This window comes from Rosa rugosa, chromosome 4, assembly GCF_958449725.1.
Source record: "Rosa rugosa chromosome 4, drRosRugo1.1, whole genome shotgun sequence".
In the NCBI taxonomy this organism is placed as follows: Eukaryota; Viridiplantae; Streptophyta; class Magnoliopsida; order Rosales; family Rosaceae; genus Rosa; species Rosa rugosa.
In genome coordinates this window covers 11,750,662-11,822,750 of record NC_084823.1, presented here as the reverse complement: position 1 = coordinate 11,822,750, position 72,089 = coordinate 11,750,662, and the positions used below count along the sequence as shown (strand labels likewise).

The window sequence follows — 72,089 nt, the reverse complement described above, 5'->3', positions numbered from 1 at the left end:
GGCCCTTCCAATAAGGGATCCCTTTTTTTGGTCTTTTATAGGGATAGGCATTAGACAAACTTTTTGATTATATTTCGGCATCTCAACCGTTCATTTTTTAGGTCCTAATGTGTAGATCACTTCTGCAAATTTTCAGCCAAATCGGTGATCATTAAGGCATCCAAAACTGCAATTTACACGAACGGACCGAATCTGTCGAACCGGAACCGTTCGTATTTATAATGGTAAATTGCAGTTTTGGATGCCTTAACAATCATCAAATTGGCTGAAAATTTGCATAAGTGATCTATACATTAGGACCTAAAAACTGAACGGTTGAGATGTGAAAATATGATCGAAAAGTTGGTCTAATGCCCTATCCCTAGAAAATACCAAAAAAAAGGATCCCTCTCTAGAAGGGCCCTGTATATATATATATATATATATATATATAAGGTGATGCTATTCACACACCCATTTTCTCTATTCACACACCCCGTCTATTTTTTTATTACTTTAATTCAATTTATTTTTACAAATTACCTTAACTACCCTCCCTTGCAATTTATTCACACACCCCCTCTATTTTTCTTGTTCTTATACATCAATACATGTAAAACTAGCACAGTAGTATGTGCTTATATATGCGATGAGGTATCCAGAAAAAAAAAAAAAATCAAAGCGTCAACGACTTCAAAATTATCAATCAACTCAAGTCAAAACCATGATTAACACGCTGCCCATACCAAAATCAAACTAAGACGAATAGAACGCACAAATTTAAAACTCCTTGATGCACCAAATTGCTGAGAAACTGACCAAGAGCAATGGATTGAAATACACCAAATAATTTGAGTTAGAATCTTACCGGGAATGATGGATTCAAAGGGGCTCGAATGATCACTAAATTCATATTTTTCTTCCATGTCTCCATTGCAAATTAGATGTAAAACTTTCTCCAAATATGGGTCTAAAATTGCTTGCTCTGCCATAATTGAACTTCAAAGCATCACATTAGAGAGATGGAATGACTATGCTAGAGAAGTTTTTGATGGAAAAGAAAAGAAGGAATCACAAAAAGTCCCCGTTTATGGGAAAATAAGGGTTTAGAATTTGGCGATGATTGACTTGCAAAACAGAAAAAAAGAAAAAATAAAAATAATCAGAATTGCAAGGGAGGGTAGATAAGGTAATTTGTAAAAATAAACTGAATTAAAGTAATAGAAAAATAGAGGGGGTGTGTGAATAGAGAAAATGGGTGTGTGAATAGTACCACCCTATATATATATATATATATATATATATATATATATATATATATATATGGAAAATAGAAAGGAAGAATTTCATATTTAGATTATGCATTAATTATTTGGAAAAGTGAGGTGACTACTATAAATAACTTAGACCCTACTATGCCAAAAACCTTATCAGACGACGGGAGAAAACTGTTGTTTGATTTGGAGTGCCACCGTTGTAGACCGAGCCGTTGTCTGATAAAATTTTAGACAACGGTAGAACACATTTGTCAGAGAAACACACAGACGACGGGTATGTGTTAAAACTGTTGTCTGATAGCTCGACAGATGGCTCAGCAAATACCAGGCACAGCTGTGCAGCAGTTGCAACGCTGCCTTCAGACAACACTGCTTCCTTTCAAGCTGTTGTATGTTAAGCTTGTCAGACAAAGGAGTTCTAGTGTTTTCTGTTGTGTGAGAGTGAATTAGAAGACTTATTTTTCAAACAAACCATTGTCTGATATATGAGAGATCTGTTGTATGATTATTTAAACATCTATTTTACCTAATGAATAGTAGTGATCAAATGGAAATAAAATTTGATGCAAACAATGAGATGAAATAATAGTACTCCTACCCATATTTTAAACTTCAAAATACATTGGACCCACCAAGATACAATTCATATTAGTCATTGTTCCACAAAATCATGAATCAGTGACAAACATTAGAAATGGATCAATAATTATTGGACTATTTTATGATTGCTTGCCCACTTTAGCCAAGACTAATGCTTGCTGGTGCTTCTCCTCTCCTTTTCTTTTGCTAGCTTCTGCCACCATATCAACTTGTTTCAAAAAGTTGCATACAATACTCCCACATCAAAAGCCACACTATCCATGAGCAACATGACAAAATGACACATGCAAGAAGCTATAGAGAAAGACAAAATAAAAAGACTTACATTTACATCTGGTAATGCAAACCCCAGTTTGGAAGACAGATGATCTTTCAAAAAAGAAAATGTGGGAGCAAACTGAGCAATCCAATTAACAGAACCAAATAGAATAATTTCAGTTTATAAATATATGAAACAGAACAAAAGAGAATAATTTCAGGAAACAAATACAGAGTAAAAGTAGATAACAAATCCAATTAACACATATATATCAGTTGTCCTGCATCACTGCATGTTCTCACCACATTCAGCGTCTACATCTTGCTTCTGCTCCTAGGCTGTATACTCAAACTTACACAAATGGCAACAAAGTAAACAAATAAAAATAAACTTAGAAAGTGGTGGATGTGTGCATGACTCAAGTGCGCACACATAGAAACATAGAGAGAGAGTTATTAAAGCAGTAGCTGCACTCCTTGAATGTACACTTGGCCTGAATGCACATATGGGGGTTTAAGTTTGCACCACAAAAAAAATTGCAGAGAGAAAGAGAGAGATGTACGGCCTCGGCTATGAAGGTAATCTCCACGTTCTCTTGCAACCTCTTGCATCTGCATGCATCAACCACCTAGTAGAAGAAGCCAGGATCCCTATCAAGGCATGTTATCAAAAATCTCCCCTCAAAGTCTCAAGCAAATACATATTTATAGATGCAAGTGAGGTAGAAACTACAGCATACCATCAACAATCCAACCATTTCCATGTTATGTAAGAGAACTGGTGTAGTTATTACATAACTCAGTTGTCGTACTACTTCCATGGTGGATAAGCTTTTAAAATAAAAATAAAAAGGACAAGCGGTGGAATAAAGCAAGCAGACCAAGTGGTGGTGTTCCAAACTTGCAGCAACAAAGTCAGATCCTCGTGGTCATGTCTTTTGTTGACAAGTTTTGGCAGTGGAAAGTGATCAAGACACATGAAGACAAAACTTCATATATAATTAAGCCCTACTCTATAAACTATAGCATGTTGCAGCTTCATTTTGAAATGGGAATTAAATGGCAAAATGACAAGAGCCAATGTCCAGATCATTGGAAAATAAACATAAAGCATACAATGGAGTTGGTGATGTAGTTAAATATGCTTAATTGAAGCGTGCTGTGTTCAGGCAATTTCAATTGGTGTCACAATAACAAATATAGAAAGGAAACATTATATTATATTAAGTTGTGTCTACCTTTTTGTGTTCTGTAGAGGGACAAATTAACATCAAGAAGGGTTTTGTTAGAACTTAGATAGCTGAATTGCATACCCAGCTTCCCTTGGTGTTAAAGGTTTAATCTTTCCGTCCCTAATTTATATCAAACAGCTAAAACTCCAAACTAACCACAATAATATATCTAAATGCAACATAAAACATTATAATCTGTAAAGTAAAAGAGCAAGTCTCTCTCTTTCACTCTCAGTTCCATAGCAACATACCATTCTTTTTGGCAGCAGCCATATCTCTCATTTGCTTCAATTCCAATTCTTCGTTGTCAGCTTGCATTCTTGTAGCACTCCTACGATGAATTGGAAACAACCCAAGTTAGAAAATAGACAAGAAAACTTAAATAAGAAGAGAAACCCAGTAACCAGAACATAAAAAAGGTTGAGAATTTACTTATAAAATGGTGGAATCTGTAAGAGGGTCCTTTTGGTTTTGAAGAAGAGCTTGAAAAATGGTTTGTTTCATATGGTAATTTGGTGGGTTTTCGTTTTTGAAAACTAGAGCACGAAATGGTGTGAGTATTCAGAGATGGAAATTCCAGAGCTTCCATTGGAGTGAGAGAATGAGAGTAAGAGTGAGCAAATTGCAGAGTCTTGGGATTTGGTTATCTTCTTCGTTGTCGTTTGTTGGCAACTGGCGATTATGAGGCTAATGAGATATATGGCTTCCGTGCCAGATACCAACCTGTAGATCCATGCCCAGAAATCAGAAATTACTAGAATTGTCACATACCTAGATCTATCATTCAACTTCAGAATTCCCCAGGTAAAAAAGAATTAAATGGTGAACAAATTTAAGAGGAATAGTTACCAGAAGCAATGAATGAGACGACTAGTGCGATTGCGAAGAGAGGACGAAGAGCCATGAAACCCCCAAATCGAGTAGCCCACACATCCCCAAATCGACGTTGTAAACCTCAAGATCGAAGAACCCTAATCTAATCCAGTAGCTCTGAAGAACCCCATTTTCGTTCTCCTCATCTTTAACTTGAATCGAGTGTTTTGAGAAGATGGTGATGGCTAAGACGGGTTTTGTAAAGATGGTGATGGTGTTTTGCGAAGACAGATTTTGAGAAGAAGATGGCTAAGATGGTATTTTGCGAAGATGAGTTTTGATCGAGAAGAAGATGGTACCGGTGTTTTTCTCCAAGTCACCAAGTGTTTTGCTGTGTGTTAGAAAACGGCTGAGTGTAATAAGTTTGCCATCGTGTGGGAGGACAAGGCGCATTAAGTTGTTTTCAATTTTTTATAATAAACTCAGACAACGCATAAATGATGTTGTGTGGTCTGATTGTCTACTTCAACTGAGGGACCAAAAATTGAAACTCTCGCCTACTATGTGCAAGCACAAACTCATTTTTGGCACTAGGATGGCTTTCAAATTCACACAACAAAAATAGGTTGTTCTGTTGTAGGAGCTTACAAATCATTTGCCAAAATTTGGTCGTTTTGGGGGGAATGAAACTCATTTTGGGGCACATTAAATTTTTCCAATATAATCTCCCTCAATTAGACAACACAATTAAACTGCATGTTGTGTGACAATTTCCTAGTTCCAATCCTACAACACATATAAGTATTCTGTTTATTCAAAAAAAAAAGTATTCTGTTGTACAAAGTAGTACTTTGGCAATGCATTAGAGTCAGAAATTCGAGCCAAATATGAGTAAAGGTAGGAAAATATCCCGCTATTTTTTTTTTCATTCAGACAACGTACATTCTTTATAATTGTTGTGCAATATTCTTCTATCTAAAAAATTCTGAATTGTAACATCTTTGCACAACGAAAGTTTCTTAAACGTGTTGTATGAAGCAATTTCCATCAACACACGACGGAATTTTTTTTTTCGTTGTGTGAAAAGCGTAGTCTGTTGAGGTTTTTGGCATAGTGCCCGTTTGTTTGCCATGAAATCAGACTTGGAAAGTGTTTGTACCCACATTTACATGTTCACTCGGACATAGCTAATGTGCATGGTTATTGAATGATTTCTAGTTACAATTAGCCTCTCAACAAGTAATTGGGCCGATAGCCAGAAATGTTGGCCAATGAAGAATTGGACAATTCATTTCGTCCAAGACAAGTCAGATAAAGTTATGCTCTTGGTTATCGGCCGGCCCGTAGACATCAATTTTAAAAAAGATTTATTGTCTAAAATCCCATCGGCCAATTGTTCAAATCACTCTAGTCAGTTTCCAACTTGAACTCAACTTAGAAAGATAATGGCCGATTGTCAGAGATGTCGATAAGCGATAAAGATAAAATTTTATCAATTTAATATTTCAATCGAATTGAAGTTCGTTAGCCGATAATGAGAGTTCAATCCAAGATAGCCTACTTCAAGATTAATTACAGCTGTTGATGACGACTATCAGAGCCGATCCAGATAGAGTCCAGCGTCAAGTCAGCCGATGATAAGTGATGGAGCCAAAGCAAAATAGAGTCACTGAGCCAAGAGGAGGCCAAATTCCACTCAACTTCAAAGAGCCAAGAGATCAATTCAAGCCACAGAGTAGCCAATATAAATAGAAGCATCGACAGAAGACATTACACACACACAACTCCAGCCAAAACTCCAGATTAGTTTCATTGTCTTTTCAATTCTTAGTTGTTAGCTCTGCTAGTTCAAGTCATTTCCCTTCGTTTTCCTTGTAACCTAGTATCGATATTTCAATTGTTTCCTTTGCTACTTTTTGGTAATAGTTGATAGTTTTATTCTTCAAGTCGTTTACTTTTTCGCTATTTACGTTATCGTTCATTTAGTTTCTTGCAACTTATTTTCTTGTTATTTATTTTTCTGCACTTAATTTAGAGTTTACTTCCTTACTCTTTTACTATTGTGTTTATGCTCTTTACCTTTCTGCACTTAGTCTAGAGTTTACTTCTTCGCTCTTCTGTTATCGTACTCTACGTGTATGCACTAGGAGTAGTTTAACGTAATTGTTCGGTTACCAATCATCATTCGCCTCATCCATTGAACAACCCGAAAGTCCTTGTTTCCAAAGGCATCGAACCCTTAGCCGAGATTGTTCCTTCCTCGGCTTTCAGTCGCTTGACGAAGTTAGAACACGCGCACTACATCTACTACATCTACAATTGCACACTTGGCGTTTTGGCCGTGTGCTGGCACGCCCCGCAACCTATTCATCGAGAAGGACATTTGTTCCTTGATCTCTCGGCTATCATAGCCGAAGTGATTTTCAGAGGCAACAGAAAGAGAATTAATTTCTCATTCCATCGAATTGTAGTGTTTGGTTAAGACACAGTTAGAAAAGGAAAATGAAATAAAAGAGTTGAATGGAGTCAAATTCCATTAAACAAACGGAATAGAAATACCATCTAGGTTGTGGTATTTCAATTTCTTCACCCAACGAAAATGAAAAATTACTTGTATTACCCTTTTTGAAATTTTATGAATTCATAATCATTAATTCTTATTTTCACCTGTGTTTCTTCTTCCAAGACTTCTACCAAAGAATCTTATAACAAGTTCATATCAGTAATAGTCCAAATATATGATTTAATAGTTAAACCCTAAGCGCCGTCTGCTTGCGTCGCCGTGAAGCTTCGTCACCGGAGCGCTCAATCCATCAAGCTATGCTACAAGGAAAGCTCATAATGAAACCCAACAAGCCTTAATCAATATGGTGAAAGCTCGTAAGCCATCTATGATTTTCCTTTCAGAAACCCTAGCCAACAAAGATCTTATTGACCGTCTCACAAGAAGCCTTGGCTTTAAGGAGAACATCTGCAGAACTAAGATCCAAATCAGCGCATCACATTGACGTTATTATTGGTAAACCTGAAGAGGCAAAGAAGTGGAGGTTTACTGGAATATACAGTTTTGCAGCTAGAGAATATCGAAGTCTTTCTTGGTCTCTCATCAGAACCCTAGCCAACGAAGCTTGTGATTTGCCATGGTTGATAGCTGGTGACTTCAATGAAATCATGGTGCATGCAGACAAATCGGGAGGCCCTCCTATGGCTTCAGCTCCAATGACAGACTTCAGAAACACAATGACTAACTGTGGTTTTATCGATTTGGGGTTTGTAGGTAGCAAATACACTTGGAGTAATAAGTTCACAAAGGAGCGGTTAGATCGCGGCTTCCAAAATACTCAATGGCTAAGTTGGTTCCCCTACAGTAGGGTTATTACCATGGATCCCTCAAAATCTGATCACTGTCCTCTTCTTATCGAGGTTAACCCTGGAAAGTTTCGACGTAGAAGAATTGCCAAACTCTTTCGTTTTGAGGAGTTGTGGCATGAAAATTCTGAATGCAGAAGTATTATTCAAAAGAAATGGGCACAACCGATTACTGGCAATGCTTTGCAACAACTTGATACTAGAATCAAGGGTACTGGTCAGGAACTAATGAATTGGCACATCAAGGAATTTGATAAACAGAAGGTGGAGTTGCGAGTGATTCAAGAAAAACTCACAGACATCATGAAAGCCCCATACTCACCTGAACAATATGAGGAGCAACGAAATTTACGTGTCAGACAAAATCAACAATTGACTCAACAAGAGAAATACTGGAGACAACGTTCTCGTGCTATTTGGCTCAAAGAAGGTGATCGCAATTCAGCTTATTTCCATCGACAGGCTAGCAATAGAAGAAGCACGAATACAATAAAAGGACTCACTACTGAGTCTGGTCAATGGACCTCTGAACCTACCACTACACCAAAAATCGCATCAGACAACGGCAGAAAACCGATGTGGGATTTGGAGTCCCACCGTTGTAGAGTGAGCCGTTGTCTGATGAAAAATCAGACAACGGTGGAACACAGTTGTGTGATAAACACACAGACAACAGGTATGTGTTATAACTGTTGTGTGATAGCTCGGCAGATGGCTCGGCAAATGCGAAGTGCAGCTGCGCAGCAGTTGAGGCGCTGTCTTCAGACAACAGTGCCAGTTTTAAGCTGTTGTATGTTTAGCGTTTCAGACAACATTTTTTTATGAGTTAAATATTATTTACTCCCTATACTTATAGGGTTTCATCATTTCAGTCCCTGACCTTCGAATTTCACCTAAAAAGTCCCTAAACTCCCAATTTCCTCTCAATTGGTCCCTGCCGTCAAGCATTCGTCAAAGTCTCCGTTATCTTGCTGACGTGGCGGTCGTTTCCCCCCTAAAAAGTCTATTATACCCTCACTTACTTTTTTTTTTTTTAATTAATTTTATTCTTCTTTTTTTTCTTTCTACCTCTTCTTCTTTCACATCTCTCCTGATCTCCGTCTGGTTAATAGAGGGTCTTTATCCGGAAGCTCTCATCCTCATCTTCTCGCTGGACCGAGGATATGCATACCCATGACCAGAATCATCACTAGATCCCGGATTTCGTTAACTGCAGCAGAACCATGTCCGATGATTAATAAACTATAATTACTTGCATGCAACTTTCATTACATCAACACTTTCCATATAATCACAAATAACAAATACCAACCTCCACCTAATTCAATTCCATTTTTTTCGATTCATTCACACCTTAGTGAGTTCAATCAAATACAGTTCCATCACTTTCTTCATTCCAAACCACACCAGACCCAATTCCAATCAAAATGTGTGCCCCAAAACTAACATAAATCCAAAAATTCGATCTTGATAGAAAACCTCACAAAAACTCAAATACCCAAATGAGATTTTGAATCAAAACACTTCACCCATCAAAATCTTACCAAAAACTCAAATACCCAGAGCAGATAGGTGGGTTTCGGCGGGTGCTGGGCGGCGTTGGTGTTGGGCTGGGTGGGGTACCCAGATTGCATATGTTCTCCTTTTGCCTCTCTCTCTCCTTGATGGCTTCAACTTGCTCAAGATTGAAATGAGTACTTCATGAATTGAATTCAATCTCAAGAGAAGAACTCGACCCATTTCGAAGAGGGACTGGATCGGACATGTAAATACGAATTGGAGTCAATTCATCATTTCATCTCAAAACAGAATTTTGTATGAACAGTCATTGGTTTTACCTTGATTTTGGAAGATTCAACCGTTGGATTTTCATGAAATTTGAAGACAGTTTAGAAGACTCGATTTTGAACAACTTTTATGAAGAAGTCGTGACTATCTGAGCAACAGAAGATGGAGTTTTTAGACGCCGAAGTTAGCTGACGAGCAGAGTTTCGTAAGAATGAAAGAGTTGTTCATTCTCCACTATGTATTTCCAGATCAGGCCTAGTAAATCTAAAGTGATGAAGTGGGTTTTCTGAGAATGTAAAGGGTAATTTCATGAAGATATGAAGGCATTTAGGCTTGGTGTTGATTGCAATGGGATTGGTGGTTGGGTATGGAGAGAGAGCTCAGTGGTGGTTATGGTGATTAATTTGGGTGTGAAGAAGAAGAAGGTAGAGAGAAAAGGGGCATCTTCGTCGTCTTGGGGCAAAACCAGTAAGCTACAGGGGTCTGGTGCGGAGCGGAGAGCGAGAAGGGCGGCGCGGTTGGAAACGTCACCGTTTTGGCTGACGTTGGTGTCGTCGAAGGTCTAGAGATGGAGAGAGAGAGAGCTGGGTTTATTTTGGGTTTGTTTTTGGAAGAAGAAGACGCTCTATGTGGAAGAAGATGGAAGAAGATCGAAGAGGTAAAAAAAGAGAGAGAGAGAGAGAATAAAATTAATTAAAAAAAACTGAATAAGTGAGGGTATAATTGACTTTTTAGGGGAAAAACGACCGCCACGTCAGCAAGATAACGAAGTCTTTGACGGCAAGGACCAATTGGGAGGAAATTAGGAGTTCAAGGACTTTTTAGGTGAAATTAAAAGGTCAGGGACTGAAACGATGAAACCCTATAAGTATAGGGAGTAAACAGTATTTAACTCTTTTTTTATTTTGTCTGTTGTCTGATTGATCTTCAAACTTCAGTTCTCGGACTATATCTGTTGTGTGATAAACTTTAGGACAACAGAGTTCAATTGGTTCTGTTGTGTGATTAACTTTTAAGACAACAAAGTTCAATTAATTCTGTTGTCTGAGTATAAATCAGAAGACACTGATTCGTTAAAAACCGATGTGTGATATGATTGATTACAATGTGTTTTTGTCCCCTTTTTGGCCATTTAGACAACAAGCAGTTATCATTATATCTAATCTGTTGTGTGATCATTTGAACATTCCATTCCTGAATTAGATTGTGCATTCATTTGGTCCATTTACCAAATGAACAGTACTCTATCAAATACAAACATTCCAAACCATCAAATGATTCATATAACCAATACTTTAAACTTCAAAAGCAAAAGGGGTGCATTTCCCAATCATTGAAACCAACATTTTACACAAGAAAAGCATTCTAGTGCATGCCCTAAACACAAGCAAATGAATGAAGTGAAAAGTCAAATAAATAGCTCGGTATTGATGTGCCTTGACCAGCTCTTTAGAGATCTGTGATCCACAATTGGGTTGAGATGATGAAGAGGACTTTGTCATGGTTGAAGTATTCTTGGAAGCAGCAGCATCAGCCTGCGTAGAATCAAACTAAGAAATAAGGAGAAAAAAGCAGAATGCAACACACAGGCAATGAGGTAAGAATAACATTGAACGATAGCATGTACCAGTCATCATATATTGATTACCCTGAATATCCGGTGAATGCCTCAAAGTAGCATGTACCAGACCAAATGCTATATTTTTGTAGAAGTAGCAAATCTGAAAAGCAAAATATTTCCATCAACAAGTGGATGAAGTTCAAAAAACAAGACTAAGTAGACACATGCTCTCGTGTTCCTAAGCATGTGCAAGTATACAGCATACAACATACAAGCACAAGCAAGTGGCATTTTAACAAATCTGTGACAATAAAGTACTAGATGAGCATACTGATATTACCATCTGAGCAATCCTTTTATAGCACCAATGTCCATGGACAACCAAAAGTCTCTCCAAAAACTGAAACTGGGCAATAGCAAAATCACTGGCCATCACAGCCTGCAAGCAATTACGAACTATCAATATGAGATTCACTGTAAATTGAGAAACTGGTTCTTGCTTCCACCACAGACACCTTGCTTCCCATTTAGACATGTAATACAAACATTATCACATGTAAGCTATTATATGTTATATAAATACAGACCCAGATGACCCTCCACCCACACACAGACAGACAGACACACTATCTGTTCATAGTTAGGTAACAATTCCAACGAAGCACCACATGTCATTGTAGTATCTCTGTTACTAGGAGTACTAACGTGCCAGTAACTCCTAATATGGCTCCATTACATGCACTATTAACTGAACCTAGCCAATGAAAGACATAAAAAGTATAAAAGAACAATCAACTTTATGCAACTACTTGTTTACCTTTTCAAATATTATTAGGTTTTGGTCCACATTTATTAGAGTAAATAATTTTTTTGGCTCTTGTCCTCCATTATTGCAATCTTTTTAAATAAATAAAAACAATAAGAAATGATGTTACATGTGTATAAATTTTAAAAAGATTTAAAAAGAAGGGGGAAATGTAGCTTTATTATTATTCACGTTAGTGCTTTCTACTTAAATGGTTAGAGACAAACCCTATGTTGATTGCAGTTTCCATCTTATCCCCTGTCAACACCCAGATCTTGAGATCAGGTTGTGCAAGATTGTATATGCATTGGGGCATCTAAGAGAATAAAAAAAGGTACTAAGTTGCCGTAAATCAAAACGGCAGTTCCTTATTTACTACTGTAATAAGAAGCTTATCTTACCGTTTTTTGCAATTTGTCCTCCACAGCTGTAGCACCAACCATGATCAAGTCTTTTTCCATCTTCTCTGCTACTAGCTCGAGCATCACCTCCCTATCAGCCCCGATAGATGATTTTGCTTTTGAAATTCATTGTTCCAAGCAGAATACTCAGACTCCTCAAGCTTTTTATAAGCAAGCGTCAACGTACGCAACCCAGCTTCTCCATATTCATTCAAATGCTTGGTACTAGCTTCCTCATAAATTCTTCCATTCTTTGACAGTCAATCGAAAATGATGCTGTGGATGTAGATAAAGGGAATAAGATTAATAAAGATAAAAAATATCAAAAATCCATGCTTTCCTCTCCCCCTGTTTAGGATGCTTTGGGGGGGGGGGGGGGGGGTGGGTGTTGAGAGAGGGGATGAAATATTGCAGAGTCAGAGTCCAAAGAAATGTTTGTTATATCTAGATATCAACTAGGCAAAAAATTGTTAAACCCAGAACACAAAAAGAACTTTCAAGCTCAAAAACCAATCTCTAGTACAAAACACCCAGATCTTACACACACTGAATACAAAGAAACAGAAAATGCATACAAACTGGGGAAACAGAAATACTAAAAGCTAAGAAGAGCCTAAGAAGATTGAACAGAAACACAAAGAACACAAACCATTGATAAGCATTAAAACATGAACAAAGAAAAAAATATAAAGAAGAGCCTAGTCTGTGCTTGAATCATTTGATATAAAGAATGCAAACCAATCATTTGGATCAACTTGTTAGAACTTAGAACATAATGAATTATCATTTAATTACATTCTTCACAAATTACATTTGTGTAATTTAATCCCTATCCAAAATCCTATACTATATCAGCTCAACAATAGAAACTCTTTCAACAATTCATACCATGAACAGAGCAGTATATCTGCTTTAGCAGTAAACCTGTCATATCTCAGGCATTACCTGATACTCATAAGCCCCAGGAGCCTCAGTGCTTCCAGCTAAGAAGCTTCCCATCATGACAGTAGAAGCCCCAAGGGTTAAAGCCTTGACAATGTGTCCAGAATTGGAAATTCCACCATCAGCAATGACAGGCACACCACTTTGTGAAGCAGTAGATGCAACCTTGTAAACCGCAGTTGCCTGAAACATATTGCCAACATAAAAAAAACCTTCAGTACAAGAAGGCATAGCTATCACACGATCCACACTTCTTCACAAGTTAAGAATGGAATTATAGTGCTATATATTACACACTGCAGGGTTTCAAACCTTTGGTTAAGTTCTATGCTGGCATTAATATCATAACAAGAGAGTAAAGCAAGCACCAATGAGCAAAAATGCCATTAATTCGACAAGTCCTCGGTCCAATGTTCATCCACTAATAATCTAAACAGTCTAATCAAACTCTACACATCTCAAAACCAATACTGGAACAAAAAGAATGCATCTTTATACCTGTCCCCTGCCGACGGCGCAAACCTCTTGAGTAGTACAAATGGAGCCAGACCCCATCCCAACCCTCAACCCATCAACACCAGCCTGAATCAAATTCTGCGCCTGACTCACAGTCACCACATTCCCACCAACCACATCCAAACCTGAGTACATTTTCTTGATGTACTTGATCATCTCAATCTGATAAATGGAGTTCCCTGTGAGCTATCCAAAACCACCACATCAATCCCAGCCTTCACCAACTCCTCCAATCTCTCCTTATCCGACTCCCTCATCCCTATCGCCGCCCCGACCTTGCACGACCCGACCCCCAACTTCGGGTACCCCTTGTTCCGCTCCACGTCCTCCTTCCCCACAATGTCGACTACCTCGTCGTCCCTCACCATCGCCGCCACGTCACGACCTTTCTCCGCCATGAACTCCTCAATCTTCCCCAAATCGGAGCTCCAAGGCAAAACCATGTCCTTACAGCTGACCATGTAATCGTAAATCTTGACCTCCTTGTCCGCCAGCTTCACCCAATCGTGGCTCGCCATGTAGCCCAATCGTAAATCTTGACCTCCTTCCCCACTATATCATTTAATTCCGTTAGGATTTGGCTTACTGGTGTGGACCGGAATCGAAACGTCGCCGATTACAACCGGTTCTTCTTCTACCACATCGACGACGACGAGTAGATACTTCTCCGCTAGCCATCTGTAGAAAGCTGGAACTCCCATTGCCGATCGCGCTAAGCTTCGAGCCCAGCAGATCTCTCTGTTTCTCTATCGGAAAAGGCAGAGCGAAATCGGAGGTCGAATCAAAACCCTAAGCTGAGACTGAAACTCTGAATTGAATAGGAGAAGGAACAAACCGCGCGCCGAGCGTGATTTTGTTTGGCAACTTAGCAAAATGGTTGAGAGCTGCTCGATGAGGAGAGAAAACGGCTGTTTTGATAAAGTCTTGACGGGGAGACAACAAATCCAATAAACCTAGCTAGCTAATTAAGTTGTCAAAGGCGGGCTTTTAATTTTTGCTTTATGAATCAGACAACATAAAGACGAAGTTTTGTTGTCTGATTGTGAACAACTTAAACCTCAGCTAAGGTTTCAAAGAGGGAAAAGTTCCCGCTATAATATCGACCAAAGTAACATGCTAGGCAATGGTCATTTACACAACGGAAACAACTCATTTGGTTGTGTGATTATCAATCTGGTGCTATATTTCAATCAAAACTTAGAGGTTTTTGGGCGGCTCGAGTGCCATTTTGGGCCAAATAAAGGCACATCCAAATATTTCCCACTTCATCACACAACAAAAAGTAAAAAACCGTTGTATCATGTTTTGCATGCTACTCTCATACAACAGATATAACTATACTGTTGTACGATGTAGTACCAATTTGGAGCCAAATTTGAGTCGATCTGGGAGGGAAATCTGCCGCTATTTTTTTTTATGATTCAGACAACAGATTATTCTTGTAACCGTTGTGCAATGACCTTCTAAACAAAAACTTCAGAATTTTAACCACCTTATACAACGTAAGTTTACTAAACATGTTGTGTGATTCACTTTTCTTCATCACACAACACATTTTTTTTTTCGTTGTGCAAAAAGTGTTGTGTGTTAACATTTTTGGTGTAGTGTACAGACATCAAGCGACTACTTTTAACTTATTTTCAAGGCGTCTTCACCTTAGAGAACTGTAGCATCGATGCCATTGAAACTGTGATTGCAGCTACACCATCTAAAGTGACTGCTGCCTTGAATGACACCCTCATGCAACCCTACTCAGATGATGAAATTAAGAAAGCTCTCTTTCAGATGCATCCGTCCAAAAGCCCGGGGCCAGATGGTATGTCTCCGTTTTTTTACCAAAAATATTGGGATGTTGTCAGCTTGGATGTTTGTAATGCAGTCCGTAACTCGTTGGAGAAGGGTGAATTCTGGGAGCAGTCAAACTTCACGTATCTATGTCTTATCCCAAAAATCAAAGATCCAAAGGAGGCTGCTCATTTCAGACCCATTGCCCTATGTAATGTGATATGTCGAATAATCTCCAAGGTTGTTGCAAATAGGTTAAAGCATTGCCTACCTGATATAATCTCACCACTGCAGAGCGCTTATGTGCCAGGTATATTGATTTCCGATAATATACTGGTAGCAACAGAGGCTGCACACTTCATGCACAAACTACAGACTCAACAAACATGTTTCTTTTCCCTTAAGCTTGACGTTAGTAAAGCTTATGATCGATTAGAATGGCCTTTCTTGCATGCAATGTTGACAAAATTGGGCTTCTGTACTCAATGGATAAACATGGTTATGACTTGTGTTACTAGTGTCAGTTATGTTATTCTTATTCAGGGAGAGCCTACATCCAAAGTTATACCTACTCGTGGCATTAGACAAGGAGATCCTTTATCACCTTATCTATTTATATTATGCGCTGAGGGCCTGTCTGCTTTGATTACAAGTGCAGTGCAAAATAATGTGATTGAAGGTCTAACTATGTGTCCACAAGCCCCAACACTTCATCATTTATTTTTGGGCTAAATACTAGTTAGTACCCTGTGGTTTAGGTCCAAAATCAATTCAGTCCCTGGACTTCTAATTTCATCAAAAACACCCCTGCACTTTCAATTTTGATCTAATAGGTCCAATTCGTTAATATTCTTTCAAATAGTTGGATTATTTGTTGAAAAACTATTTATTTTTAATAGTAGGACTCACTCCTAAATTGACAATGCAGACCACCTTGACACCACATCATAAAACATAGGCCATATATGATCCACATTAACAAGTTAAATAACTCAATTGTCGGAAAACTAACAAATTGGACCTATTAGATCAAAATTGAAAGTGCAGGGGTGTTTTTGATGAAATTAGAAGTTCAGGGACTGAATTGATTTTGGACCTAAACCACAGGGTAGTAATTTGTATTTAGCCCTTTATTTTTTGCAGACGATAGTCTCTTATTTGGGACGGCCAATGAAGAAGAATGTCACAGCTTTCGTGCAATCCTCAAAGTGTATGAACAAGCTTCTGGCCAGAAAGTAAACTATCAAAAAAGCAGTGTGGTTTTTAGTAAAAATGTCCCAATGGAGCAGCAAACCTTTTTAGCCTCCATCCTTGATGTCCAGCGAGTTGATGAACATGACAGGTACCTCGGTTTACCACTTCATTTAGGAAAATCCAAAACAGCAATCTTTGAGTATATCAAAGAAAAGCTTACCAAGAAATTGGTCAATTGGAAATCCAAGATCCTAAGCTATGCAGGAAAGGAAATTCTAATAAAGGCTGTAGCACAAACCATGCCTTTATATGCAATGAATTGCTATCTTTTACCAAAAGGGTTGTGTGATGATATACACCAGTTGTGTGCATCCTTCTTCTGGGGTGATACAGATGAAAAAAAAAAAGATTCATTGGAGGAGTTGGGAAAGACTATGTCTGACAAAGCAAGAAGGAGGTATATATGGGGTTCAAGAATATTTATGCATACAACCTTTTTATGCTTGCAAAGCAGGGCTGGAGAATTATTTCGAATCCTCAATCTCTAATTGCTCACTTGTATAAAGCGAGATATTTTCCACAATCATCTTTTTGGGAGGTTGAAATGGGGGTTTCTCCATCCTTCTCTTGGAGAAGTATTTTAAATGGTAGGGTTGTTCTAAAGGCGGGAGTACAATGGAAAATTGGTGATGGAAAGCAGATCCATATATGGACGGATAGGTGGCTGCCAATAACTACACCAACCTTTCTACACAGGCCAAGCAATACTGAATTCGAATTTGTGTCGGATCTCATTGATGAAACCACTAGAGAGTGGATTCCTACTTCAGTACACTCTATCTTTCCTTCACACCTAGCTGCAAGGGTTTTGAGTATACCATTAAGTAGAAGAACATGTTCTGATCGACTTATTTGGAGCTTGGAAAAAAGAGGGTTTTACTCTGTCAAATCTGCCTATTGGATAGCTCGTGAACAAGTTCTTCAAAATGTTTTAACATCTACCTCAAATGGAGACCCATTCCGGGAACTTTGGAGAGCAGAGTCCCCGGAAAAGTTCAAGTGTGCATTTGGAGAGCATGCCATGTTGGTGTCGAAAAATTCCGTAGAGGAGTTTGACTCACCAATGAATGCGGACTGGCGCGGGAGCTGACCGGGAACGATCGAGAAGCTTCCCTCGAGCGTTGACTCGAAGTTTGACTGTTGGCTCGAGGAGGGGGGGTACCTGCAGAAAACTCTCCGATGCCTAAGTCAGTATGTTTCTTAGTAGTGGAGTAGAGAGAATTGGAATTCGATGCCTTACCTTGACGTCGAGCAGCCTATTTATAGGTGTACCTCGGCGTGGGCGGCAAGTAAACTTGCACAGCAAGCCGTAGTGACTTGAGCGGCACGCCACCATTAAGGCCGTATTTACTCCTGCAATAACCGTCACTTATTGGCGGCCATGATTGTCATACTGAATGTCGCATTTATCGTCGCATTTACAGCTACATTAACCGTTGCATTTACTGTTGTCATTACTTCTCTTTAATTGCCTTGATTGCAGGGTCAAATTTATTGACCACCCCCACAATGCCCCCAAATTTTCTCCTTGGGAATTCATCCCAAGAGAAAATTTCCAAAGCTCAAATTTCTCTATGGGCTCCACATCTTTATACTTCTCTTTGGGCACCCCTCTTTGAATTTCATCTAGGCCTTCCTCGTGTTGAAAATGTAGATGCCCGTATAAGAAGATCCTCGTTCCTTGTTTAGAGTCGGCATCTCATCTCGTCGACGACGCCGATGCCGACGTGCCCAAATCAGGACTCAAATCTGCCTTTGTCTTGCAGCCATTCTAGTATCGGGTCTTCGCGTCGCGGACTCGTCTGCTTGTGGCGTCTACGGTGCCTCGCCCACAACGCCGAAGCCTAGTTTCTAGTCTCACCTGCGCTCGGTGCCCAGCTACCTTGTTCCTAAGCCGTGCCCCCAGCGCAGCTCAAACTAGACTCCGAGCCTGAGGTACCCTACTGCGAAACTCTTCGTCTTTTCCTTTCTTAGTCACCTAACATTCTGCGACGTCGGCCTCGACGTCATGACGTCTCCTTCACAATGACCATGACGAGGGTGCCATGACGTCTCCTTCACAATGACCATGACGTCTCCCATCACTTTCTCTTTGGAAAGAGAAGAAATCGAATGAAAAGAGTAAAGAACACTAATTTTCATCACTCTTGTAAACTGGGAGATTTATATAGGTCTTGTTAGAAATGAAAATTGGAAAATTCAGTTATGGGTTTAGGTGTATACAAAAGAGATAGTGAATAAATTTTGAAGGTAAAGTTTCACAATCAAGAAGATTGAAGGAGAAATGACATTGATTAGAGAAACGCAGGTGAAAAAAATAAAATAGAAAGATGGAAGGAGATTCTAATGGAGATTATGGAGTTTAGAAGAATCTTTAATTAGTAGTATTGGATTTCTCTTGATAGAATTCGACCCAGAACTCTATCATTCTTTTAGTTTGCCCAGACTCCTCATATTTATGATATCAAAAGTGATTAAAGTTTCAAACGTATTTATTTTTTATGTGTTGGAAATTGATTTTGAAGTTTTTTTTTTTTTGATCAATAAGAAACTTCATTAATAATGAACTGGTTACAATGAATTTGGGTAACATCTCTGACACAGAAATGACCACTAGACTTCACACTGGAACTCTATAATGACTGACTGAAGGAGCCAGAAGGACTCCGACTAAAAAAACTTGCACAATAACTATATGGCAAAGACAACATGCGCAGGAGCAACTCAACTTTGTCAACACTAACTCGCCACCCAAAGTCCACCTGACCTGCCTTTGATCGACCAAGCCAACACTCGTTGTGACTGCGAACCCGACCAAATTGAATTGCTGGACCGTCGGACATGGGACTAAAGTAAACCCAACACCGTCGCCACCCTAATGTCAACACCATCAATCCACTGATTTTGAAGTATGATTTGGGTATTATCGGAAATTGATTAAGAAATTAGTTATTCTTGATCATTTCCTAATCTCAATTCCTGAATTGTTCCAAATGTCACACATGAAAATTCTCAACTAATTCTATTCCATTTCAAAAAGGAAAAGGAGTTTGATTCATTTTCCCACTCTAACATTCCGGTTAACCAAATGGGGTCTTAGATTTTGTTTGTGAGAAAATAAAAATGGAGATGCTAGTATCAAATTGGATCTATGGATGGGTGAAGACTGAAAATTGTTGTTTCTCTAAAAAAAAAAAGAACTACATTATAAATTGTTACAACACTCGACAAACGGCCTAGCCACTTTAGACTAGGATCTCATCGCTGTTATCATTCAATTGCTAAGCTTTAAGTTAGTTGCTTGTTTGAATTAATGCATTTGTTTTTTCTTGTTATTTTGAACTTTCAAGGGTGATGAATGCAGCTCATGAAATCAAAAGGCATTGCAATGTGTTGAAGTTGCGTAGAATAATATGTGATCACCTAAAACTAGGGGTGGGCATAATTGACAGAAAACCAGAAAAACCGAACAGATTTGACCCGGACCGGCCGGTTCGGGTCGGGTTTTAAACTGAAAATGAGTGAAACTTGCCGGTTCGGTCCCAGCACTCATAATTCCCAGTCCGGTCCCGGTCCTTTACTTTCGCTGAATTTGTGGATCGGAAAACCCGAATGCTACACTTGTCTTCCATTTATAGGATATTTTTCGAAGTCTATACTAATAGTATAGACATGACCACAGCAGATTGGTACGAAAACGGTAAAGTAGTAAACCCTATACGACAGTCCCAAATCGATCGCCTCTCACCTCTGAGTCTCTCGCCCAAATCGATCGGCTCTCAGAGTCTTAGCTCTGCCTCTCACCCAAATCGATCGGCTCTCAGCTCCGCCTCGAGCTGTAGAACAAAACACCCCAGGCTTCCGGCCACCAGTACAGGACTCTAGGTACTCTTCTCGGCCACCAGTCTATTCGATTTGCGATTGGATTGTTGGTATGTATTGCTTGGGTGTTTATACATACCAACAATCCAATCTACCTGGCACATAAGCGCCCTACCTAAAACATCTCCATTATGGTATGTATAGAGACCAACTCAAGAGCCCTCTTGCGCTTCAAATATATCTACAAACCAAGATCTCAACAATGTCGCTTGGGATGTGATTTTGGCTGGAAAATGAAACCGCTTAGAATAGCCAATATAAGAACAAAAACCAACTCTTGTTTTGTCGCTTCACAACGAAGGCCAGCGCTTTGTTAGAATTGAGTAATTATTGTGTGGTGCAAGATTATCACGGATCTGTATTTATATGTCTCTGATCATTATGAACTCGATATTTGTATAAAGAGAGATTCTTAGGTAGGGCAGCCGTACCACGTGGTGGTAGGGCTGCCCAATCAAGACCTTACAGGGGGTGTTTTGGGCAACAAACAACGCATGCTTGACAATTCCACAACTCATGAATAATTTAAGCAACCAAAACTCCACAAATTAGTAAGAACCCAAGTCTCTCATGGACAATAAAAGAAAGAAACACCCGAAACTCTCTTTTACAAACAGTACTCAAGAGAACGATAACGTACACAAAGTTATCCCCAAAGCAGTACATTGGCAGACAGACTAGAGGTCTAACTGATAGTAACCACTCACCCGGCCAAAGGCGTGGTTCCCGATTTCCTTGCCTCAATCACCAATGTGATAATAGGTCCTCAGACCGAAAACATTTAAAAAGTCCAACATGACTCAAAATGTTACACTCAACTCAAGATACTCTTTCAACACAATATAAATCAACAATTGCATGATATATTACATTCCCGAAAAGAGCAAATGTTCAAAATCTTAACCTGAATAAAATCACAATTATTATACTTCTCACAGTGCCACACCATCAAGTTATATATTTCACGTAAATATATGTATACGTAGTCATTCACTCAGGAATGTCATTAATACCAACTATAGTCCACAATCGCAAAACTCGAGAAAAATTATTTTTGTAATAAAACCTCATTTTAATTTATCTATGAACCGTAGACGATCAGGTTCATATAATTAAAAAAAGGGAAAATTACTGGTCCCCCCTTTAACTTTTGATGCGTCGACAGTTCAGTCCATGTTATTTCAATTTTAACAGATAACTCCCCAAACATTCAAATTTCACACACTTTAATCCAAAATTACCATTTTACCCCTCACTTTTTTTTTTTGTTTTTTTTTTATTCTTCTCTCTCTCTCTTTTATACATATGTATATATGTGTGAGCCCCGGAAAAATGTATCGAGCTTAATGGAGATCGTACACGAAGTTATTCAACGATCTCGATAAATGTTAAGATGCTCGAGGAAATTTTCAGAAATTTTCGTAAAGTGAAATCCTCAATTTAGGAGTTGGATGATAAAGTACACGACACCACGAGTTCGTGGAAATTTTCGGGGAATTTTCTGGACACCCGAGCTATTTATAGCGATTTTCCGAAGTTGTGGAATTTTAGAAAATAAATTAAAGAAATAGGATTTTCTGCGGTGCAATCCTGGCCGTTGATCTATCCACCGCTTCATCCTGGCCCTTGATTACAATTTTGGTTGAGGTATATAAAGCTCTTGATCAGATCAAGGACAGAGATTGAATCAGAAAACACGAGAGAGAGAGAGAAGCTCGAAGCTTCTGACCCGAAGGGAGAGCGCCGACCCGGAAGAGAAACCCGACCGGAAATCTCACCTCCGGCCACCGTTGGCCGAGAAATTTATGTCTATCGCCTCGTCTCGTCGTCGCCGTCACGCCTATGGTCTTCGATTGCCCATGCACCGGACGAGGAGGGAGAAACGTCAGTGAGAAGGTCTGAGTCTCTCCGGCGAGTTCTGCAATTTCCGGCCACCGTCGGAGCTGCAAGTGGTATGAAAAACTATCCCCTCGTCATGCTCTACACGTTTGTATGCTTAGTTTTCGAATTCGATTGTGTTCTGATGAAGTTATGTTCTTGGGTGAGTCGGCCTTCGTTGGAGTTGCAGAGCACGGCGGCGATTCTGGAGTTTTTGTGCTTGTTTTTGAAGTTGGTTCTCGTCCTAAAAATCAAAAAGTGATGCTCTGGTCCTTGCTGCACTTCGGACTAAATGAGAGAACTGGGATATACCCTGCTCGAAGTTCACCGAGCACAGGGGCTGCAAGTTCATGATTTCTCATGATTTCTATTAGCTCAAATCGAGCTACTTTGATTATCAAAGGTAAATTCAAGTTCTTGGAAGGAAACTATACTTCTTGTGAATTAATGCTGATTGGTTGGATTCAAGTTGAATCGGATATGTGATATAGAAATTGGTTTATCCTTATGTTGTTTGGCTAGAGAATCAACGGAATTATAGATTTTGAAATTGGTTGCATTGTTGATTTGATATTGTGAGCGTGTGTGTGAGGTTTCTGTGAAATATTGATTGCTGGTCATGAATGAGTTAGTGGTATGGGTTGTTATATTTGAACTGTGGCTATTGTTACTTGAGGGGTAACAATACAACAATTATGAACCGGTGGTGGAATGGATTGTGATTATCGTTTGTTTTTCTGTTCGAGTGGCTAAGGTGGTGGATGGCTATTGTTGATGAAATTGGCTAGGAATAAATATTTCGTTGGAAGATATTGGTTGTACGTGGTGGTGAAAAGTTTGAAAAATAATGGTCAAATTGGTCAAACTAAGAAATGTTGGTCAATCCTGGTCAAACCAGGAAAAAATAGTCATACGATTTATTAATCGTCGAGATTTTAATTACTAGTTCAATGAGATATTAACTATCAAAATGTCGGAACTTAGGACTCCAGTTACCCGAGGAACGGAACGGAAGGTTCGCGACTCTCGGAGTACGTGAGAGAAAGCATCGGAATCCAGGTAGGGGATTCAGGACTCTCTTCGGTTAGTGAATTTCATATATATATTGTTATTAAAGTGATGCATGTTAAGTGGTACGGTTTGGTTAAGTTCAAATGCAACGCATACTAACCAAATCGTGAGAAAATGTGTGATGGCTTGAGAGCGAAGGGTGGCTCTGACTTCCTTGGGTTCGATCCCCAAAACCTCCGGAGGGTTAGTTACACCGGTCGGACGGTGAGCGATCGCAATGACGACCCGATCCGTGTGTGTAGCTAGGTAGCGGACGCTCTCGCTACGCTTACCTGGTGATAAAGTAAATTGAGGTAAGGTCGTGTAGTGGGTCTATGGGACCGGCCATCTGGTAAGATTAAGCGCGCGTATTCAATTTAGTATCATGCATCGATTTTCGAGTCAAAAAGTATTTTTATAAAGTTTGTCGTTCTTTTAAATACTTGGTTTAAGCATGTTTTCATACTGGGCAGCCCAAATATTTGTTTATTGGTTTTAAGTCTAGTTGAGGTAGAGTTCCTGTTGAGCAGCGAGGACGAAAGCTCACCCCCTACAACAGTATGGATGCAGGTACTGTGCACTGGTGACGGGACAATGGCGGACCGAGCTGGGTGTGCGGAACAAGTTTGGTAAACCGCCTTCTGGGCTTTATTCTGCTTTCTATTTCTCGAACTTTGTGTCCCGGAATTCTTGGGTCAAACGTAGTTAAATTCCTAGTCCTTAAATCTTGTGCCTCCTGAGTGAGCATGAGTCTGGACGAACAAATTGAACTTAGCGTTCAAGGATTTTCACCTCAAAAATATTGGTAGCTTCCGTTGTGTTTTACGAAAAGTTTTTCAAACAAAATGCCTAGCGGTCCTCTAGAATGTAAACTGAGTGTTTGGTTTATGTTTTAGAGACTCGCGGCACTGTAACGTGCTTAAGCTGGTGAGGTGCGGCTTGGGGCGTTACAATATGTGTGTGTATTTTTTATTCTTCTCTCTCTTTATATATATATATATATATATATATATATAAAGAGAGAGAAGAATAAAAAATACACACACACACATATATATATATATATATGTGTGTGTGTGTGTGAGTATATATGTATGTATATGTGTGTATATTTTTATTCTTCTCTCTCTCTTTTTATATATATTTATATGTATATATGTGTGTGTGTACATATACATATGCAGATATATACATATATATAGATATATATATGTATATATATATATAGAGATATATATATGTATATATATATATATATATATCTATATATATGTATATATATATATATCTATATATATGTATATATATATATATGTATGTATACATATATATCTAATGTGTTTATGTATTTGGTAAGTCTATATACTATGTTTATGTTTCATATTATAAAAAAAATTCACAACTTTTATATATCTAATGTGTGTGTATATATCTATATATATATATGTATGTATATGTATATGTATATGTAGATATATAAATATATGTATAATTTTATACATATATATGTGTGTGTGTATATATAATGTATATGTGTGTGTGTGTGTGTGTATATATATATATGTATGTATGCATGTATGTATATGTATATATGTGTGTGTGTGTATATTAGATATATAAAAAAGAAGAAGTGAGGGGTAAAATGGTCATTTTGGACCAAATTGTGTGAAATTTGAATGTGTGGGGAGTTATTTGTTAAAATTGGAATAGCAGGGACTGAACTGTCGAATCCTAAAAAGTTAAAGGGGGGACCAGTAATTTCTCTAGAAAACAAATATCACAATTTAGCGATTAAACCGAACAATAAAGGAAACTTTGTTCAGAAATGAACCACGTGAGATATACTCACCTCTAAATCCCGCTGCGTCTTCTCTTACAGCCGAGATAAAGTAAAGAACACTCTCCGTCAATTACCTAAGTAAATAATGTCTCAACTTAGTATACGATGAAAATGAAAGCGGTTACGGTTTGAACCAAGCATTTGAACTAAAAACAGAATATTTCGTCAATCGAGACAAAACTTCCTCCAAGACCTCCCAAGGTCTCCGGAACACTTCTAGGATCGATCAATTTAACAAAATTATACGACGATCCAACAGTCTGACCCTCACGGATCGCAAACAGACAAAATCAGAACTACACTAAACCTAGCATGCTTCAAATGATCACAACATGACCCCATAATATATCAACATGCTCATATCCACGAGTAGGAGACAACTATGAAAACAGAACCCCAAAAACTGGCTGGATGCGCTGCCACGCGCCTCTGGCAACCCTCAAATTGGGTCATGAAACCTATGCCAAAATGTTCCCAACAACATGCACAACAACTTTCATAACTACCATAAAGTCCAGAAATGAAGGGATTTGCCGGAATTTACCTCGAAATGTCAAGAACTCGGTGAAACCCTAAAATCCCAATCTTGTCGATTCTCCTTCCTCGCAGCAAATTGGTACAAGATACTTGGGGAGAAATGATCAGCATCTCATGGGCTTCAAAACCCCTCAAGAATTGGCGTCGGAGGTGGCTTGAAACGTGAGAATTTGCCGGCGACCCAAAAACATACCTCTAATCAGATTCTTCCTTCTTGCGCCACCTACAGGGCGAGATGGGTTGCAACACCAGCCCAGATCAATGAAGAAGGAAGTGGCGGTCCAAACGTGACCGGTGGCAGCCGGATTGGTTGCCCGAACGGAGGAAAATCGGCCAAAAAATGAAATCCGGCGATTTCGGCGTTGGGATAGAGAGAGAGAGAGAGAGAGAGAAACTCAGGTTTGTATTTTTGGAAACCTAGGGTTTTTTTCTGAAATTTTTCTAGTTATCCAAAATTAGAGAACTTTTTCCGTTGGCCATAACTTCTTCATACGAACTCCGATTTTTGCGTTCCGCATGTCCACGAACTCGTATCAACGCGCTCTACGATTACCGTGAAGAAAGTTTTCACAGAATCGTAATGTATAAAAAGTCAACTCTTAAATTGAAGCATTCCGAGCGAATAATTGTCTGAAATAATTTCTATTTCACAATTAACATAAGAACAAGGCACCGACCGAATAATTCGCACTAACTGAGACTTTTATTAATTTTAAGAAATTTACCAGAAATTAACACGAAAATTCAGGTCATTATAGGGATATATAAAGTTTTTTCTTAATCTTGATTGAACTACCCCACGGCCACATGGTCTAAAAATTTCTCGTGTATAAATGAGACAAAAAGTAAGAGAACAAGTCCCTTTCCACTCAAGATCACACGGACCAATCAGGTTGTTCCGGACAATGGATATATGTAGTTCCGGACTACCCACAATTTTCTCGTAAAAGCAACGTCTCTCTCGTTTTCAAGAACTCGACTAGAGTGATAGAGCAATAGCTTAGAAAACAGTGGGCTAGAGATGGAAATGGAGCAGCTGTTAAGCATGGGCTTCCCCACCGACCTCGCCGCCGAAGCCCTCGCTGCCACCGGCGGCAACTCCGCTCTCAAAGCCACCGATTGGATTCTCAACCGCAATTCCTCCACCACCGCCACCTCCACTCCCACCGCCACCTCTCAACCCAAACTCGATCGCTTCTTCCTCTCCCAATCCTCAAATTCACAATCCCAAGACAAACAAGAACCAGAAGAACAACAGTCCACCCCAACCTCCCAACTCCCCAAGCGCCGCAAACTACTCGTCCCGGAAACCCCGCCGCCCACCACCTCCGATAAACCCGCAACCGCCGCCGCCCACCACCAGCCCTTGTCGGAGCGCATGCGGCCCAGGACCCTAAACGACGTCGTCGGCCAGGACCACCTCCTCGCCCCAAACTCCCTCCTCCGCTCCGCAATCAAATGCGAGCGTCTCCCTTCCCTCGTCTTCTGGGGCCCACCCGGCACCGGCAAGACCTCCATCGCCAAAGCCATCATCAACTCCGCCTCCTCCTCCGCCGCCCGGCCCTACCGGTTCGTCTCGCTCTCCGCCGTCACCGCCGGCGTCAAAGACGTCAGGGACGCCATCGACGAGGCCCGGAAGAGGAAGAAGCTGAACGGCCAGAGGACCGTTCTCTTCATCGACGAGGTTCACAGGTTCAACAAGTCGCAGCAGGACTCTTTCTTGCCGGTGATCGAAGACGGCAGCATAGTCTTCATGGGCGCCACCACTGAGAACCCTTCGTTCCATTTGATCACGCCGCTCTTGTCTAGGTCTCGAGTTCTTGATCTTCGACCCTTGAGCCCGCAATATATAGAGGTTCTTCTCCGGCGAGCGGCGGAAAACTCCGAAGTCGGATTGGCTCGGAGCGTGGGGATGCAAGTAGATGTGGAGGAGGAAGTCATTCGTTTTATCTCCGCCAATTGCGACGGAGATGCTAGAGTGGCACTCAATGCATTGGAAATCTCAGCTACAACAGCAGCTGCCCGAGCCTCAACGCCGGATTCAGCAGCTGGTGTTACCTTGGAGGATGCCAAGGAAGCATTGCAGTGCAAGCATGTGGCTTCGGACAAAGCAGGGGATGAGCACTACAACCTCATCAGTGCGCTTCACAAGTCTATGAGAGGAAGTGATGCCAATGCTGCTATTTATTGGCTGGCAAGGATGGTTGAGGGAGGGCAGGAGCCTCTGTACATTGCGCGCCGGCTCGTGAGGTTTGCCAGCGAAGATGTGGGGCTGGCGGACCCGTTGGCACTTAATCAAGCTGTGGCTTGTTACCAAGCTTGTCACTTTATTGGAATGCCAGAGTGCAATGTGATTCTTGCACAGTGTGTGGCTTACTTGGCTTTGGCTCCGAAGTCGATTGCTGTTTATAAAGCAATGAATAGTGCAGCAGAAGTGGTGAGGAGTTCGGTCGGACAGAATGAGGGGGTGCCTCTTCATCTCAGGAATGCACCGACTAAGCTGATGAAGGATTTTGGGTATGGGAAAGGATATATATACACTCCTGACAATCCCTCTGCAGAACAGAGATTTCTACCGCCATCACTTGAAGGTTACAAGTTTCTGGATTGGCCAATCAGTAATGACACTGATGGATGATAAGCCTTTGGTTCACTTTTCTGGTTAGGGACTCTTCACTAATCCTTTTCTTTTTGTTGAGGGTAATATATTGATGTGTTTGGGGATTTTGGTTTGTACATTAACAACCAGTATGGTTTTGAACTCATGATTGGAAATAGATGTCCTTGTAGCCACAGTTCTGTAGTGCTGCAAGTTTCAGTAGTAGTTTACTCTTGAATTTGGTCAATCCCTTTTATCATTTAGAGACTTCCCTTTGCCTGCATTCTTATTTGACCAATATATTATTTAAGACAGAGAGCAACCTGTATACAAAGTTGCAGTGCGGTAATTCCAAAATGAAAATTGAAATGGAAGGTTCAGATAAATGAAATAGAGAAAATTACATAGTGGATAAGAGGATGCTAACAAATCCCGATATATAAGTGAATACAGTATCTCTGTGAAAGTGTATCTGTCTGTCTTGGTGGATGGTTGAAGCCGCTGAAATTGTGATGAATGGCGTAGTTCTGTGGAATGATGGACCAACTGTGTAGTCTATTGTATCATTTTTGAAACCCTGGAATTCTTGTATTAGAGTTTAGGAAATTACTTTTTGAGGAAGGGCCATTGTATGTATACAACATTGATATGAGTTGAATTCTTGAAGTAGTCAAACTTAATGAAAAAGGTTGAAATTAGTGGAATCAATGGAAGTTGAGGAGGTATGGATATGGTCTCTCTGATCATTGCCCATCCATAATGAACAGCATTCAATGGTTATTGATTCTAAAATACCCAAATGAAAGGGTGGTTTAAAACTCTAGTATTGGAAAATGATAAGTGAATGTCTATCATTTAGATTTTATAACTTTCCACTTTTTTAGAATTAAATTCTACAATCTGTTATTCCTACAACATAGGCATTTAGGCGTAGGGTAATCTCACTTTCCACTCTATACCAACTGTCCTTGATGAAGTTTTGGTTGTCTACATTCTTGAAGGGTAATCTAATCTTGATAAAAGCTAATAGGCGTCGTAAGGACTGATTTAACTCAATTAATCGTTATGCAGTGCTCATGGGTTTGGAATTGATGTGTAGGACTCTTTGTATTTGGGGCCTACCTCAAAGGGGATGTTAATGTATAGTCTTCCTTTAACCTTCGTGCTCATACGATTCTGAATGGAGCTTTTTTGTAAGCTTATTAACCCCTAAACTTATATCTGAATGGACCTTATCTCCATCAAGATTTCTCACTATGTTCATATGCTGAGGAGGCATATCTAATAATGCTCTTACTCTTCCTTTTTTTTTTTTTTTGAGTTTGTAGCACTCTGTCAGAGTTAAAATGGAATAATAAAATTTGATTTGGTATAGATTAAATAGAAGCAGACGTCTTGTCAAGGCATTTGGTTCTTGCATGATCAAGTATATGTGAAGACATCTAGACATCTATGTAAGTTCTGATTCAAGAGTGTCATGATGTAAAAATCTTATTAATTCATAGCTATGGTGAAAGCATGGTCTTTGATACATTTTTATGTTCCTAAAGCAAGTCTACTTCATTTGGTTGTTGCTCTTTTTTATATAGTTCTCACATTGTCTCAGGGATAGGAAAGTTTATCATTGTTTTGTATCTACATTCGGTATTTCCTTATAGAAGAAGTGCTTTCACTTCACTTTGAGTTAGTGGATGTGCTGGACCTTGTAATTGAATCAAGTATATGATCTAATATATCTAAATGTGCATTAATATTGTCAAGCCTGTTGGTACGTTCAGTAATACTATGTCTCTATTAATTTCCCAGTTATTGTTTCTTGTTCTTTAGTAAACAGATTGACAACTGCTTTTGTCTGTCTTTCTTGTCTGGTTGGGTTTGTTTTTATTTTTTTATTTTTTTCAGAATCACTGTTAATCCTTTTCTTCAAATCTTAATCAGACAATGACTTCGTTCATTGTAAGTTTCAAGATTAGTTTTATTTTTGGCTGTTTTAAGAATTCAACATCCATCATGAGCAAAATGAGTTTAAGCATTGTTGGTCTCATGTAATGACGTGTCTGTACTCCATTGTACTTCTAATCAGCAAATGGAGATTTCAAAACTGAAACCAATTTCTAGGAGCAGAATAAAGTATAGTATAGTCTGATCAAATTCTTGCTTGGTGCCCTTGATTATGTTGAAAAATTACTTAATTTAAACATACACTGATGCAGTCTATATGTAGTCTTAAATCTACACATATGCCTTTATCTAAGTACGCTCATGAAGATAAGCTAAGCTAAGATCTCAATACTCCATGCAGAAGAATGATAAACTTCACCAAAGTAGGCGAATAGAAACTGAGATGAGATGTGGGACTATACTATATGTCTATGTAGTCTAGCACACAGTGCATACCTATGTAACTAATCAATGAATTTGTTTCAGAAGCAAAAACAGTAAAACACAAACAATCCCTAGAAAATAGAAATACTAATAATAGTACTCCTAGTCAACGTTGATACAGTGCGGAGCCTCCACATTGATGGGAGCTGGTGCCATTAATGTTGACAAGTGCAAAGCAACCCTGCAAGTTGACATTGGCAGAATACCGTAGCTCCACCATGTTGCATGTTTTAGTGGCTATGTCCTAGCAACTATGATCCATTGTGAAACAGGATCTTGAGATGGATCAGAATTGAAAAGGCGCTGGGACAAAATCAGCTCGAGAATTCAAATCACTCTTCTCATTTTCTTTTATAATATGACCAAGGAACATAACTTTTCTGTTCATGGTGATGGTGCTTAGGTGTTCTTTTGTTTTTGATGAAATGCATTTGAGAACTTGGGCACTAGCTTGTTTAGAACTGCATCTGAGAATCTATAATCTGTTACCTTTTCCTTGCACTTTTGAACAGGGTATCAGTATAATTCCGTTAACTGAAAAATCAAATTTAAATAAAATTTTGTTTGATGCAACAGACTGATATGTTATGCTCGAGCTCTCAATGATATCTTCATCTTGACATATCTTTTGTTTTTGATGAAATGCATTTGAGAACTTGGGCACTAGCTGTTTAGAAATGCATCTGAGAATCTATAATCTGTTACCTTTTCCTTGCGCTTTTGAACAGGGTATCAGTTCAATTCTGGAACTTCAAAAATGAAATTTAGATAAACTTCTGTTTTATGCAACGGACTGATGTATTAGGGCTGAAGCTCTCAATGATTTCATCATTCAACATATGGCTAAACGCTTTATGTGATTTAGTGCTTGTTTAGCAAGTCAACAGAGTTTTAGGTAGCCCTTTTATGGAAATCCTGGTGGTGTGCTATACATATAATGGATGGTGTTGAGGCTGACATATTTTAGGTGACTTTGTTGCAAATTTGGATGTCTATCTAAACTCATTATAGGGTTTATGAACCAGACTTCCTTGTTAATCTCCAACCGTTCTGGTTTTCGTTGAATGCTGGGGGAAAACGGTAGACCTTCTTTCGTGACCTGAGTGGGATATGATTGAAGCTGATGAAGAAATGCTTGATACTGCAAAACGTGGGTTATTCTACCTCCTTTGTTTGTCTTTATGATGCTGGGAAGAGAGATGATGGCCCTTCAAAAGATGTTAGAGATTTTGTTTACTTGCTCAACTTGGCTTTGTGCAGGTTTTCCCTGAAGGATACCGTCAAATGATCAGTCAATATCTAAACCCAACCCATCAGGTACAATTACTTCGACTCAAACTTTTCTTATTCTGCAGATTGATAACTCTGAAGCATGTCTTAATAAAAAGTTGGATTTGTTTGTGATGGTATTTCAATTCTGACAATCGTTTGTATTCTAGTTGGTGCAATAAGTATGTTTAACACAGTTTATTGAAAGACTAAAAGTTTAGTGATTTGTTGTCTCAGAGATCAGTTCTCATATGGAAAAGATTATTGCTCTGTTATTTATTTCTCATTGTTTTAACACTTTAAAAGTTGATCACGTGCACTGGACTTCACCAACAACTTAAAGGAAATAAATCCTTATCTTCAGTTGGATATTCTACACTTCTCTCTTTTCCATTATATCATCCCCTTCACTCTGGTAACCAGAGTTCCTTGGAAAAATATGGATTCATACCTATTTTTCATTGTTTTTACCTTAAAATTTTGGAGAAATAAGAACATAATCTGTAACATGCCAACCAGACACAGAACTAACCTGTTTAGGATTTGGGAGTTATTAAGTGAGGTAGTAACTTCCTGAGCCTAGAGACAATAATCTATGGTGCAATGTTAGTGTGTAAACAAGTTTATAGGTCTGAATTGCACCATTGATCGGGCACTCTGAAATTTGGGTGTCAAGTTAATATTTAATAAGGTTATTGTGTAAACCATGTGGAGTTTTGATAGTATGAAAGATTTCCGCCACCACATATATACAACTGAATTTGATAGAAACTAGCAGGGAAGCCATCAACACCTTGGGCTTCAAGTGCCCTGATATTGGATAAATCGTTCTTCATCTCCATCATGTTAATGTCCTTCATTAGATCTTCTAAATAGCTATCACCCAACTGAGGGCAAGGGTTTGGAAAACTAGTGTCCTGACATATTGCTGTGTGTTTAGAGAAAAGATGTTTTATAGTAATTCATAGCAATGTTTTCAATTTCAATGGTATCCTTAAATGACTCATTATGATCATTCATCAAGGCCGCGATTCAGTTTATATTAGACCTTGTTATAATAGTTGTAAATTTATATTCCTTTGTCCCTCTTATAAGCATTTAATGTAGACTTTGATGCCGAAAGATACCTTCCTGATCCAAAAATTCAGTAAATTCTTTGTTAACGTGACAATTCCAGTCGAGAAGATAACCGTTAGAATCCTTACAGAGAGCCTTCTCATTTCCTCCAAGTCTGGCAAGGAACTTCCTTGTCTTTCTTTTTTTCTCAAGTTGTCCAAAAACATTCCAATTCCATTTCTGCAGAGCTTAATCAAAGCCATTTATTTAATCAGCCAATGTGTTAATTGAAGCCATGGATTTAGGGTGTGCATGACCTTCCGAGTACCTCAGCTAGTGTCAATATTATCACCAAATTAAGTCTTCATGTCACATAGCTTTCAAATTTTCATAAGTAAGCTATTAGAAACTTGCTGCAACTTGTGTTGGATCCAACTCACTGAGCTTTCTCTTTTCTTATAAATCAGGGACTGGTTTACTAATGTATTCCTGTGGGATTTCTCTGGAGATATTGTAGTTTAACCATGAAAAGTCAAAAGGAGACATCCCACACCAGATAGACCAGACATAATCTCTGAAATATGAAGAGAGATCTCAAATTGATACTTCAACAGGTGATAACAATAGATCGTAATGGTACGAACAATAGAGCATATCTCTACCAGTAATCCTTATTTTGAGTCATTTGCATGTTTTGGAAAATTCGGCACCTGATTCCTTTTTGACTCATTTGCACTTTGGAGAAAAAGAAAAAAAAAGCAACCCAGTTTTAAATACATTGATCAGCATTGCAATGAGTTGGCGCTTGGATACTTTTAGACGGACTTCTAGATGAGTAAGCAGGTAAACAAGACAAAGTTATATCTTGCTTAACCTTCTCTCAAAATACTCCAAGGTCAACAATGCTCGTGCTCTGTCAATAAAGAATCAACTGTTTTTCTTTTTAGTAGAGCCAAATAATTCAATTCTGTTAGTATGATATAAGAGTTTGTTCCTTTCTATTGCTGGCAGTTTAGTTTGGACTGATGATTCTCCCACCCTCCTTCTGGATGTATTGAAGCAAGATTGTATATATTTGATCTGTTTGTGAAATTTTATCATTTTGTTATGAAAAAGAAAACTTAAGACTTCATTGTTTTTCTGTGAGAAATAGTTTTTGTTTAGATAATGAACCGCATGACTCAGTCTGCAGACTGCAGCTAATTGGGGTCAAACTCTATTCTTGTTTTGTTTACTACATTGGAACTTCCAATATCAAAATTTGTCTACAAGTGCTGCACATGCTTGTAAAATGAGACGAGGAATGCGACCAAATTGTGTAGGCCTATCCTAATGATCGAAAGTGTCCGATATTAAGAAACATTCTTCAGCTCCATAATTTAATGAATAATCTTCTTTAAAAGGTTCAGTTTAGCTTCTAGGTTCTACATCAAAAGAGTAGAATGTCTGATTATCTCCCAGAGGAATGTCTGACAGAGATACTGGTTAGAGTACCAGTGAAGTCACTGTTGAGATTCAGGTCCGTTTCGAAAACATGGGATTCTCTCATTCCTAGCCCTGCATTCATCACCACCCAACTCAATCATGCTCATCATAAAGCTAGCCATGGTGAAAGAAGCAACCAGCAGGACCAGTTTATTCTGTTTCGACACTACTCTTCCTGTTATTATGTCAGCGACGACGACCATGGTTGTGAAATTAATATCACTAGCAGAGGGGAAGAGTGCTTTGCTTTGCACAAGGATGATGAATCCTTCCCCCACAATCCCACCTTGAAACTCAAACCCCCACACAACAACTTTCTGAAGTACTTACGGATTGTGGGCTCGATGAATGGGATAGTCTGCATGGTCGACTGGAATAAGTGTGTTTTTTGGAACCCTTCTTTGAACAAAACAATGAAAACCTCCTTTGAAACAGGATTTTCATCATCCTTTCCTGTTAACCATCTTCTTGGTCTTGGCTGTGACCCCATTACCAATGACCTCAAGCTGGTAAGACTTTTCTATTCTAGGGAAAACAATCATTATGTTGTTCCACCTCTTGTTGAGATTTTCACCTTCAGTACTAAATCATGGCGAGAAGTTGCCGCCCCCGGTCCTATGTATATTGTGGTGCAAAGTAAATCTTCACCACAGGCCTTTGTGTCAGGTGCATTCCACTGGGTTGCACATACTCCACCAGGACAGGGTTCTTTGTGCAATGTGATCGTGGCATTCGATATGGCTAATGAGGTTTTTAATGAAATTGCACTTCCCAGCTGTTTAGCTTCAAAGCGTCACTTGAATATGACAGTGGTTTTGTTGAACGGTTCACTTTCTCTGGTCCCAGATAATATGTTCCGTGCCGGCTCAAATTATTCGAGCTCCGTGTGGATCATGAAAGAGTATGGCGTTGCAGAATCTTGGACTAAACTATTCGATATGCAATACTGGGGAACAAGGAGTGGGGAGGGTGATCACTTTCAGAAACAATGGGGAACTTCTATTGATTAGCAGTTTGGGTGGACTGTTATCATATGAACCCCATACCCAAGAGACTAGAGATCTTCATTTTGGCAGGCATGTACCCTATTCTGATAAACCTGCTTATAACACTGGCTCATATTTTGTAGACACTCACATGGAGAGCCTTGTTTTGTTGAATGAATGAATGTACATAATGAAGACTAATGGCTGGGAAATTCCGATGATGATGCTAGTTTTGCTTCATCATTTTAGCACTGATCGCCAAACATTTTGTCTGTTTTAATTTTCTGTCGGTGTGTGCCTTATCAATAATAAGATTGTGCTTTATCAAGAACAAAAGGCTTCTGCTACTCATTTCGGGTTAGGCCGACCAGTCACTGCTGTTATTGCTGTACCCGGATTGCAAATTTAGTACATTACCAGTGGACTACAGAAACAGATTTTAGTGACACTGATTGCTGAAAGCTAAGCCTAAGTTAGCTGCTAGTTAATTTTATCAAGTATAGAATGTTCTAGTCCGGAAGTGTCTTGTCCTATTAGTCTATTACTGATCTGTTACTTAGGGTTTAGGGTTTAGGAATTGAATTCTATTGGTATGATATAAGAGTTTGTTCCCTTCTATTGCTGGCAGTTTAGTTTGGACTGATGATCCTCCCACCCTCCCTCTGGATGTATTGGAGGAAGATTGTACTATTTGATGTGTCTGTGAAATTCTGTCATTTTGTTATGAAAAGAAAACTCAAGTCTACATTGATTTTTTGTGAAAAAAAATAGTTTTTGTTTAGATAATGAACCGCAAGACTCAATCTGCAGCGAATTGTGGTAAACTCTATTATTGTTTTGTTTACTAGATTGGAACTTCCGATAAGAAAATTTGTCTGCAAGTGCTGAACAATGCTTGTGAATGAGACAAGGAACAAGACCAAATTCTGCCGGCCTTTCCTAATGATCCAAAGTGTCCAATATTTAGAAAAATTCTTCAGCTCCATAGTTGCTTATTCATTGGAACAGAGTGCTCACACACGCCATCTGCAAAATTTCTGAATAGACAGGCAAATACTCTAGCATTTAGTTCAAGGAATAAGTCCAAATTAGTAGCTCTCTTGCTGATTATGATCATTATCATCTTCATTAGTAATATTATACTAAATTATGCACGAAACTTCAAGGTAGATGTGGATGAATTTGGTTTTAGTTATCGTGCTGTGCACACTAGTTGTTTCTGTTAAGCTTCAGTCTTCTTCTATAAAAGTTTCAGTTTAGCTTCTAGGTTCTACATAAAAAGAGTAGAATGTCTGATTATCTCCCAAAGGAATGTCTGACAGAGATACTGGTCAGAGTACCAGTGAAGTCACTGTTGAGATTTAGGTGCGTTTCGAAAACATGGGATTCTCTCATTTCTAGCCCTGCATTCATCACCACCCACCTCAATCATGCTCATCATAAAGCTAGCCATGGTGAAAGAAGCAACCACCAGTTTATTCTGTTTCGACACTACTCTTGCTGTGATTCTATTAGTGAAGACGACCATGGTTATCGAACTTATATCACTAGCAAAGAGGAAGAGTGCTTTGCTTTGCACAAGGATGATGAATCCTTCCCCCACAATCCCACCTTGAAACTCAACCCCCCACATAACAGCTCTGGGAAGTACTTCCCGATTGTGGGCTCGATGAATGGGATAGTCTGCATGATCGACTGGAATGAGTGTGTTTTTTGGAATCCTTCTTTGAACAAAACAATGAAGACCTCCTTTGAAACAGGATTTCCATCATTCTTACCTGTTAAGCATTTTCTTGGTCTCGGCTGTGACCCCATTACCAATGACCTCAAGCTGGTAAGACTTTTCTATTATAAGGAACATGTCGTTCCACCTCTTGTTGAGATTTTCACCCTCAGTACTAACTCATGGCGAGAAGTTTCCGTCCCCGGTCCTATGTATATTGTGGTGCAAAGTAAATCTTCACCACAGGCCTTTGTGTCAGGTGCATTCCACTGGGTTGCTTGTACTCCACCAGAACAGGGTTCTATATGCAATGTGATCGTGGCATTCGATATGGCTAATGAGGTTTTTTATGAAATTGCACTTCCCAGCTGTTTAGCTTCAAAGCGTCACTTGAATATGACAGTGGTTTTGTTGAACGGTTCACTTTCTCTGGTCCCAGATAATGAGGTCTATGGAGACTCATATTACTCGAGCTCTGTGTGGATCATGAAAGAGTATGGCGTGGCAGAATCTTGGACTAAGCTATTTGATATCGATATTGGTGAACAAGAAGTGAGAAGGGTGATCACTTTCAGAAACAATGGGGAACTTCTATTGATTAGCAATCTGGGTGAACTGTTATCATATGAACCCTATACTCAAGAGACTACAGATCTTCACTTCGGCAGGTATATAAGCTATTCTGATGCACCAACTTATAAGACCGGCTCATATTTTGTAGATACTCACATGGAGAGCCTTGTTTTGTTGAATGAATGAATGCACATAATGAAGACTATTGGCTGGAAAATTCCGATGATGATGCTAGCTAGTTTTGCTTCATCATTATAGCACTGATCGCCAAACATTGTCTGCCTTAATTTTCTGTGCGCGCGCGCTTTATCAATAATAAAATTGCTTTATCAAGAACAAAAGGCTTCTGCTGTTCATTTCGGGTTAGCCCAACCACACTGCTGTTATTGCTGTAACAGGATTACAGATTTAGTACATTATTATCAGTGTATCACAAGTTCACAACAAAATAAGGAATTGATGTAAGTTTTTGCGTGATGACTACAGAAACAGGTTTTAGTGACACTGATTGCAGAAAGTTAAGCTTTAGTTGGCTACTATTTAATTACTTTATGTGATCAGTGTCACTAAAATCTGGTAATCATTATATGGATCCGTTGCGTTGAACTGTCACATTTCAATTTGTTAGCTTTCTTATTTTGGTTAGCTAGAGTCGCACTTATATAAAACCTTGCAGTCATTACCTCGATAGATTCTGAAAGTCTAAGAAATCAAAAGTTTTAGGCTGCATCCACTGATCAAAAGAAACTTGAAAAGTTGGATGTGTAGAGTGTAGATTCGTACTTTTGATCGAATACTTGATTAACTTACATAATGATTAATGTACAGAAAATAATGGGATTACAGCTATGCAAAGACTTTAGTTCTTGTACTGTTTTTTTTTTAATGAATATATAGAAGAAACCAGGCTTCAAACAAAGCCTGGCAAACAACAAGAAACTGTAGCTAATGAAGCTAACAAAGCAACAACCTCAGCAATGAGGGAACAAAAAAAGAAAAATTAAAACAGACAAACTAACAGCTACATGTAAAACTGAAGAACAATAACAAGCAACCAAGATCATTTCCACAATATTATAAACACATACCATAGATCAACATACATGGATGCATGAATAAAACAAGCCGAAGAATCAAGGTTTACCTGACAAGTCCATATCAACCATTGATGCAGCAAAAGCAAGCAAATCAGCAAGGAAATGATCTTCTCCTCTTCTCTGGTTTCAGGCTCCTTAATTCTAATGGGGCAAGACTTGATGCTTTGTTACAGAGAGAGCAGGGACCAAATCTACGTCTATATATATTAGCATAGTCTGAGCCTTACCCATAAAAGAGTCTCAGACTTGCTGGTAGTTTATCCATAAACTTCTGTATTGAGCATCACCCCAAATCACATGGACTATTTATAGCTTTTACTCTCGTTTTAATTTGAGTTCTCTCCGTGTTTTAAAGTGGCCACATCCGATATTTTGCGCATGGTCATTTGCCAGTTGACTTTACCTTGATGGTGTAAGAATATTTGGACTATATCCTAAGTTCACGTTTGGCACAACAACTTGTTATTATTTGTAGAATAAGCAATTAGAGAATCATTGAGAATCTAACTCCTAGAGACTTTATTTATGTGGATTTTGAATGAATAAAGTACAGGAAATCTAATATATGACTTGGCTATTAAGTTAGTCAGTCAAAATGGATATGTATCTATAGTGTAATACCCCGAAAAATCCAAATTAAATTCCGTGGATTTTTAGAATTGATTTCAGGATAGTGGGAGCGAGTACGAGGCTTGGAGAAGTTGTGGAATTAGTTCGAACGATTAATTTTCGAAAACGAACGTTATTTAGGGGCTCGCGAAAGTTGACTTTTTATACGTTCAAAATTTGGGAAAACTTCCTTCATGAAAGTTGTAGAGCTCGTCGATACGATCGCGGGCATATGCGGAACGCAAAAATCGGAGTTCGTATGAATTAGTTATGATTTTTTGAAAAAGTTTCCAATTTAGTATAAAGCTTCCATTTTCGGAAATTTCCGAAAATAGTTTCAGAATTTACAAAAATAGAAAAAAAGCTGCTGCAGCCCTCGTCCCCGCCGGAAATCACCTCCGATTTTCGTTTGGCCATATCTTCCTCCTCCGGCCACCGATCCTCACCAAACTTCTTCCATTGGCTTCGTATGGTCCTTGCGCACCTGTCTGTGGCAGCCTTGCACGGCGGCACGGCCCCTAGCGGCGGCGGCGGCCCGGTTTCGATTTAAGCTCGATTTTGGTCAACGCCGGTTTTCTCCTAGCTCCGGCCACCAAAACTTCCGATCCTTGGCTCCATGAACTCCCCTCAACCTGCTGATCATCATACTAGGAGGATTGCACCTAGAGTGACCGGTTTCACGTTCGTCGAAGCTCGGTAAGTTTTCAATCCGAAACGAAAATCTTTCGATCGGTATATCTCGAGCTGTAGTGCATCGTTTTGATTGATTCTTGAACCAGTGAGTTCTCCTTGATGTTCTTAACAACTCTCTAGAAGGGATCGAAGCCTGAAATTGAAGTTTTGACGTCGAAATCAAGCCTTGCCAGATTCTGCAAATTTCGCCGGATTCTGGAAATTTTCCGGCCACCTCGACTGTTTTAGGTAATTTCAACCACTTCCGGTCATTTTCAGCTTACATGATAGTTATGAAAGTTGTTAAGCATGATGAGAGGAAGAGGAGCAGCCCGGCCCCGACACCATTGGCGGTGGTCGGCGGCGGCTCTGCCCTAACTCCGGCGTCCCTTTTCCGGCCACCTCCGGGGGTCAAAAATATAGTTTCTGTGCATTTTTAGATTCTATATTTCAATACGATCATTTCGATATATTATACGCAATTTTTGGATATCGTATGATTAAGTTATGAATTTTTAAGTTTCGATCGATTTCGATCGTTAGATTTGTGATCTGTGAAGTTAGGACCGTCAGATGGACTTGTAGTTTTGATATGATGATCTTATGACTGTTCCAGTGGCTTTGTGTGGTCATGGGCGAAGATCCGACCGTTGGATCTTCGTATAAATGCAAAACAGTGATTAGGGAGGCGATTCGTGAGAATCCGTCCGTCGGATTTTCGTATAAATTTGTGAAGATGTTAGTAAGGACGATTCAGGAAGATCCGACCGTTGGATCTTCGTGATGATTTTTGGAGGGTGATCCTAAGGGCGATCCGTGAGGATCCGACCGTTGGATCATCATTTAATTTCGATCCGACCTTTGGATTGTCGTTTGAATATGTTTTTGAGTTATTGGCTAAGTTAAGGTCATGTGTGATTAGGTGATTGACGGTCTCCCTTGGGTGAGCGGTTTTGGTGTGTATTGTGTTGAATTGAAGACGCAGCGGGAATATCGAGGTGAGTAAATCGCACATGGTTCATTCACGAACCGAAATTCGGTGATTTTATTTAATTGGGAAATTGTGGAAATTGTTTTATGAAAATAAATAGTTGTTTTAAATTATATGGACTTGATCGACTACGGTCCATAGGTAAGTAAAATGTATTTAAACTATAAAAATGAATTTCTAGATTTTATTGCATGTGAACTATAGTTGGTATTAGTGGTCACTCTTGTGTGGGTGACTACGTATATATATATTTACGTGGAATATATATTGGATGGTGTGACATCGGGTGAAGTATTGATGTGATTTACTGAGTTATATTTTGAGCATTACCCTTTGGAATATGTGATTTATCTTAGATGTTGTGTTGTCTATGATAATGGGTAATTGAGTAAAGTGCGATAGTTGAGTCGTTGAGATGAATTAAATGAGGAGTCGAGTGAATTGAGGAAAGCAGTCATTCGTAAGGTGAACCTTGGCCCAGGTGACACTTTACGATACAGTTAGAGCTCTAGTCTGTCTGCCGTCATACTGCTTGGGGGATAAACGAGTTATCATATGCCCTTGGGTATGACATGACATACTGAATGGGGTGATTAATATAATTAATCATAAGCCTGTAAGTATGATATACTGAATGGGGTGATTAATATAATTAATCATAAGCCTGTAAGTATAATATACTGCATGGGATGATTTATATAAATAAATCATAAGCCTGTGAGTATATATTGAGTAAGAAGTTGTTTATTATTGAGTAGTCATGATGAGATGTGAGTTGATTGATGCTTGAAGTGATGTTGTACACTTCAATTCTTATGCAAAACAAAATTAAAATGTGCTTGAGTTGATTGTGTTACTTTAAATCGTGCAATCCTTTCATTTACTCATACGAGCTTTGCAAAAAGCTTACCGGGTTTGTATTGTTGCAATCCCGGTACACTATTCAAACGGTGTAGCGGGTAATCCTGCAGGTCAGGAGAATCAGGACGGTGATCGTGCGGGTTAGAGAATTTGTTTTAGTTTTACAGCAATTGTAATTGTGAGGTGAGTTATGCTCATTTGAGCCTTACAATATAATTTGGTGAGAGTGTGCTGTAATAAACAAATTTGAGATTTGGTTTATGTAATATCGAGCGATGTGAGGTGTGGTTGTTTTGAGAAAAAATTCAGGTTGTATTTATGTGAGATGTATTAATTCATGTTTCGGATTTGGATTTGTTATTCAAAATCCGGGGCGTGACAGTTTGGTATCAGAGCGTAAGGTGCATATTTGGTGATGTGTCAATACCTTCCGAGTGATGGCCCGGCTGCAGCGGATCCCCATCGTGTGCTCTTCGGTATTGGCTAAGTCATTGGGTATGCGTGAGTGTTGGGAGTTGTTTAGGCCGCTAGGTCGTTTTAGGAACGTGAATACCTTCCCTATAGTATTGACTTGGTTAATATGAATTTGTATTTGACTTATACTGTGTTTTAAGTGTTATACAAGTATTAGCCAAGCATACTATACTCCTTAGGTGATGGATATTCGAAGGGGTTGTACTTAGAACCTTACAGTTGTCTTGTAGGTTCGTATGGGAATAAGTTCAGTGGCCGCGAGTTACAATCCTTGAGGAATAGGAACCTCTTGATTCAACTCTGTTAAGTCAACGAGGATTGTTTTATGGAAATGAGGTTCTTTTGATTGTTGAAGTGTTTGGTTGAAGGCATGATGTGGATCTATGCACGTACCTAGTGTGGATACGAGTATTGATTGATAGAAGTTTACCTTCTTAAGTTAGACGTACATATGTTTTTGGATGAGATGTACATGTCAAATAATAGATATCTTGTTTTGTAATGAGATGTCCTTGTGGAGTTTGTTAGTAGGGTTGAGGTTAGGGAAGAAATTATTGTGGTTACTTCTTCCTTGTGCTTGTAAGTTGTTAAGCAGAGTTTAAGGTGCGAGACAAGAATTTTATTTTGTGCTCGATGGTTAGAGATGAGAGACCATTGTTTTGGGTTGTCGTTGAGTACTATAATTCCTGCAGAATCAGGATTGTTGGTAGAATTGGAATTAGTAGTAGTTTTGGTGATTCGGAATTTGAATTGAGTTCGCGAGATGTGTCTTATATACGTGGTTGATGTTGCTTGCATCATTTTGGAACGATACGTTACGATTCACAAGGAAAACTGGATTTGAAATTTATTCATTTGAACACCATGGGTTGATGACCTGACCGTGACTTGTGAATATAGTTTTGTTCAAGTGAATGAAATTGAATTTTGTGGCCTTTGTGTGGTGAACTAGTTTTCTTAAGTTTTGGATCATAGTATGGAGATGGACTGCAGTGAATTTGAAGTTGTTGTGTGTTTTAAGTTTAAGTAGGCGGGACACTTGAAGTTTTGCAATGGAGTTGATTTTGGTGTAATTAATTGGGAGAGTTAGAATCAGTTCTTGTGAATGATGTTGGATGAGAGTGTGTGCCTTTGGTGATTGATTTTAGGTGATATAGTTAAACGCAATTTCGGATATTGATTTTAGTGACTTTGTTAGGTATCCATAGTGGTTCAAGTGAATTACTATGTGATATGGAGTTTGATTCGAATTCTGAATCGCTAAATGTTAGGGATTGAATTGTGGTGAGTTTTTGTTGAAGCAATTGATAGATGGAATTATCGAGATTCTATAAGAGTTGTAAGAGTAACTCTAAAGACGTGGGTTTTTCCTAGCTAACTCAGGATGTGTTTAGCTTTATAAATCCCTAATCCTATCGATGAAATTGTTGTGTTTGGTTTGACTCAGAGGATACTAGCTAGACCTCGATGCGACTTAATTGATTGTTGGATTCTTTTTGAGTGATTGTTTTTATTGCATCATTATGAAAGATGTGTGCAGTAGAGTTGTTTATGGTTTTGAAAATAGTATTGGGTGACCAAGGTTCGATCCTTGGTGTTGTTGTTGGTTAAACAAAAAGAAAAGAAAACATGCACACCATCTTATTGATTTTACATTACAAAAAAAAAAAAAAAGAAAAAAAAAAAAGAAAGGAAAACGAGGACCATGCTATACTAAGCCTAGTCAGCAGCTCCGGATGGATTGAGGCTGAGCTCAAGAGAAACGTTTGAGCCACTGTGGTAACCGCCTGAGCCACCAGAATAGTAACCAAAAGCGCTACCTTCCTCGGAAGTAGCCTTCAGGTTACCAAAGACGTCCTCGCCGTGCACGGGGAACAGAGGAAGAGTTTGAACCTCCTGGTGATCTCCTCCTCGTTGTTGCAGGGATGTTTGTCCTCCTGTTGTGCCAAAAGAGTTGTACTGGTATTAGTGTTGAAGTGTGAGGAAGAATATGAAACAAAATTTAAATCAAGAAATCCTTCATTACCAGTAGAATAGGTGGAACCAAAGTTGAGATCAATGGATCTACCATCATCAGTAGAACTAGTGGACCCAAAATTGATGTCAATGGATCCACCAGCTGGCCCAAAATTGATGTCGATGGATCCACCAGCACCAGTAGAACCAGTGGACCCAAAATTGAGATCAATGGATCCACCAGTACCAAGAGAACTAGTTTCCATGGGCACTGGAGCAGCCTGATTACACCTATTCATCTGCTTCTCTCGAGCCCTGACGTTCTGGAACCAAAAGTAAATGTTCTTACCCTCAACATGTCCATACTGGTTCAGCTGGAGGCAGATCTCGTGAATGTGCTCTGTAGTTGGGCACTTAAATCCCTTGACGTAGTAAAGATCCTTGAGGATTCTTATTTGTTCTGGAGTAGGAATCCACCTGGTACGGCTTCGCCAGAAATCCATGTTGGCACTACTTCCAGCTGCTTGGGTGTTTCCTCCCTCCTCTGTTGGTTGCTGTTGTTGTGGTTCCATTTGTTGCGGGGTTTGGAGCTCCATTAGTTGCAGAGTTCGTGGCTCTTGGGTCATGGAGTGAGAGGATGTGAAAATCGAGGAATACATGGTTTAGTGTTTGAGGGAGATTTTGTTAGAAGGATTGGAGTTGTTGAACTGGTGATTGGAGATCTGAGATTCTCAGAGGAAAGATGAGATCGAATCTTCAAATGGAAGAAAAGATCTGAGAAAGAAGGATTGAAGATTTGGAGGAAAAGATTGAAGATCTGAAAGTTCAGAGGAAAGATGGGATTGAATCAACTAGATGGGAGAGAAGATCAGAAGAGAAGGATCGAAATTGATGAAGAAAGGATTTGAGAAGAGAAAGGCTGAAGAGTTGAGAGAGAAAGACTTGAGCTCGGAAGAAAATTTCTTTTCTTTTGGAGTGAACAGTTTTTCTCCAGAATGCACCTATTTATAGAACAACGTGAGCAGATCTCCACCGTTGGATGAACGATCTCAGAATTTGAATCCACGCGTTGGATTAAAGTCGCCCCGAAACCCGGAAAAGCTGTTGGCGCGTGTTGAGCGTGTAAGGGGACAGGCCGAACCTCGAGACGCTGTGGCAGACAGCTTTAGCCGAAAGTGATTTGCTTTCCGTAAATCACGGAAGAGACGTGTCGTGGCACGTGGAGTGTACCGACAGTTTGTTGTTATTCTATCGCTTATGATAGAATAAATAAAAGAAGTTGCATGGATAGTAACGAGAGCAGCTGGTGCTCTAGTGGTTGAAGAGCAAGGCTCTTGTACAAGAGGTCAGAGGTTTGAACCTTGCCTCTCGTTTATTTTTATTATGTTCGCTTATGACATAATAAGTATAACATTTGTACACATTATATTAAGCACAGCTTGTGCTCCAGTGGCTGGGGACAAAAGTTTTGTGCAGCAGGTTGAGGTTTCGAACCTTGCCTTCCCCGTTATTTTATTTATGTCGCTTATGACATAATAAATATAACCCGTGGGCATATATTAATGAAGGCAGCTCTTGCTTCAGTGGTTGGGAGCAAAACCTTCGTGTTCGAGGTCGGGAGTTCGAACCTTACCTCTTACAAATATTTTTGGATCTCGTATATGCTTGATATACGGACGTATATACGGTATGTACGGTATACATACGTATATACGGTCTGTATGGTATGCATACGTATATACGGTATACCTACGGTATGTACAATTTCATACCGTAGCCGAGCTAAAAAGTTGTGGGCCAAATAGTAAGCCCAAATGTTAGGCCCGATTTGTAGGCCCAAATAGTAAGCCCAAATGTTAGGCCCGATTTGTAGGCCCAAATGGTAGGCCCAAATGGTAAGCCCAATTGTTCGGCCCGATTAGTAGGCCCAAATGTTAAACCCAAATTGGTTTGGGCCGGTTCGAAATGTGGATGGTCCGATTTCTTCAGGCCCAATTGGCCAGCCCTAGTGCTTAGCCCAGGGATTGAGCAAGCCCAAGTCATCATCATTGGGTGACATAATTTATTGGCGTGCTTTTGGGGATGATTTGTTTTGAGTGATGCATCTCTATGGTTGAGTAGAATAGTGCATGCTTAAGTTTTACTATAGAGATTTACCGTGATGCTAATGGAGTAGCGAAACGCTTTGTGGGAGTGTTTACTGTGCTTGTATGCCAGTACAGAGTGATGATCTATGTGAAGATCTATGTGATGATCTATGTGAAGATCTATGTAAGGATCTATGAGATGATCCATGTGATGATTTTGTGTAATTGATGTGGAGTGATGTTGAGCAGTTGTGTTGTGCGTATACGTTTGTGATGAAAGGATTTAGTGGCCATAGGAATGTATTTTTATACAAAGGATTGTGGCTTTGTAGATTACTACAGATTTGGAAAAGATGGAGATTTTATGGTTAGGTTAACCGTAATCGAGAGCAATTAACTTGCACTTAAATTTCGGGACGAAATTTCTTTAAGGAGGGTAGATTGTAATACCCCGAAAAATCCAAATTAAATTCCGTGGATTTTTAGAATTGATTTCACGATAGTGGGAGCGAGTACGAGGCTTGGAGAAGTTGTGGAATTAGTTCGAACGATTAATTTTCGAAAACGAACGTTATTTAGGGGCTCGCGAAAGTTGACTTTTTATACGTTCAAAATTTGGGAAAACTTCCTTCATGAAAGTTGTAGAGCTCGTCGATACGATCGCGGGCATATGCGGAACGCAAAAATCGGAGTTCGTATGAATTAGTTATGATTTTTTGAAAAAGTTTCCAATTTAGTATAAAGCTTCCATTTTCGGAAATTTCCGAAAATAGTTTCAGAATTTACAAAAATAGAAAAAAAGCTGCTGCAGCCCTCGTCCCCGCCGGAAATCGCCTCCGATTTTCGTTTGGCCATATCTTCCTCCTCCGGCCACCGATCCTCACCAAACTTCTTCCATTGGCTTCGTATGGTCCTTGCGCACCTGTCTGTGGCAGCCTTGCACGGCGGCACGGCCCCTAGCGGCGGCGGCGGCCCGGTTTCTATTTAAGCTCGATTTTGGTCAACGCCGGTTTTCTCCTAGCTCCGGCCACCAAAACTTCCGATCCTTGGCTCCATGAACTCCCCTCAACCTGCTGATCATCATACTAGGAGGATTGCACCTAGAGTGACCGGTTTCACGTTCGTCGAAGCTTGGTAAGTTTTCAATCCGAAACGAAAATCTTTCGATCGGTATATCTCGAGCTGTAGTGCATCGTTTTGATTGATTCTTGAACCAGTGAGTTCTCCTTGATGTTCTTAACAACTCTCTAGAAGGGATCGAAGCCTGAAATTGAAGTTTTGACGTCGAAATCAAGCCTTGCCGGATTCTGCAAATTTCGCCGGATTCTGGAAATTTTCCGGCCACCTCGACTGTTTTAGGTAATTTCAACCACTTCCGGTCATTTTCAGCTTACATGATAGTTATGAAAGTTGTTAAGCATGATGAGAGGAAGAGGAGCAGCCCGGCCCCGACACCATTGGCGGTGGTCGGCGGCGGCTCTGCCCTAACTCCGGCGTCCCTTTTCCGGCCACCTCCGGGGGTCAAAAATATAGTTTCTGTGCATTTTTAGATTCTATATTTCAATACGATCATTTTGATATATTATACGCAATTTTTGGATATCGTATGATTAAGTTATGAATTTTTAAGTTTCGATCGATTTCGATCGTTAGATTTGTGATCTGTGAAGTTAGGACCGTCAGATGGACTTGTAGTTTTGATATGATGATCTTATGACTGTTCCAGTGGCTTTGTGTGGTCATGGGCGAAGATCCGACCGTTGGATCTTCGTATAAATGCAAAACAGTGATTAGGGAGGCGATTCGTGAGAATCCGTCCGTCGGATTTTCGTATAAATTTGTGAAGATGTTAGTAAGGACGATTCAGGAAGATCCGACCGTTGGATCTTCGTGATGATTTTTGGAGGGTGATCCTAAGGGCGATCCGTGAGGATCCGACCGTTGGATCATCATTTAATTTCGATCCGACCGTTGGATTGTCGTTTGAATATGTTTTTGAGTTATTGGCTAAGTTAAGGTCATGTGTGATTAGGTGATTGACGGTCTCCCTTGGGTGAGCGGTTTTGGTGTGTATTGTGTTGAATTGAAGACGCAGCGGGAATATCGAGGTGAGTAAATCGCACATGGTTCATTCACGAACCGAAATTCGGTGATTTTATTTAATTGGGAAATTGTGGAAATTGTTTTATGAAAATAAATAGTTGTTTTAAATTATATGGACTTGATCGACTACGGTCCATAGGTAAGTAAAATGTATTTAAACTATAAAAATGAATTTCTAGATTTTATTGCATGTGAACTATAGTTGGTATTAGTGGTCACTCTTGTGTGGGTGACTACGTATATATATATTTACGTGGAATATATATTGGATGGTGTGACATCGGGTGAAGTATTGATGTGATTTACTGAGTTATATTTTGAGCATTACCCTTTGGAATATGTGATTTATCTTAGATGTTGTGTTGTCTATGATAATGGGTAATTGAGTAAAGTGCGATAGTTGAGTCGTTGAGATGAATTAAATGAGGAGTCGAGTGAATTGAGGAAAGCAGTCATTCGTAAGGTGAACCTTGGCCCAGGTGACACTTTACGATACAGTTAGAGCTCTAGTCTGTCTGCCGTCATACTGCTTGGGGGATAAACGAGTTATCATATGCCCTTGGGTATGACATGACATACTGAATGGGGTGATTAATATAATTAATCATAAGCCTGTAAGTATGATATACTGAATGGGGTGATTAATATAATTAATCATAAGCCTGTAAGTATAATATACTGCATGGGATGATTTATATAAATAAATCATAAGCCTGTGAGTATATATTGAGTAAGAAGTTGTTTATTATTGAGTAGTCATGATGAGATGTGAGTTGATTGATGCTTGAAGTGATGTTGTACACTTCAATTCTTATGCAAAACAAAATTAAAATGTGCTTGAGTTGATTGTGTTACTTTAAATCGTGCAATCCTTTCATTTACTCATACGAGCTTTGCAAAAAGCTTACCGGGTTTGTATTGTTGCAATCCCGGTACACTATTCAAACGGTGTAGCGGGTAATCCTGCAGGTCAGGAGAATCAGGACGGTGATCGTGCGGGTTAGAGAATTTGTTTTAGTTTTACAGCAATTGTAATTGTGAGGTGAGTTATGCTCATTTGAGCCTTACAATATAATTTGGTGAGAGTGTGCTGTAATAAACAAATTTGAGATTTGGTTTATGTAATATCGAGCGATGTGAGGTGTGGTTGTTTTGAGAAAAAATTCAGGTTGTATTTATGTGAGTTGTATTAATTCATGTTTCGGATTTGGATTTGTTATTCAAAATCCGGGGCGTGACATATAGAGGTTTAATTGGAATATGATTCTGTTTCTTTTATGGGAGGATACAGAATATCTAACGCTCTATATAAGGCTTAGGTCCCTGTGCTCTCTGATCATCGGTAATATAGTTTTCTTGCCCCATAAGAGAATACCACATGAGAGAAGCGCAGAAGACTTGGGCTTGGATTGAGTGGCCATTCAGGTTATGGCTCATGATCTATTTTAATTATTGTTCACTATTTCATATAAGGGGAAATGATCATTTACAAAATTTCAGCTTAAAAATTGCCCACTTGCTCCACTAACAGTTTTTTAACCTCATTTACCCAAAACACTCTAAGAGATTATTTCCCTAATACCCAATTAATTCTTTTTTTATTCTTTTTATTTATTTTTGGGACTTTTTTGCCCTCTCCTTCTTTCTCACTTAGAGAGAAAAGTCATCCTCCACCTTGATGTGCTCCGGTGACCAGTGGCTGGCAGCAGACTCCGGCGACCGGTGATCAGAATCCCGAATCCGGCTACTGGACCGGTGACGGGATTCCGGCGGCCAATTTTATTGCCCCCTAATAATACCCAGTAATCATATTATTGCCCCCCAGTAATCATATTATTGCCCCCCAATAAACATATTATTGCCCCCCAATAGTCATATTATTGCCCCCTAATAATACCCAGTAATCATATTATTGCCCCCCAATACTCATATTATTGTCTCCCAATAATCATATTATTGCCCCGCAATAGACATGTATAACTAGTCAATAAAACTTTTTTTTTCATTCTTCTTTCTTTTCAGCAAGAAAACATTACAAAAATTGCATCCATCTGCAATGTTAACCTGCTTCTATTAACAAGATATTACCCAACTATTGTACTTGTTTTCTCAAAAAAAAAAAAAAAAAAAAAAAGAAGCCTACTGTACTTGCAAATCATACAGAACCAACGGGGAAAGCAAGCTCTAGAACAACTTGTGCTGAATATTATGAGGCTACAGTACTGCAATGCACTTTCTCTCATTCTTTGGCCAGTTCGCCGATCAACCCCTGCAAACAATCAATGGCAGAAGACGAGACCGCCGCAACAACACCACCACAGATGGAAGAAGAACAGGAGGCAACAACCGTGCAACCACCGCGGAAAGAAGAAGAGGAGGATGCATCCCTGATCCGACCCGAATCCAGAGAAGAAAACGCATTCCGAACCGAATCCGACACAGCAACTATCCAAGCCGTATCAGAAGAAGAGGAACCACATATCGGAGAAGAAGAGGAACCACCGGTGGCTGAAGAAGACAACGCAGCCACGACCCGATCCGAATCCGGTGAAGAGAACGCAGTCGGTCCAACCCCGACACCGACCGCATCCACTGCCGCCACCACCACCGCAGCCCCTCCCCGGAGTCGCGGAAGTGTGAGCGGCGCGAGTCGACGGCGAAGGACGAGAAGGACCGTCAGAAGGTGGTTCAGAGAGAGAGAGAGAGAGAGAGAGAGTATGAGGGCAATACTATCAATAGATATTAGATTGGGTAAATGGGGTTAAAAAACTCTTAGTGGAGTAAGTGGACAATTTTTAGACTAAAATTAGGTAAGTGGTCACGACCCCTTCATATAATTGTATCTATATACTTTTGTGAGGTGAATAGCCATAAGATATGTTTACTCTAACAATTGGTATCAGTGCCTAGTTCACAAAAAATATAGATCTTTTCTTGATAATTAATCTAACACAAAACTTGTATTTTGATATTGAAACGAGAAACCAAGAAGCCGAAGCTTAAGAAGCAGCCTACGCTAAAGTGATCGTGCAAGGGAACCATGGACATGTTATTGGATTTTACCGATGTCGAGCAGAAAAGACCGGCCATGGTGAAATCTTCAAGTTTACTATGGGAGCAGTGATCCCAAAAATGGATAAGCGAAAATTCTCCTTTATTTGATTTTTCATTATTTTTACCCATAATGAATTATAATTAAAAATGGGCACCAACAGGCTAAGAGCAGAACATAAAAACCCAATGGTGTGAGCGTTCTCCTCTATTTTTGCGCGGCAAACCAAACAAAAAAAAAAAAAGAAGAAGGAAGAAACAGAACAACATAAACCTATTTTTCTGTTTCTTCCCTTGTACCAAGGAGGAGGAAGGCGACTTGAAGAAGTGCAGATAAGCAGAATATCCTCAACTCGGGCAATGCGCTACTTCTGGTAAAACCCAAGAACCTTTGGGAGATCCAAATTCCAATCGAGACCCGCTTCGGACTGAGATAAGAAATTTTATTCGTCTCATTTTCTATTAAAAATATGAGTTCTACTATTTTTGGTAGTTAGCATATTAACTCAATACTTGATATTGTATTAGGAATCTGACCTTATGTTTTGAAATTGAGCTTGAGGAATTCCATGACATGGAAGCGGACGTTACCAGGTTTCATAATTTTCTGTTTGTTTGACCAAGCAGATGCTACAACCAAGGTAATTTTTTGTTTCAAGGATTGTAATTGAGCAGGTCCTTCAATTGCATATTTTTGATTATGCGTTGCTGCACAAGCTTATGGATATCTGGTTATATATATATATGTATGTATGTGAGTCTTAATGTATCTTGCGGGTGATGGACATAGAGTATCATTCTAATAAACCCTTTAAAAGTGTAGGTCGTACTATTGCTCCAAACGGGTCATTAACTTGATTGTTCTTGGAGGTCTATTAGCTTGATTGTTTGGATACCAAGATTCTTGGTTTTATTGGTTTTCTGATGAATATATATGGAGTATGTGTGTAGACGTACATTGTTATTTGTTGTTACTGACGTTTAATGCTTATGATCCTTATATATGACTATCAAAGTAAGAGGGTGCTTAACTACATGCAATGAAAATATGGCATGTAAATATAGTCTCTGTAGCTGTGTGATAAGTTTTGCATATGCAATTTTATATACTTTGCCATTAAGAAGAAGGAAAGCCTTTGCCTTTTACACTGATTAGCAGCCAACAAAAGCTCTCTTTCTGCTCTCCTGGGACCGTCATATGCATCTATCCAGTCGAGAATATCAATTTCATGATATAAGTTGTTTTCCATAAGGCTGGTCTAATCTTATTTTTTTTTTTTTTGGGAATATATAACGTCTGTGAAAAGCAAATAAACTATTTGTAATTATTAACCTTTTGTTTGTCAAGGAGTCAATAGAAGAAAAGGTGGGTTTCTCTTCAGGTCTTTTTATGGTTTTGTTTAACCATTACGTATACGTACTGGTGCTTTTGTTTGATAAGTGTTGCCTTTGTACGTTGTATTGGTTAACATTTAAAGCATATAAATGATTGAAACGTGCATTATGCACTAAAATCCTATTTCCTACACTTATGGAGGATGTTCTAAAGAACCTTCTATGGTCTGAATGTTCTTAACTGCTCAGAGAAATACATGCATATAACACTTAATTTTAATCTTCAGCCAACTGTTCTGAATGCCATATGGGATTTAGAGTACAAAGTGTGAGTGTGTGTATTTTCCATTGAAAGTTTAAGTCTTGTGTCATGTTGAAGGATAATATTTGATTGGTTACTGGAAGTTTTGTTTTGACCATATATATGTTCTTAAAGCATTTAAATACGGTTATTAGTTCTCACTATATAAAGGATAAGAGATACTACTATCTAGGCAAATGAATTATCGATGTTTATACATGTTACTATTTAGCTATGAATATACTCCTCAAGGTTGTCTGTTCATTAGATTACCCTAATGTCAAAATATGAAGCTTTTGATTATGTGTAAATTAATTTTGGGACTCAACATCAAGGATATATGGTATGAGTTTATTTTGACAAATCTAGCAGAGTTTCTTTAATTTTTATTATACAATATATCAAGTGTAGCACATTAAGTGATATACTTTGATTTCAAGTTTCAACTGCCATACTAACTTAATTTTCATCTTAGTCATTTATTTTGATTAATACGTCTTGAAATCGGATTACAAACAGTTTCACTTTTGTGCTACACTCAAGTTTTGCTTCCTCTGACACGTTTTATGCAATACTTAGAGCAATCAAGGATATAATTTTTAGGATTAAATACTAGTTACTCCCTATAGTTATAGGGTTTCGTAGTTTCAGTCCCTGACCTTCGAATTTCACCTAAAAAGTCCCTGAACTCTCAATTTCCTCCCATTTCGTCCCTGCCGTCAAGCTCCGTCCTAATTGCCCGTTAAATTACTGACGTGGCATTTCTCACGCGTTGAAATGTCTAATTTACCCTCACTTACTTTTTTTTTTTTTTTTTAATTTATTTATTTTCTTCTCTCTCTCTCTCTCTTCTGTTTTTCTTTTTTTCTTTTTACCTCTTCTTCTTCCATCTCTTTCCTCCTCTATTTATCCGGGTCGCGTAGGTCTTTGAGGGGGAGGTGGAGAGAGCCGAGTAAGGGTTTGGGAGCGTCGGAGGGTTTGGAGTGGAAGATTTCGAGGGTGAGGAAGGAGTCGTGGAGGGAGAAGGAGAGGGGGAAAGTGAAGCGCTCATTCCAGACCGGTCGGGTGGAGCCGGAGTCGTCGGATTTGGTGGCGAGGAGGAGATCGGGGTCGACCCAGAAGACGGCGTAGGGCTTGAGGTCGTCGTTCTTCCAGTTGACGTTCTTCAGGTGCTTGGAGGAGACGATTGTGAGGTTGAGATCGGGAGGCTTCGGCGGCGGAGGGCAAGAGGAGGCGGCTAGGCGCTCTCTTAAAACTTAAAAACCAAATCGACGAAGAATCAAAGATAGGGTTCTTGGGTTCAAAATCAAAACGATGATACGCCCTCTCTCTCTCTCTCTCTCTCTCTCTCTCTCTCTCTCCGGCACGGCTGTACGGGCCCTCTATTCTCAGCCTCTCTCCCAGCCGGTGACATTGTTGATTTGCTGCCTCGCTGGTAAGTCGAATTTCTGGGTTTTAGACTTTTAGTTGATTTGCTGCCTCTCTCATGAATCATGATTCTCACAATCTCACAATTTCTAGGTTTACACTTTTCAGTCGAAGGCTCGAACTCTTCACTCTTGGTTTGCTCTCATTGACTCTTTCTCAAGCTGTGATTCTGTGAAGCTCGGTGACTCAAGCTTGGAGAAATTTTGGGTTCGATTTCTGGGTTCAAGCTCGGTGATTCTTCAAGCTCGATTTCTGGGTTCGAATTTCTTGAATCTCTTGTTAAGTTGCTGGGTTCGATTAAGTTTCTCATTCTTAAGTTTTTGATTTTGGGCTATGGTGTTTCTGGGTTCGATTAAGTTGCTGGGTTCGAGCTGTTTTGGACGACTTTGCTTACTGTATCTGTTTTGAAATATCAATATTTGGCCTCTGTATCTATTTTGGATGGGAATTGAATCAATTGATTAATTAATAATTGAATTGCATATGTTTTGGCCTCTGTGAATGAGAATTGAATCGATTGATTGATTGAATTGCATATTTGCATCTGTTTTGGCCTATGTGAATGGCCTCTGGAAGTTAAAGTGAATGTTGATGATGTTCTGGAGGTGGGTTCGAAGGAGGAAGAGAAGTGGAGGAGGTTGAGGGAGCAGGAAGTGAAGATGGAGAGAGCTGGGTTTGTTTTTGGAAGAAGAAGACAGAGATAAACAGAGGAGGAAGAAGAAGAGGTTAAAAAAAAAAACAAGAGAGAGAGAGAGAGAGAGAGAGAGAGAGAGAGAGAGAAGAAAATAAATAAATAAAAAGTAAGTGAGGGTAAATCAAACATTTCAGTGCGTGAGAAATGCCACGTCAGCATTTAACGGGCAATTTGGACGGAGCTTGACGGCAAAGACGAAATGGGAGGAAATTGAGAGTTCAGGGACTTTTTAAGTGAAATTCGAAGGTCAGGGACTGAAACGACGAAACCCTATAAGTATAAGGAGTAACCAGTAATTAACTCTAATTTTTAATTAAAGCATGCTGCCTTGGGTATTTAATCAGGATATTTAGTGATGATCATATGTTGGTATGTTGATGAATACATTTTTGTCTTACTGCTCCTATATGATCTTGATTATCCTACATTGTTCTTCGCATATGTTGATAATCATTATATTATAATTAATTGCTCATGTAAAATTTTAGTGACAAGAAAATATAGAAAATATCTCCCAAATATTAAGTCTTGTTAAATTTTACTGGAAGCATAGTTGGTGTTTCACAAAGTTTGTTCTTGATTGAGACAAAAATAACCAACTTTGATCTTAGGTCTCTGGGGTGTCTTAGTGGTACATGTTGCAGACAGCAAACCGCCATTGGGATCCTTCATTGATTGTAAAGGTTATAAGATCAAAAATTGTGTTTTGCATGGCAGGATCATGACTGTATCTCCAACAGGAGGATTAACTTTACATGTTCTCAAATGCAAAACAGCACACCACAAAATAAAGGAAAGCATATAATGAGAACTGATTTTTTCTTCTTGCCAACAGGTGTTGACTGTGTCAGGGATAACATGTTTTCTTTTATTTTGGTTGTGTGAATAAGAAACTTCAGAATGTCATGTCTTTGTGCCAACGGGTGTTGCTTGACATTGTTAAATTTATGGGGCTTATGACAGTACATCATTGTTTGTATAATCCATGTTAATTTGTTAGTACTGGTTAAGAGTGTTAGCTATCTTCCCATTACTTGTAGGACATAGCAAATAGTATCACATTTATCTTCAAGTGCCAGTTAATCTATTCCTGAAATTAAGGAAATTAGTTTTGAGAATGTAATGGTTGTCTGCTTAAGTTTTTTTTTTGATGTGACAAATTACAATAGCAATTGTAACAACAGCTCAGAGTTGAAATATTGACATACATGTGGCTTATAGATTATTATGTGCTACACTTTTCGATTAAAGATTGCATACAGGTTTTTCTAAATTCTCAAAGGGCAAATTTTAAGAACAGTACACGACATATAGGTGACTCCGAACTTCGGTACATTAAGTATCAAAACAATCATTTCGGTACATGAACTTGAAATCCCGACCCAAAATATATACACGCCGTTACTTCCCCCGTTATTTAGTGTGCTTTCCGTCAATTTTGCAGGGGCAATTAAGTCAGACCGTGTTTTCCCTCCAACTGACCAGTCTAACATGGCCACCTCATCATTTCCCTCCAATTGACGAGTCAAACCTAGCCAGCTAATGACATTTCCCTCCAAATCTTGGTCCCCTCCTAGATTGTAACAACCAGTTGTTTTATTTCCCTCGAAAAAAAAAAACCAATGAGGTGCTCATCTGTTGTATACTTGAACAACAATAACTGAAACAAACTGAAATTGACATTCAAGCTGGTAAAAAAAATGGGAAAACCAACTCTGAGAATCAACATAGTCTCCATTCAATTGGCATATCACATAGTTCAAAAAGTAAAATATAAGAACCATCTGTTACACAAAAGCTTATAAAAAGCATGGCATTTGCAGATTTTCAAGTTCCAAAACAGGACAAATGCCACCATAACAGATAGTACATGCCAAAATTATACCCAATTGTTTTCCAGAAACAGCTATTAAAGTTAAGCTACCATTCATGGCTTCCATAATCTCCTCTGCACTTGGTTCTTTGGACCTGGAACATTCTGACTGCTATTATTAGCTGCTGCAGCAAGTCTTTGTGATTTCCTGGGCCTAATCTTTCTTGCTTTCATCTTGTATCTCTTTCTTGAAGTTGTAGGTGCATCAGATGCATCCTGTGACATTGCAAAAGTACATATACAGATCACTAACAACACTCACAATATATCAGGTCAATATTACATTGTTTTTTCACCAACAAAAGAGGAAGGTACCTGAAAATTTGGATTCACCACATTGCTATGTTGAGATGGCATATCAGTGTCATTTGTTGCTCCATATTCTTCATTCACAGAGACTTGCACATTGAGATTAACATTGACATTCACATTCACATTGTCAGTCCCATTGTGGCTGTCATTGTTCAGGTTTGGCACAAATGATGCCTGAGTTCCAACATGGGTTGTAGGTGGAAGGTTTGATTCTCGAGTTGCTTGTGGTACTTCAGTTGGAGTTTGTGGTTGAGGTGGGTTATTCTGAGGCATAGGTGGGTGAACAATATCTTCCTCCACATCTTCATTTTGATGGGGAGCCTGCAAATGCATAAGGATCGTGTATTGTAATATGAGAAAATTTTGGAGAAGCTGACAAAAACCTCTAAAAATTTCAGCAAATTTCAGCAAAAATAACCTGGTTCCTCAGCAGACAAGTTCTTCTATTGTGCCCTTTCTGATGACAAATCCCACAGTTTACTTGTGAGTAATAGCTCTTTGGCAGCTTTTCAATTCCTGGAGGTGGTGGTTCCTCACCTAAAGTTTAGGGAAGATATGACAATTATGAGTAAGTAATACACAGAAATAAACACAGAAACTGCATTAACAAGTAACCTAATACCTGGTTCCTTTGTCCTCTTTGTCGTGGGCCTCCCAGGTTGCCTCTTGTACATTGGAGGTGCAATTTTTCTCTCTATACGATCCCACTCAGCAACACCGGCTATTGGATTGATCAACACCTCATAAGCATCCATATACTTCTTCTGTGTATACCATTCAGCTACAAAGTCATCTGGAGACCATCCTTTGGAGTAGATTGCTGAAATGGCATGGCCACATGGCAATCCACAAAGATCCCACCTTCTGCAGGTGCAGGACTTTGTGTCTAATTGCACAGAGTGTTTTGCAATTACTCCAGACTCACAGGCAACACCTCTGCCATGCAACTCAAACCTCATGCTGCTAGACTCCACTAGCCTGTAGTCAGAGGCCCATGATCCATTTTTTTTTTTCAGAAGTTTCTCTATCCTTGGCCCAACCTTGCATTTCCACTTAGCAGCAGAGTTTCTCCTATTGGCTAATCTCACCATACATGCCACTCTAATATCCTCCAGACATGGTATGATTGGCTTCTTCCTTGCATCAAGTATGCTCTTGTTAAAGGACTCACTATGATTGTTTAGCAAGATGTCACATTGAAACTTTGTATCAAAGTGAGATTTGCTCCAATGCTTAGCAGGCCTGTCAAGGCACCATTGCCAAGCTTTGAAAGATGCCTTCTGCATATCTTCCATTGCCTTCTCATAGTTGTTCATGGTTGTTGCTCTTGCAATTGCCCAAAGCCTCTGCTTCAGCTCCAATCCAACATTCCCATCACCTTTAAAGTTATTATGCATATGCCTTACACAAAAACGATGCTCTGCCTCAGGAAACAGGTCCTTCACAGCTTGTTCAAGCCCTTTTTGCTTGTCTGACATAAAGGAAAAGTGCCTTGAGTGATGGATTTGTAAGTCTTCTTTGAGGAAAGACAAAAACCAGGTCCAAGATTCCCTACTTTCTTTCTCCACAATGGCCCATGCAACAGGGTACATGCCGTTATTGCCATCTATGCTTACAGCACTTAGTAACTAGCCCTTGTGAAAACCTTTGAGATGACAGCCATCCAAACCTATGATGGGTCTGCATCCTGCAATCCAACCTTCCTTCAAAGCTGCTATGCATATGTAGATTCTCTTGAAACGTGCCAGATCTCCATCAAGCTCAGTTTGAATCCAAACACTGGTCCCGGGGTTTCTTTTCTTCAATTCATGAGCATAAGACTCTAGGAGATTGTATTGTTCCTCAAGGCTACCCTGTGCCCTCTTAGCAGCCCTAGCCTTAGCTCTATATGTCATCTGATAGCCAATCTCCATATCAAAATCTCTATTGACAGCACTCTGAATACCCTCTCTGGTCCATTTACCATCAGCAAGGAACACATCTTTGTATTCTTCAGCCAAAAATGGAGCATGACAATGGTATACTCTCTTTGCTATTGAACTGCATGTGTGATCTAGTCTGAATGTTTTTATTTGGAGGGTAGGATTATCAACTGATGGACTACTAGCATACATCCAGTAAGGGCAATCTGGAGAAGTCATGCATCTCACCAACACCTGATGCTTTGTATTCCTAGGAAATCTCAACTCTTTCTTGGTCAACACAGCATGCTTCCTAACTGCATGCTTGAACACTTCTGCATTTGGGAACACCATTCCAAGACAGAACCTTGGATTCTTCATATCAGTTTTCTCATTAAACTCCACCCAGTCAGCAAACCTCTTCTTACCCTTTACCCTAAAGGGACCAACATCATTTCCATCACTATCAGATTCATGTGCACTGTCAAAACCATCTGAACCTCCATCTGCTTCCTCATCTTCACTAATGTTTCCCTCATATCCCATTTCATCTTGCTCTGGCACCCCATGTGTCTCCCCATCAACATGGGAATAAAACATTGCATCATCATCTTCTTCACCCAAGTCATAGTCACTGTCCACAATTCCGTCATAGTCCTTATCACTTGAGTCATCACTTGATTCCTCCCAAGCTGCTGTAGGCATAGACCTAGAACACTCACCCCCACTCCTGGTGTTATATGGCCCCTGCTTCTTTGATCTCATAACCTTCCTCTTTGGTTTCTCCACCACCTTCTGCTTCCCTTTCCCTTTATCCTTTGTCACTTGCGAAGATGGAATTGGTTGAGCTGGCCCATCACTTGGCTCATTAATGCGTATTCCAGCCCTTGACCTTGTCCTTGGGCCAGTTTGTGGGCCTGAACTTTGATTCCTCCCATCACCATAAGGCCCATTTCTTCCACCAAAAATTTCCTCCATCAATTCATCATTATCCAAGACACCATTCTATGTAACTGTGGGCTGTACTGCAGGCATAGACTGCTCCCTCCCTATTGGGTCTTCAAACTGTTCTAGAATTGGCATTTCTTCAACCACTGGTTCCTCCACTTGCACATCCTCATCATCTGTTAGAGGGAGGTCCTCAATAAAATGTCCAAAAAAACCTAGATGGTCTACCACATCATCAAACTGTTCCAACTCCCACTCTTGGAACTCTCTCCTTGGCGCCAAACAGATAATGTAGACATCCAGGATCCTCCCATTTGCAGGAATAAACTGGATCATATCCACTGCATCTGCATCAGTTGTCACTGGCAAGTATCCAGTGCCTTCCTCCGAGCCAGGGATCCTAAACCAATATCCAATTGGGCCTCCAGTGTAGCCCAGATCATTGGCCCAGTAATTAAACCCAGTTACTGACAGCTTATCCGGGTTTACACCATCCACATATACAACTGGGAAACCACCTCTATACACCCTATTCATGCCACCATTACTGTGAAACCTACCACCATGATGGATGGCTACTGTAAAAACGCCTGGTCCTGCAAAGATGGATACAAAAATTGAATGTCAACAAAGCATCCAAACCCCAACTTCCATATCAATCCAAAAAGGAAAAAACAGTCATCATTTAATTCCCGGTCCCTTAATTCCCCCTACTTTCTATGTCAGTTACTAATCTTTTATCCCTTTTTCATTCAATTCTTCTGATTTCACTTCACCTACCTCTTTCTGGTAGATAAATAGCTACCTACTTATTAACCCCCGAACCTCCATACCAACCAAACTATACACCTACCCCATCACCAATAGCAGGTTCTAAAACCCTAATCACATTCAATTTTATTTCCCAACCAACCCTAATAGTATGAAATTGGGGTTTATTTGAAAAAGCAGAAAGCGACAATAGAGAAAAGTATTGATTATACACAGTACCCCCAAACCCTAGACAGTGCGATATTGACTTCCATAAACAAATGTGGAATCTTTGGACCACAATCATTCAAAAATACCATAAATAGAGACAAACCCCTAAAAGGAAAAAAGATCGGTAAAGGCAACCACGTTTTCCATACCTCCGAAATTGGGTGGATCTCCATCGAGCCTAAAGTACCTCCAATACTTCGCCATACTTCGAAAACCCTAAGATTCCCGAATAAAATCTCCTGCCACAGATATCCTCTCCTCCCAAACTTCTATAAATATTCTCTGCACTCTCTGTTTCTACAGGTTTTTCTGAAGAAGACAACGACAAAGCAAAGCTCAGTTTGAATGGAAGAAGAAAGGACTTTGACTATCACTGACCCCATGTGGACTTCGATATATTCACAGATAGGTTTACAAATGTGCTAGTACTATTTTACCCTTTCATTTTTTCACAATGGCATATGTTGTAACTGGGGAAGTAACGGCGTGTATATATTTTGGGTCGGGATTTCAAGTTCATGTACCGAAATGATTGTTTTGATACTTAATGTACCGAAGTTCGGAATCACCTATATGTCGTGTACTGTTCTTAAAAATTTCCCATTCTCAAATTGATTGACTTAAAGCAAATTGTGGTCTTTTCAAAAGGCAAATTGTGACGGGACAAAAATTATATTGTGATATCACTTTTAAGAGGAAAATGCCTTATTACATATCACATTTCTTCTAAATTGGTTGCGATTTTAGATGTACATAAGAGTATTTATTAAAGTTGTATCATATGTGATATTTTGCAAATATTTCCTACAAAAGGTTTCGTTTGTAGACTTTTGGTCATTTCACAAGTGATAATTTTGATCCATTTTTATACATCTTAATGCGATAATTTTGATTGGGAGATTTATTAAAAAAAAAAAAAAGGGAGAAAGTATTTTCATGTTTATGTCTATGTTTTTTATTTTTTATTTTATAAGGATTTGGACTTAAGTTTGATATTGCTCTGTTTATTAAACGATTGATTATATCTGCAACCATTTGGCTTTCATTATTGTCATATGTATGAATAGTAGAAGTAATGTACTTTGGCAAATGAAGAATAATTGACGTGTGTAAATATTATTTTGCAGCCTATAATGTTCTTAACCTTTAGTTTAATTTGGATATTTGAATTATTTTGGCAGTCTTATTTCAAAACGGTTGTTGAAGTTTGTTTTTTTTTTTTTTGACTTTGTCAAGGGGAACCCAAAGGCTTCCTAGGCCCAAGATAAACCCCTTCGGCGCATGTGAAATGCTCCAACTATGCATTGCAGCACAGTGCCTGGCCACTTTGACAACTTCGGGGTTCGAACCTAGGTTGGGGAGCACACCCAACTAGGCAAGAACCACTAGGCCACTTGCAGTGGTTAAGTTTGTGATATCTTTTATATTTTGTTATGGATTGAATAACAACTTCTTATTTTGTTTTGGATGCACTACGATGAGAGTTCTTGAAACCTTTGGGTCAGTAGGACTATTTTTCCTACAAGGATTATTTAGCAATTAATTTTATATTTAATTAAGTTTTTTACTGTTTTACTTGAAGCTATGCTCTCAGATCAAATTTAGTTTTCCTTGAACTCAAGTTCAGGTTTTCTCCTAATATGCTATTCAGTTATTTGGTTATTATTTGCAAATTAAGTTGTACTGAATAAATGTTTGCTTTGGAATGTCATTAAATTATGGCAGGTTTAGTGGGAGTATAATGATCTTCTTGTATTTTGACCTTTAGACTTCTCTTTTAATTTCTAATTTTATGGTTAACATGGTGCATTGCTACTGCAATGTTATTTTAATAAAGGCCTTTGATTAAGTAGTTGTTTAATTGCTTTTACGTTGCTCTCGGATTATTGAGGCAACAATTCAGCATCTTTTAGATGGATAAACACTTTCATTAAATTTCTTTGGAAATTTGTGTTTGAGGTTTTGGTGATCAAAACCATTAGGTAGGACCTTATACATGTTGCATTAAGACTCAGACTCATACATAAGCACATGTATTCTTCAGTCATATCTTTGTTGGTGACTCATGTGGATTGCAGTTGTGGCATTAGTAGTTTTGGAGTGCTTGTGTTTTGTTAAGCATAATTCTTTCCTTAGCTCCATGCCATGGTTGCAGTTTGACCGAGTCTTGAATTAGATTCATAGAACTCATGTTTCTTAGGTGCACACTTCAGATTGATTGCCATATCTGATTTCAATAACATTCTTGTTGAGTGAACTTACGATAGTCCAAGTGGGAGATTGTAAGAATATTTGGACTATATCCTAAGTTCACGTTTGGCACAACAACTTGTTATTATTTGTAGAATAAGCAATTAGAGAATCATTGAGAATCTAACTCCTAGAGACTTTATTTATGTGGATTCTGAATGAATAAAGTAGAGGAAATCTAATATATGACTTGGCTATTAAGTTAGTCAGTCAAAATGGATATGTATCTATAGAGGTTTAATTGGAATATGATTCTGTTTCTTTTATGGGAGGATACAGAATATCTAACGCTCTATATAAGGCTTAGGTCTCTGTGCTCTTTGATCATCGGTAATATAGTTTTCTTGCCCCATAAGAGAATACCACATGAGAGAAGCGCAGAAGACTTGGGGTTGGATTGAGTGGCCATTCAGGTTATGGCTCATGATCTATTTTAATTATTGTTCACTATTTCATATAATTGTATCTATATACTTTTGTGAGGTGAATAGCCATAAGATATGTTTACTCTAACAGATGGTAAATAGATTTTTTTTTTTTTTTCCATATAAAACACTTTCTCTCTACTTTGAGATGATTCAAGACATCTAGATTATGCTAAAGCTAAGTAAAAGGGGAAATTCCTATAAATTTTTTTGGCACTTTTCGAGGAATCCTGTAACAGTGCACTGCCGCCCCTGCGTTGGAATGCCAAAGCAAAACTCTCTAATCTGAATATTTATGCAGGGACTTAGTTAATAGCAATATGCATCAGTATGAAGCGCTCAGGGCTGATTATGATATACTGGATATATTACCAACAGTACTCTATAATATTATGAATACTAAATTTGTTTCTTTTCAAAAAAAAAATTTCTCTCTGTGAGAAACCCTAAACCTAGCGCTGCTTCCTTTTCGCCGCGCGCCTTTACTCGACGTCCTCTTCGACGTCTTCTGCTCTTAGCTCTCCTTCATGGCCACCATTGAAGACATGACGGCGAGTTTCGCTTCCTCTCTTGCCCTGGCAGGGGACGATGTGGTGGATATGGCCAAATTGGTCGCAGGACCAGTGCAGCGTACCTCTCAAGCGTTTCTGCTGGGACGCTTTCTGACCACAAAGCCGGTGGCTCTCAAGGACGTGCGCCGCCACTTTCGGCGTGTGTGGATGCTGGAGAAGGGCTTCCAGATTCAGGAAAAACCAAAGGACCGCTTCCTTTTCTCTTTTGACGATCGTGGGGATTGCAGGAAGGTCTTGAAGGGAGGAGCCTGGAATCTTAACCGGGCTACTTTGATCCTGCAGGATTATGATGGCGCTACCTCAATCAACAAAGTGGATCTGTCGTCGATCATATATTGGGTACGTATTACCAACATTCCACCTTTGTTTGAGACTAAGGAGAATATTATGAAAATAGCATCTATGGCTGGGAAATATCTTGATATGGATGAGAAGCTTTTTAAGTATGAAAGGGAGATTCGGGTTCGGGTTTCGCATGATATCTCTAAGCCTTTTTTTTTCTGAAAAAGACAATGAGGTTGGGTCCAAGCATCGAGGAGGAGATCCTTTTTTTCTTTGAGAATTTGATTGGCAGGTGTCATAATTGTGCTCTTATTTTCATAAAGATGGGAGGTGTACTGCTACTGCACCGTTGACAACTCAGGGAACTAGGGCTGGTCCTGTGCTTCAGTTCGCTGAAGGTAGGTTCCAATTGGGCGGGACAACTTTCCAGTTTCAGTCCTCTATTCCATCTCCTGTGGCACGGTCGCTGTTTACGGACGTGCAGTTTGTCAGGCCTAGTAAGGACAAGAGGTCTGTGGTCATCAGGGATGCCGGTTCTAGGGCTTCCGTGAGTACAGATGATACCTTGGCAGTGGTACCAGTGGATGATTCCATCCAAAAGAAGAGGGACAGACCAGTATCTCCGAATGTGTCCCCAAAGAAGATGAAGCATGGTCTGGAGGCAGTACTGGAAGGTAGGCAAGCTTGTTTCTTGCCTCCTAAGAAAGTGAAATTACCGGAATTCCCCACCCGTATTTCTGCCAAGTCTTTTGGTCTCATGGAAACTCCGGATGGTTTGATGGTATCCCAAACTGGGGCAGATCAGGAACATGTGGAGACTAAAAAGAAACGGGGCCGGCCTCTTGGAGCCAAGAACAAGCATCCACCAAGAAATAAGAAGTCTGCTGCTGTTATGGAACCATTAAGGTTGACCTATCCTACTTGTTCTCCTTGCCCTATTTCTAAGGGTAAGGGAAAAGTTTAACTTTCAGTTTATTACTGTTCTAGCCACAAACTATGGGTTCTTTTTACACCTAGTTAATGAATCTCCTGGAGTACCACAATTGAGTGCATTGACGAAGGGAGATTCACAATAGTTTTCTCTGTGTTGAGGGAATTTTTTATAGTTTGTAGGCTTCTAAATAAGTGAGCTTCATTGTACTAGTGGATGGTACTCGTATTCCCTTAACTGCTTGACCACTGATTTAGGGTACAAGCATATAGGGCTTATTTGTATGTGCCGTTCTGGCTTTGGGATTAAATGAAATCTCTATTACTCTGTCAAAAAAAAAAAAAAAATGATATACTGGATATTGATAACATTCTTTTGGATAATGTAAATAACATTAATAAAGTATATTGAAGATAAAACAAAGGATGGCCGGTTATGTAGAAGATCTCTCTCAGTATCCTGAAAGTCTGGACTAACCACTGCAAAAAATGTATCTAGCTGGCTAAATATTTATGCACGGACCTAACAGCAATATGCACAAGTATGAAGCGCTTCGGGGATGAATATGGTATTGGATATTGATAACATTATTTTGTGGATACAACAAATGATGGTTACCTAGGAGTACTCCAGGAGATCTCCCAACGTATGCTGAAAGCATGGACAGACTACTACAAAATGTGTCTAGCTGCTCGAATGTACCCACGAGAATTTCTTCACTTCATGCAACTTAGCAGCAAAGTGAATACCTAATTACAGTCGCTAAATAATGATACAGGTTCTTGTTAAAAAATAACGTATAGTCATACTCACATAAGGGATCTTAGTCATATGTATTAATATATTTTTTTTTATACGAGTCATATGTATTAAATTCAAAAAAAATTATAACAACTTAAAATTGTGCATTTATTATCAGCCGGTAGATGTAGTTTTCTCAAATTACTACTTAAAACTTAAAAATTATGGCTTAAGTGAGCAGAGTTCTAAATCATGATGCAAGTTTAGGCTCATGAGCAGTAATCATTAACAATAGGATAATAGTGCATAATGATCATTTTTTTTTTCAAGTATCTCTATAGGTAGATTTTTTATTATATCATTACAACTTAATTCAACGAAAAAACTTACTTTCTTACCTTCAATACAAGTAGGGGCTATACTAGGGTTCTCATTCAATTTAGAGCTTAACACCCTTGAACTGGAGTCCATCTTGGTGAACGTATTCCAGGAAGATAAGTGAAGATCGACCATCTAAGTGAACCAACTAAAAGGTTCTTATTCGAACTGAACGATAGCTGTTTACATATACGATTGTATCCCAATCTTCGCTGCTTTATCCGTCTCTTTTTTAGTTCACGAAGTAAAGAAAACTAGAACCGCATACATCCAAGCTCAATATGTCTCTTTATCCGTCTCTAGCAGGATTAGAAAATACTCATTCTCCCTCTTAAGCCGTTTTTTTTTGTTTTTTTGTTTTTTTTTTTTTTAAGCAACAGTCATATCATATTCAGAAAGAATTCAAAGGCACCAATAGTACATGGAGAGTAACTCGAACATTTAATGAAATGGAACACTTGAACGTTTAATAAAATGGAACAGCAAGCGGGTGTCTACTCTGGAACTAAATGTTGTAGCTCTCCAGACTGACTCGAATGGGATAAGCGAACAACCAAAAGCTCCACAAGTGCGGCAGTAGAAAATAGAATATTGGGCACCAGCAGATAGAAATCAAGCGTCCAGACAGCATAGAGGATCCAAATAATTGTGTTAACAGTAGAGAAACATGTATCGATCCATGAATAGTGCAGGTCCACGGTCTTATCTTCTGTAACATTTTCAATGAATCTTAGTTTTGTTCAAGTAAATCCCTATTTGTGTGTCTGGCCCAAACCCTAGGTTACTTGACATAGTGGTAATAGGGTTACATTAGAAGGATCTAGATTTCTATTCAATATACGATTACTTTCCTTGTATGATTCAGATTCTATACATTGTAATCCTTTATATAAAGAGGCCCCTATTATCAATGAGAATACACAGCAAATTCCTCTCAATTTCAGTTTATCTATAACACGTTATCAGCACGAACCCCTAACCCTGAAACCCTAAAATCGTAGCCTTCAAACCCTAGCAACCACCGCCACATATATTAAAGCCCTCAACCCCAGGAGTCCAGAACCGGCGGCGTCACCCCCAGAACCGGCCAGAAAAATACCGAACCGGCCTCTAGAAGAAGCAAAAGCTCCCCTGCCCGGTTCGCACCCTTCCAGTCCACCTCCGACTTTCATATTTAGTCACAGGCGGAATTTATCTTCCAGAATCCAGGAACCGGAAAACAATTTCCGGGAACCGGCCGGAAAGTTCTTGAACCGGCTTGCTGAATCGCTGGAATTCTTGAACCGCCAGCATCATTGATCCCTGCACCTGCATGCACCCAATCCACATCCAGACGAGCCCAGCGCCAGAAACGACGCGACCCAGAGAGAAAAAAAAAATATATAAATTGGAGGCGGGCCCAGGGGAGACGCACGGCCAAGAAAGAAGAAAAAAAAAAAAGAGAAAAGAAAGCAGGCCCTTGGCCCACACTCCGGTCAAAGAAAGAATAAAAGAAAGAGAAGAAAGAAAAAAAAAAAAAAAGGGAGCCAAGCCCACGTGCGGCAGAAGGAGAAGAAAAAGAAAAGAAAAGAAAAAAAAAGAGAGGCCCTGGCCCACGTGGAGGAGAAGAGAAAGAAAAAAAAAAGGTCAAAGAAACGTCAAAGTCAAAGAGGAAAAAAAAAAAGGTAATTTTTATTAAACGTTTCTGCTTTCCGTACTTTTAAATTCTTTTCTTTTTCTCGGGGACTTGCAAACTCCCTTCTTCTACCCCCCTTTCTTCTTCATAGGGGAGACCAAAAGCCGAACTGTGGGGGTTCGTGCTTACTCCAAGCTTGGAGCTTGTAGAGTCCTCCAAACTTAGAGTTTGTTGAGAGGAAAAACGATCGACCACATACGTCATTGTTTCGATCTAATCCAATTCCTCTTGGAATCGGATTTCTTGGAAGCGACTACACTTAGAAATCCCTAAATTTCTTGGAAGCGACTACGCTCAGAAATTTCTATTGTTTTCGTGGTAGCTTTTCCGCTCCGAAACTAACCATTTTTCCTTGTTCTTTTTCAGGACGAGTAACATGAACAGATTGGACTTTGCTCAATTGGGAACAACTGGCTCTGGATATCACAGGTGGGTTCGTGATGTCCGCCAACATCTCAAGGCCGATGGAATCTTGGATACGATTCTCGAGCCTAGACAGGACGTGCTAACTGTTAAGCAAGCTCAAGCTTTGGAAGCAAATAGAGCAGCCTTAGAGGCAAATAAGGCGAAAGCCATCATTCTAATGACTCGTCATATGGATGATTCGCTCCAGTACGAGTATATGAATGAAGAAGACCCCAGAAGGTTGTGGGTCTCACTCGAAGAAAGATTTGGCAATGTCCGTGACTCCCTGCTTCCTGAACTAGAAGTGAGATGGCATAGCCTCCGCTTCTGTGATTTCAAGTCAGTTATTGACTACAACTCGGAAGCACTTCGCATTAAATCCTTAATGGAATTCTGTGGAAAAGATATCACAGATGCGATGTTGATTGAGAGGACTCTCTCTACCTTCCCCGTCTCTGCTTTGATGGTTGCAAAGAACTATCGAATCGATGTTACTGCAGGACGGATCACAAGGTTTCATGAGCTTATTGGAGCTATGAATGTCGCTGAAACGCATGACAACATCCTTGTGAAGAACTATAATTCGAGATCCGTGGAAACAGAGCATATTCCGGAATCCAATTATAGTCGCGCCCCTAAGAGAGGGCGCCAAGAGCGAAACCCTAATCTTAGGGATACTTTTGGACGTTCTGGTCCATATAATCGCTCTACTTGGAAAGGTAACCGCCAAAATAGGCGAACACGGAACCGAAGAGGACAACGTGGAAAGAGAGAGGGAGGCAACGCCTCTGGCCATGTTGGTGGCGCCACCAACACTAAGAGCCATCTAAATGACGCTTTCAAAGCGCCTCAATCAATGGAGTTTGAGCAAAGAGATGTATGTTCTCGATGTGGAGTGTCTGATCATTGGGCACACATTTGTAGAGCTCGTGAAGAAATTGTCACCGCCTACAAAGCATATTGTGAAGCAAGAGAAGCTTACTATGTGGAACAAGAAGATCAAGAAGATGATCTAGAGCAAAGGGTTGAATACTACAAATCTGGCTGGGATCAATAGATCGCCAATTCTGTTTAAGTCTTTATTTTTCCAAGAAATGTAGGCAATTGCCATATATTTTTGCAGTAAATGCCAATGGTTTAGCCATTCTTCAAAGTAGGCTCAGCCAAAGTAAGTGTGATGTCTAGGATGGTTTTGAGATTAGTGGTACTTAAGCGAGCTTTGCTCCACCGACATCTCTCTACTCACCTGGTCATATTTATTTTAGAATTACTGAAAGAAGATAGACGACTACCATTGTTTTGCATTAGCTAGCATTTTGGATTAGATTTTCTTTGGTCAAAGAGACAATGATGTAACTCCGTTGGCTTATGAATAAAATTTCAAGTTCTTTTCATTATGACTCCATTTTGATTCTGAGCATATGACTTTGTGACTACGATGGCTGGGCCATCAGTATTAATTCAAGGACATGGAATAGCCCAAGTTCCCATTGCCAAATGGCACCTTGATTACTGTCACAGAAACTCTCTACGCTCCTAGGGCAAATCGCACCTATGAATAGCCAACAGATTCCATGAGAAAACGCATGTAGAGAACGGAGATGAGTTCCTTTGCAATACCTCTAATGATTGCGAACAAATGAGCATCTTAGAGAAGTTTATGTGTCTCTCTAGTGGACTCTATGTCACTATTCGAGCTATTAAATCCAATAAAGTTATGAGAGAAGATCTCTTGGATTTAGACACATATTGGCTTTGTCATGACAGGATAGGTCATCCTAGTCATGATATGATGATCCGTCTACAAAAGACTTCACATGGACATCTTTTCTCTCGAGCGAAACGAAGCATGAATCAAAAGTTGATTCCTGGACTAAGTGTGACCGCCACCGCTGCCTTTGGCACGGCCACCGCCCACCACCAGCCTAGGGCTGGCACAGTCCCTATCCATGACGCCATGGATGGCGTCCATCATAGTGATGGCGCCCCAGGTGATGCTACAATCACCAACTTTGCTTCAAATAGCGTTTCAGACGCTCAGGCCCAACCAAAATCCTCATTGGTTACTTCTAAAGCCTCTCGCTCGTTTTACAAGGCCCGTTCCTTAGGGAAATTAGGACTAAGACCGTCCTATGCAAAGGAAATGAACATACTCATTCTGTTCTTACATAGAATCCGTGGGGATTCTGTGGACTGATTCAACCAACTTGCGGACGTTTAAATATCTCATGATGTTGGTTGACACGCAAACACGCTGGTCACGTGTGGTGCCACTGTCCACCTGTAAATGCTGCTTATACTACACTCATAGCACATATCATATGACACACGGGCTCACTCCCCGGATCATCATATTCAGTCAATTGGATTTGACAATGCTATAGAGTTTACATCGAAGATTTTCGATGGTTATTGCATTGGGACTGATGTTGGACATCATATTCCCACGAACACACCCAAATGGTCTTGCGGAAACGAGTACGATGGTAGTCCGGACATTGGTAATGCGCACCAATCTCCTTATATCTGCTTGGGGTGATGCAATATCGCATGCAGCTATGCTAATTCGTCTACGACCCACTGCCACTGAATCTATCTCTGTGTTACACTAGTGACTGGGTACAAGTATTTTGTACTTACGCACATTTGAGTGAGCCATTTTTGTGCCAATTGCGCCGCCACATCGCACTATGATAGGTCCTTATAGACGAGTGAGCAACTCAGTTGGATTTGAGACTCCACCAATCATCCGCCACTTAATGCCCTTGCAAGGCGATCTCCTTCCGCTAGATTTGCGGATGTCACTTTGATGAGACAGTCTTCCCGTCGTTAGGGGGAGATAAGAACACGAATGTTCAGCAGGAACGACAGGAATTGTCGTGGTCTGTCCCCACTATGTCTCATCTCGATCCC

At 39.5% G+C, this 72,089-nt stretch overlaps 4 protein-coding genes, 1 long non-coding RNA gene and 1 pseudogene across 8 annotated transcripts; 4 read left to right on the top strand and 2 right to left on the bottom strand.

Moving 5' to 3' along the window:
- The first annotated feature begins 7,330 nt into the window (after window positions 1-7,330).
- Window positions 7,331-8,279, top strand: LOC133744343 (uncharacterized). The gene is made up of 2 exons (XM_062172468.1): window positions 7,331-8,134; window positions 8,232-8,279. The coding sequence occupies exons 1-2, from the start codon at window positions 7,331-7,333 to the stop codon at window positions 8,277-8,279; spliced, it is 852 nt and encodes a 283-aa protein (XP_062028452.1).
- Window positions 8,280-8,556: 277 nt separating this feature from the next.
- Window positions 8,557-9,927, bottom strand: LOC133707493 (uncharacterized). The gene is made up of 3 exons (XR_009845134.1): window positions 9,367-9,927; window positions 9,073-9,280; window positions 8,557-8,738 (listed from the first exon to the last, which is right to left on the bottom strand). It is a non-coding gene; the product is annotated as an uncharacterized LOC133707493 (long non-coding RNA).
- Window positions 9,928-12,166: 2,239 nt separating this feature from the next.
- LOC133744342 (inosine-5'-monophosphate dehydrogenase 2-like) lies at window positions 12,167-14,059 on the bottom strand (annotated as a pseudogene).
- Window positions 14,060-26,701: 12,642 nt separating this feature from the next.
- Window positions 26,702-34,206, top strand: LOC133746018 (uncharacterized). 3 transcript variants are annotated; one of them, XR_009863907.1, is made up of 3 exons: window positions 26,702-28,428; window positions 31,777-32,068; window positions 33,544-34,206. XR_009863907.1 is itself a non-coding variant. In XM_062174176.1 (2 exons), exon 1 carries the CDS (start codon window positions 26,789-26,791, stop codon window positions 28,403-28,405), a length of 1,617 nt encoding a protein of 538 aa, XP_062030160.1. In that variant the 5' UTR covers window positions 26,702-26,788; the 3' UTR covers window positions 28,406-28,428; window positions 29,466-29,594. The 3 variants fall into 3 exon arrangements, 1 of the variants encoding a protein (XP_062030160.1); XR_009863906.1 differs by having other exon boundaries at window positions 31,763-32,068; XM_062174176.1 differs by lacking the exons at window positions 31,777-32,068; window positions 33,544-34,206 and adding an exon at window positions 29,466-29,594.
- A 279-nt stretch (window positions 34,207-34,485) lies between these two features.
- LOC133741902 (F-box/kelch-repeat protein At3g23880-like) lies at window positions 34,486-36,152 on the top strand. Its single transcript, XM_062169616.1, has one exon. The coding sequence runs from the start codon at window positions 34,519-34,521 to the stop codon at window positions 35,569-35,571; it is 1,053 nt and encodes a 350-aa protein (XP_062025600.1). The 5' UTR covers window positions 34,486-34,518; the 3' UTR covers window positions 35,572-36,152.
- A 522-nt stretch (window positions 36,153-36,674) lies between these two features.
- On the top strand, window positions 36,675-38,455 carry LOC133746515 (F-box/kelch-repeat protein At3g23880-like). Of its 2 annotated transcripts, XM_062174688.1 has the most exons (2): window positions 36,675-37,612; window positions 37,710-37,903. In XM_062174688.1, exons 1-2 carry the CDS (start codon window positions 36,836-36,838, stop codon window positions 37,758-37,760), a joined length of 828 nt encoding a protein of 275 aa, XP_062030672.1. In that variant the 5' UTR covers window positions 36,675-36,835; the 3' UTR covers window positions 37,761-37,903. The 2 variants fall into 2 exon arrangements, with proteins under 2 accessions (XP_062030672.1, XP_062030671.1); XM_062174687.1 differs by having other exon boundaries at window positions 36,679-38,455.
- The last annotated feature ends 33,634 nt before the right edge of the window (window positions 38,456-72,089 follow it).

Coding starts and splice junctions, on each gene's coding strand:
- LOC133746515 (XM_062174687.1), top strand. CDS start 36,836: ATGTCTGATTATCTCCCAAAGGAATGTCTGACAGAGATACTGGTCAGA.
- LOC133741902 (XM_062169616.1), top strand. CDS start 34,519: ATGTCTGATTATCTCCCAGAGGAATGTCTGACAGAGATACTGGTTAGA.
- LOC133744343 (XM_062172468.1), top strand. CDS start 7,331: ATGGTGCATGCAGACAAATCGGGAGGCCCTCCTATGGCTTCAGCTCCA. Junction 8,135..8,231: donor TGGAGTCCCACCGTTGTAGA/GTGAGCCGTTGT, acceptor GTTGTGTGATAG/CTCGGCAGATGGCTCGGCAA.
- LOC133746018 (XM_062174176.1), top strand. CDS start 26,789: ATGGAAATGGAGCAGCTGTTAAGCATGGGCTTCCCCACCGACCTCGCC.